Source organism: Nerophis ophidion, unplaced genomic scaffold (assembly GCF_033978795.1).
Source record: "Nerophis ophidion isolate RoL-2023_Sa unplaced genomic scaffold, RoL_Noph_v1.0 HiC_scaffold_30, whole genome shotgun sequence".
NCBI lineage: Eukaryota > Metazoa > Chordata > Actinopteri > Syngnathiformes > Syngnathidae > Nerophis > Nerophis ophidion.
Window position 1 is genome coordinate 1393746 of NW_026906952.1, and position 72089 is coordinate 1465834.

The following is a 72089-nucleotide window of genomic DNA, read 5'->3' on the forward strand; positions in this document are numbered from 1 at the left end:
TGCGGAGCTAGCACTGAGCGCTGGGACGGAGAGGCTCTGCGGTGTCTTGACTGGGTGAGCAGGTGTCGGACACCTCGGTCACCTGGGACGTATCCTCGCTCATCCATGTGGACTGGACATTGGCCGAGAGTTGGTTGGCGGCTCTCTTGGTTGCTTTGTTGGGTCTGCTCCCGTCTCTGGCCAAGCTCCCTTCACCCCAGCAGACGATGGCGTGGAACACCGCAGAGGCCACCACAGTGTATATGTTTATTTTACTTTTTATTCATAGCTGTATGTAGAAGTGTCTGGTTGTATCTGCTGCTTTAATGTCTTTAATGTCCTTTGTGTTCTTTGATGTTTGATGTTTCCCTCTTACAAACATGTAAGAGGGATGTGTACTATGGCTATGAGTTGTTGTTTTCCCTTGGCCTCAGTCTGCACCGCCACTCCAGGGCCTAGGCTAAGACCGATTTTTTATTTTTTATTTTATTTTTGTTTAACTGTGTGTCATCTTTTTTGTAAGGGGCGCTGGAAGCCGGCAGACCCGTCAGCGATCCTGTTCTGTCTCCCTGTAATGTTTGTCTGATCTTGAATGGGATTGTGCTGAAAATTGTAATTTTCCTGAAGGAACTCTCCTGACGGAATAAATAAAGTACTATCTAATCTAATCTAATCTAATATATATATATATATATATATATATATATATATATATATATATATATATATATATATATATATATATATATACATATATATATACGTATATATATATATATATATATATATATATATATATATATATATATATATATATATATAGTTATATAGATATATAGATAGATATAATATAAATAACGACAAAGAAAATTTTAAAAGAACATGAAATCCTCCCACATTCTAAAATACATTATAAAAACGATTGACATCAAAGACAAAAATAATACCATTAGTGTAATATTTATTTTGTTTCTTGTTTTTCTTTCCTTATGCTACTGTTGTTTCAAAACATTTTCAAATATTTAAATATTTTTATGGAAATAAGTTTTATGGTGGGTGGGGGGGTCGCACTAATATACAACGAAAACTTTAACCTTAGTCCTAACATAAATAATAAATATAAATCGTTTGAGGTGCTTACTATGAGGTCTGTCACACCGCTGCCTCTACACCTGGCTGTTATCTACCGCCCCCCAGGGCCCTATTCGGACTTTATTAATGAATTCTCAGAGTTCGTTGCTGATCTAGTGACACACGCCGATAATATAATCATAATGGGGGACTTTAATATCCATATGAATACCCCATCGGACCCACCGTGCGTAGCGCTCCAGACTGTAATTGATAGCTGTGGTCTCACACAAATAATAAATGAACCCACGCATCGCAACGGTAATACGATAGACCTAGTGCTTGTCAGGGGCTTCACCGTTTCCAAAGTTACGATACTCCCGTATACTAAAGTATTGTCCGATCATTACCTTATAAAATTCGAGGTTCAGACGCATGATCGTCAAACTAATAATAATAATACCTGCTATAGCAGCCGCAACATTAATACAGCCACAACGACAACTCTTGCTGACCTACTGCCCTCGGTAATGGCACCATTCCCAAAGTATGTGGGCTCTATTGATAACCTCACTAACAACTTTAACGACGCCCTGCGCGAAACCATTGATAACATAGCACCGCTAAAGTTAAAAAAGGCTCCAAAAAAGCGCACCCCGTGGTTTACAGAAGAAACTAGAGCTCAGAAATTATTATGTAGAAAGCTGGAACGCAAATGGCGCATGACTAAACTTGAGGTGCACCATCAAGCATTTAGTGATGGTTTAATAACTTATAAACGCATGCTTACCTTAGCTAAAGCTAAATATTACTCAAATCTCATCCACCGTAATAAAAACGATCCTAAATTTTTGTTTAGTACGGTAGCATCGCTAACCCAACAAGGGACCCCTTCCAGTAGCTCAACCCACTCAGCTGATGACTTTATGCAATTCTTTAGTAAGAAAATTGGAGTCATTAGAAAGGAGATTAAAGACAATGCGTCCCAGCTACAACGGGGTTCTATTAACACTGACACGATGGTATATACGGCGGATACTGCCCTCCAAAATAGTTTCTCCCGTTTTTAGGAAATAACATTAGAGGAATTGTTACAACGTGTAAATGGAATAAAACAGACAACATGTTTACTTGACCCTCTTCCTGGGAAACTGATCAAGGAGCTCTTTGAATTATTAGGTCCATCAGTGCTAAATATTATAAACTTATCACTCTCCTCGGGCACTGTTCCCCTAGCATTCAAAAAAGCGGTTATTCATCCTCTTCTTAAAAGACCTAACCTCGATCCTGACCTCATGGTAAATTACCGACCGGTGTCTCACCTTCCCTTTATTTCAAAAATCCTTGAAAAAATTATTGCGGAGCAGTTAAATGAACACTTAGCGTCTAACAATCTATGTGAAACCTTTCAATCCGGTTTCAGGGCAAATCACTCCACGGAGACAGCCCTCGCAAAAATGACTAATGATCTATTGCTAACGATGGATTCTGATGCGTCATCTATGTTGCTGCTCCTCGATCTTAGCGCTGCTTTCGATACCGTCGATCATAATATTTTATTAGAACGTATCAAAACACGAATTGGTATGTCAGACTTAGCCCTGTCTTGGTTTAACTCTTATCTTACTGATAGGATGCAGTGTGTCTCCCATAACAATGTGACCTCGGACTACATTAAGGTAACGTGTGGAGTTCCCCAGGGTTCGGTCCTTGGCCCTGCACTCTTCAGCATCTACATGCTGCCGCTAGGTGACATCATACGCAAATACGGTATTAGCTTTCACTGTTATGCTGATGACACCCAACTCTACATGCCCCTAAAGCTGACCAACACGCCGGATTGTAGTCAGCTGGAGGCGTGTCTTAATGAAATTAAACAATGGATGTCCGCTAACTTTTTGCAACTCAACGCCAAAAAAACGGAAATGCTGATTATCGGTCCTGCTAGACACCGAACTCTATTTAATAATACAACTCTAACATTTGACAACCAAACAATTAAACAAGGCGACACGGTAAAGAATCTGGGTATTATCTTCGGCCCAACTCTCTCCTTTGAGGCACACATTAAAAGCGTTACTAAAACGGCCTTCTTTCATCTCCGTAATATCGCTAAAATTCGCTCCATTCTGTCCACTAAAGACGCTGAGATCATTATCCATGCGTTTGTTACGTCTCGCCTCGACTACTGTAACGTATTATTTTCGGGTCTCCCCATGTCTAGCATTAAAAGATTACAGTTGGTACAAAATGCGGCTGCTAGACTTTTGACAAGAACAAGAAAGTTTGATCACATTACGCCTGTACTGGCTCACCTGCACTGGCTTCCTGTGCACTTAAGATGTGACTTTAAGGTTTTACTACTTACGTATAAAATACTACACGGTCCAGCTCCATCTTATCTTGCCGATTGTATTGTACCATATGTCCCGGCAAGAAATCTGCGTTCAAAGGACTCCGGCTTATTAGTGATTCCCAAAGCCCAAAAAAAGTCTGCGGGCTATAGAGCATTTTCCGTTCGGGCTCCAGTACTCTGGAATACCCTCCCGGTAACAGTTCGCGATGCCACCTCAGTAGAAGCATTTAAGTCTCACCTTAAAACTCATTTGTATACTCTAGCCTTTAAATAGACTCCCTTTTTAGACCAGTTGATCTGCCGTTTCTTTTCTTTTTCTTCTATGTCCCACTCTCCCGTGTGGAGGGGGTCCGGTCCGATCCGGTGGCCATGTACTGCTCGCCTGTGTATCGGCTGGGGACATCTCTGCGCTGCTGGTCCGCCTACGCTTGGGATGGTTTCCTGCTGGCTCCGCTGTGAACGGGACTCTCGCTGCTGTGTCTTGGATCCTCTTTGGACTGGACTCTCGCGACTGTGTTGTATCCATTGTGGATTGAACTTTCACAGTATCATGTTAGACCCGCTCGACATCCATTGCTTTCCTCCTCTCTAAGGTTCTCATAGTCATCATTGTCACCGACGTCCCACTGGGTCATTATTGTCACCAATGTCCCACTGGGTGTGAGTTTTTCTTGCCCTTATGTGGGCCTACCGAGGATGTCGTGGTGGTTTGTGCAGCCCTTTGAGACACTAGTGATTTAGGGCTATATAAGTAAACATTGATTGATTGATTGATGTGTTTTTTTTTTTTTTGTGGAAAATTTGAAATGGACAAATTTACTTTTATTTTCACAAGAAGTAAACCGGGGGTGGAAAACTGGTTGTACTTATTCCTCTCGCGAGATTTGGAAAAGAGCTGGTTACTTGTTTCTCTCGCGAGATCTGACAACACTGCGCGCGAACCAATCACGGCGAGGATAAAGCAAGATGGCGTCTGACGGTGAAGACGTTATTGCAGTCGTCACAGTTCAGTGTTCTTAATCTGTGCCTCCATGTACACATATATGTCCTTTATTACACTCTAGTAAATAGAGTAAACATCGTTAATAACTGTTTGCATCCGGTTGTATTAGTCTGAGCGCACTTTGATGCTTCTCGAGCTAGCTTAGCCTGCTAGTTAGCTTAGCTTGTTAGCTGCTAACAAAGAGAGGCGGAAGTGATCAAAACACATCACTAAGTAGAGATCAAGTGTGAGTGTAAAGTGTTGTGATTGTGTGAAAATGTGCCAAAGAACGACAGCAGAGTACGAGGAGGAACTTTGTCCAACAAAAGAGGAGAAGGAGCGACAACATGAAAAACATCAAGTTGTGTTACACAGAACAGGTTTGTTTACTTCTTACTCTCACATCTTTACTAACTTTATAATTCATTATTAACACTATTCTTCAATAGATTGTCTGTAGGAAGATTAATTGTCATGTGAGGATGATGCACTGATTGTTTTGCATTGTTGATAAAAAGGAGACATTGTCAGACACACAATATTTATGAGAGGTTGATGTTTGTAACAATGTGTATCAACATGTTTACACAAATCTCACACAGTCACCGGGGGAATATTCCAGAGAGCAGGTTAAGTGCAAAGTCCTGAGTATGTAAAGCTTAAGAGTTTTACCTCCAAAAATAAGAAAGGTAAGACAAAGTCAGAGTCAGTTACCATGGTTACTGATGCTGTAAACCTAGCCTGCTAGCTGGCAGGTTTGACAAGTTATATATGTGTGTCAAAGCTATTATTTCCTTCATATTGGTGCAGCCATTAACCTACTACAACAGCTACTACATCCACCTACTCAGTGTTCTAGTGGTTAGAGTGTCTCCCCTGAGATGGGTAGGTTGTGATTTCAAACCCCAACTGAGTCATACCAAAGACTATAAAAATTGGACCCATTACTTTCCTGCTTGGCACTCAGCATCAAGGGTTGGAATTGGGTTTGGAATTGGGGGTTAAATCCCCATAAAACAGATTCCTGGGCGCGGCCACCGCTGCTGCTCACTGCTCCCCTCACCTCCCAAGGGTTGAGCAAGGGTAATGGGCCAAATGCAGAGAATAATCTCCCCACACCTAGTGTGTGTGTGACAATCATTGGTACTTTAACTTTTTAACGTGGCTGTGATTGTCAAAAACACAAAGCCTGATCTAAAGATGACATCTTGATCTCATACCATCTCAAACTAATTGACCGATCATTATTAAGTGAAGTGTCTTATAGTTGCTTAAATTTGTTTTTAACCAAGCAACACTGTTTTATCCAGTTACACGATTAATCTAAAACGTTTGCAGTAGAACACTTGATTAATAACATTTTCAATAGCCACAGCCCTATAATTCATGTACAATTTAATATTTAGCATGTAGGAGTTAAAATATGTTTTGTTTGTGTCCTTTAGACATCCATCAGCTGATTGGACACCAAGAAGAAGGTCTCCCTCATCTGCAGGGGGACAGTTTCACTTTAGAGTATCCACAGCCTTCACATTTTAAAGGGGACAAAGATGATCCACAGCCCCCCTATTTTAAAGAGGAAGAGGGGGGAGAGTGTCCTGTAGGGCATGAGAAGGCTGATGTCAGCAAGTTTCCACTGACTGTTGTCTCTGTGAAGACTGAAGAGCATGAAGACAAACCACCTGAGTCCTCACAGCTTCATCACAGTCCAAGTAAGCACAACATCCACATATCATCTAATACAATGTTTGTGACACATGTTCATCCGGGAGACACATTTATCACTAAAGATGGAGATAAATTTGCTTTTTAACACCACCATTTAAAAATGAATGCTCTTCAATCATCAACAGTGTAATTGCTGGGGTGTAACCATGTGACCTAGAGGCCGTCCTCCTTACCTCACGTGGTCAAATGAAGGCAAACATTCAATATGGCTACTGTTTATTTACCTTTAGCAGCACATATGTCAGCATATTTCAAACGTTTAGTAGTGAAGATTGGGGATGTATTTGTGTATACGTGTATTTGTATTGAACCGTTTCGGTATGGGGGTTTCGGTTCAGTTCGGAGGTGTACCAAACGAGTTTCCACATGAACATATTAATCTAAAGTCTTAACAAGCTGCTCCGCTTCGTTCTGCCTGTCTCTGTCAGTACTCTACACAGCACCCAGCATTGTCCCACCCACACAACCATCTGATTGGTTACAGACAGAACAGTAATAGCCAATCCGCAGTGCATATTCAGAGCAGTAACAGCCAATCAGCAGTGTGTATTCAGAGCGCAAGGAGTCAGTGCTCCACCGTCGTCATGAGCAGGTAGGTGTTTAGCAGGTAAGCATCAGGCAGCGGACTCTCCCCAAATTATAATAAACACCTCCCAGTCAACTACAAACCATGTTTCCATATGAGTTGGGAAATTGTGTTAGATGTAAATATAAATGGAATACAATGATTTGCAAATCATTTTCAAGCCATATTCAGTTGAATATGCTACAAAGACAACATATTTGATGTTCAAACTGATAAACCTTTTTTTTTTTTCCGCAAATCATTAACTTTAGAATTTGATGTCAGCAACATGTGACAAAGAAGTTGGGAACGGTGGCAATAAATACTGATAAAGTTGAGGAATGCTCATCAAACACTTATGTGGAACATCCCACAGGTGTGCAGGCTAATTGGGAACAGTTCAGTGCCATGGTTGGGTATAAAAGCAGCTTCCATGAAGTGCTAAGTAATTCACAAACAACAATGGGCTGAGGGTCACCAATTTGTATGCATATTGTCGAACAGTTTTAGAACAAAATTTCTCAACGAGCTATTGCAAGGAATTTAGGGATTTTGCCTCCTACGGTCCGTAAAATCATCAAAAAGTTTAGAGAATCTGGAGAAATCACTGCACATAAGTGATGATATTACGGACTTTTGACCCCTCAGGCGTTACTACATCAAAAAGCGACATCAGTGTCTAAAGGATATCACCACATGGGCTCAGAAATACTTCATAAAACCACTGTCTGTAACTACATTTTAAATTATATTTGGAAACAGAGGACGTGGTGTCCTCCAGAGCAAAGAGGAAAATAACCATTCGGATTGTTGTAGGCGCAAAGTTGAAAAGCCAGCATCTGTGATGGTATGGTGGTGTATTAGTGCCCAAGGCATAGGTAACTTACACATCTGTGAAGGCACCATTAATGCTGAAAGGTCCATAAAGGTTTTGGAGCACCATATGTTGTCATCCAAGCAACGTTATCATGGACGCCCCTGCTTATTTCAGCAAGACAAGTGTTACAACAGTGTGGCTTCGTAAAAAAAGAGTGCGGGTACTTTCCTAGCCTGCCTGCAGTCCAGACCTGTCTCCCATCGAAAATGTGTGGCGCATTATGAAGCGTAAAATACGACAGTGGAGACCCCGGACTGTTGAACGACTGAAGCTCTCCATAAAACAAGAATTGGAAAGAATTCCACTTTCAAATCTTCAACAAATAGTTTCCTCAGTTCCCAAATGTTTATTGAGTGTTGTTAAAAGAAAAGGTGATGTAACACAGTGGTGAACATGCCCTTTCCCAACTACTTTGGCTTGTGTTGCAGCCATGATATTCTAAGTTAATTATTATTTGCAAAAAAAAAATAAAGTTTATGACTTTGAACATCAAATATGTTGTCTTTGTAGTGCATTCAATTGAATATGGGTTGAAAAGGATTTGCAAATCATTGTATTCCGTTTATATTTACATCTAACACAATTTCCCAACTCATATGGAAACAAGGTTTGTACTAGTAACATCACTATGAGCCCTTTGACGTTCTAGAAACAAACAGCAGCTCAGCTCGCTCGCAGTCCTGGCTTGAGGTGAAGGCTAATTAGCTTTTAACATTAGCGCATTTTGCTGTGTGTGTGTGTGTTACAAACAGCAAAGCCCTGTCCGTCTGTTATTTCACTTTTCCTTTTTATGTGTTAATTGAGCTGTTTTGAAGCATCAAACAAGGACATTATGTTAAATGAAGAGTTTCTGTCTCTGATCGTTGATATAATAATGAGTTTTAGGTATTTCAAAGATGGCGCTAGTATGTGCTTTGGCCTGCTGTGTCTCGCTGTCAGCTCTGTTCGTTTTTGTGTTGTTTGCGTCTATTTTCGTCTCTGTCAGCTCACTGCTTGTGTATGACGAAGAAGGCCCAGCAAAGGATGTACTTCCTGCGGCAGCTGAGGTAACTTAAGGTGCCGACCAAGATGCTGGTGCAGTTTTATTCAGCCATCATCGAGTCCATCCTCACCTCCTCCATCACTGTGTGGTTCCCCGGCGCCACAGTCCAGGACAAGCATCGACTGCAGCGCATCGTATGTGCTGCTGAGAAGGTGATTGGCTGCAAGCTCCCATCCCTCCAGGACCAGGAGGCGTGTGGGTCAGATCACAGCTGACTCTTCTCACCGTCCCAGTCAGCTTTTTCACCTGCATGGATTCCTGCCTTCCTTTCCCGCCCCCTGGTTCCTCTCCCCCAGCGGCAGTGTCTCCGGCGCCGTGGTAAACGTGGCGGCCAGCTGGTGAAATTTAGGGCACTCCTGGCCCGGCTTCCAATGGCTTCCCGAAGGAGGAATGGTCTACTCCTGCACGCTCGCTGGATCCCATCGGTTCCTGGCTTGTTCCTATATCGTTGGTTTGGAGGATGAGGCTTGCCGCCGTTGCTCCTGCTGTCCCCGCCCCCGGAGGCGCGGGGTGGATTCCCGCCACCTGCGGGCTGTCTGTCGGGCCCCACCTGGAATAGCTGCGGCCTTGGACGTGGTGGCCCCTGCCAGGTTCAGTCTTGTGAACGCAAGATCTTTGACAAACAAAACGATTATCCTGAAAGATTTCTTCACTTCCCGCAGACTTGACCAATTCTGTGTGACGGAAACATGGCTGAGAGCCGGTGAGTCCGCCCCTCTTAATGAACTTCTGCTTCCAGAGTGTTCCTACGTTTATTCTCCGCGGTCGTCTGGTCGAAAAGGAGGAGGATTAGCAGTGGTTTTTAAAAATGAATTTAAATGTCGTCTGATACGCCTGCAATCCTCCTTTTCAAGCTTGGAACTGTGCATGTTTGAACTGGGTCTTTCTGATGTCGTCCTGTGTGCCGTCATCCATCGACCACCCAAGTACCACGAAGACTTTATAACTGACTTTTCTGAAATTTTGGCTGAAATCCTGCCCAAATATAATCTTGTCCTTATTGCTGGTGATTTTAATATTCACACCTGGACCCAGACGAGTCGCTTTCCAGGAGCTTCCTGAATGTAATTGATTTATTTAACTTTGTACAGTCTGTGTGTGGTTCCACATATGAACACTGGCATACACTACATTTAGTGCTCTCGTATGGCTTGTGTGTTTTTAATTTGGACATTTGCGACGCTGTGTTCTTTGATCATATGCCGATCCTGTTTGATATTCCCACTCAGTGTCCGGCTAAATTGTGCTCTCGCAGGGTTAATTCTTCGTCTCCTGCTCTGTTCTCCTCCATTTTTTCGACTCTTCGTGATGATAATTCTGCAGCCTCTTTATGTCTGAATACTGAAGAGTTGGTTTCTGGGTTCAACTCTATTTGTTTACGAACACTGGAGACAATCGTGCCTTTCAAGTATCGCCGCTCTAATGGTTGAATGACGTCACTCGTGCTGCCAGGTGTAGGTGTAGGATAGCAGAGAGAACATTTAAAAAAGACAGGCTGCGTGTGGCCTTTGCCATTTTTAATGAAAGCCTGCTTTCCTTTCAGATGACTGTAAAAGCAGTGATGAATATACTATATCCATCTCAGATTATATCTTCTAACTGTAACAACCCCAGATCTCCGTTCAAGACCATTTAAAGGCCTACTGAAAGCCACTACTACCCACCACGCAGTCTGATAGTTTATATATCAATGATGAAATATAAACATTGCAACACATGCCAAGACGGCCGCTTTAGTTTATTAAATTGCAATTTAAAATTTCCCGGGTGTTTTTTCTTGAAAACGTCGCGTAATGATGACGTGTATGCTTGACGTCACAGGCTGTTAGGAAATATGAGTGCTGCACACACACACAGCTAAAAGTCGTCTGCTTTAACGGCATAATTAGACAGTATTTTGGAGATCTGTGTTGCTGAATCTTTTCCAATTTGTTCAATCAATATTGGAGAAGTCACAGTAGAAAGATGGAGTTGGGAAGCTTTAGCCTTTAGCCACACAAACACACGGTGATTCCTTGTTTAAAATTCCCGGAGGTGAAAATTTAGTATGGATCACAGTGCATTCAAGCGTACATGAATCCAGACCAAATGTCAACCAGCAGGTTTCGGTGAGAAAATTGTGGTTAAAAAGTCAGTTCTTACCGGATAAAAGCTGAGCTTGTGCCGTCCATAAAGCTGCCGTCGACTCCCCTGAGACACTGCCGTCAACACCCGGCTGTGGACACACCCCTCCGACTGTCAGGTAATATTAAACTCACTAAAACACTAGCAACACAATAGAAAGATAAGGGATTTCCCAGAATTATCCTCGTAAATTTGTTTAAAAACATCGGAATATGTCCCAATGCTATCGCATTTTTTTTTTTTAACTCGTTTTTTTTTCTAGTCCGTCGCTATCAATATCCTCAAACACAAATCTTTCATCCTCGCTCAAATTAATGGGGAAATTGTTGTTTTCTCGGTCCGAATAACTGTTTTTGTGGGAGGCTCCGATTAATATCAATGTGAATACATGAGGAGCCATCAATATGTGACGTCATCGTCTGCGACTTCCTGTAAAGGCGAGGCTTTTTCAGGAAGTACTAAAAGTGGCGAACTTTATCGTGGATGTTCTCTAAAAAATCCTTTCAGCAAAAATATGGCAATATCGTGAAATGATCAAGTATGACGAATAGAACGGACCTGCTATCCCCGTTTAAATAAGAACATCTCATTTCAGTAGGCTTTTAAAATTGTCATTGATGCTCCCAAATCTGTTGGTTTTGATGCTTCTTCTGAATTCTGTGAAAGTTGCCTCCACTTTTTCACTGACAAAATTGTGTCAACTAGAGCCAGTTTATCTCAGCCTTCCTATGACCTTTCTTTTCCTCTGCACTTCTCTTCTATTTTCCATCAGTTTGAGCCGGTGTCCTTTTCCTTTCTAAAAGACACGGTTAGTCATTTGAAGCCCTCTGGTTCTCCTGCAGATGCCCTCCCACCTTGCCTGTTTAAAGCCCTACTGAAATGAGCTTTTCTTATTGAAACGGTAATAGCAGGTCCATTCTATGTGTCATACTTGATCATTTCGCGATATTGCCATATTTTTGCTGAAAGGATTTAGTAGAGAAAATCGACGATAAATTTCGCCACTTTTGGTACTTCCTGAAAAAGCCTTGCCTTTACCGGAAGTCTCAGACGATGACGTCGCACGTGTGGGGGCTCCTCACATATTCACATCGATTTTAATGGGAGCCTCCAACAAAAACAGTTATTCGGACCGAGAAAATGACAATTTCCCCATTAATTTGAGCGAGGATGAAAGGATATTGCTAGCGACGGACTAGAAAAAAAAAAACAAGTTAAAAAAAAAACGCGATAGCATTGGGACGTATTCCGATGTTTTTAAAGACATTTACTAGGATAATTCTGGGAAATCCCTTATCTACTGATTGTTTTCAAATGTCTAAACAACCTCGCTCCAACATATATCTCTGACCTCCTTCGGCCTTGCTGCCACCCCCTCCCGATCCCTAAGATCAGGGGGAGCAGTAACGTCAGCTGCTGTTGACGGTCCCTGACACAAGGCTGAAGCTTAGAGGTGACAGAGCTTTCGCCGCTGCTACTCGCAAGCTCTGGAACAACTTAACTTTGAGTGTTAGACAGGCCTCCTCTCTTCCTGTTTTTAAATCACTCTTAAAAACACACTTTTATTCCATGGCCTTTAACATTCTGTGATCTCCATCCTGCTATGGCATCCCATTATGCACCTGCTGTGAACCTGTTTCTATGTTTTATTTATTATCTATCGGGCTTTGTTTGTGTTGTGGTGTGTTTGCTAGTTTCCCTTGTGTTATCTTTTAACCTGTCTATTGTACAGCACTTTGTGGTAAATATTAAATGTGCTTTATAAGTAAAGTTGATTTGGTTTGATTTGAGCAAAGCTGGACTTTTCTAAACAATGTTTGTTTTCTCCTGTTCCGCAGACGTCGAAGAAGAACCTCTACCCCGTGAGCAGGAGGAACCACGGTCCCCCCACATACGTGAGGAAGAAGAGGTACCACATTCCCAACACATTAAAGAGGGAGGAGAGGAGCCACAGCCCCCCCACATTAAAGAGGAAGACGAGATGTCACACACCCATAATGTTAAACTGACCCTTCACATTAAAGGGCAAGCGGAGGACCCACTGATCTTACACATCAAAAATGAAGAGGAGGACCCACTGACCCCTCACTTTAAGGAGCAAGAGAACCTGCTGACCCCTCACATTAAAAAGGAAGAGGAGGACCAAGAGCCACCGCACATTAGAGAGGAAGAGGAGGAAGAGGGCATCAGTCAGCCTAAATGGTTGGAGGAGTTCCCAGTGACTGGTGTCCCTGTGAAGAGTGAAGATGATGAGGTGAAAGGTGAAAGTGAGGAGAGGGGAGGGGGGGAGCCTCCAAGCAGCAGCTCAACACAACACATGACAACAGAAGCTGATGGAGACCACTGTGGAGGATCACAAGCAGACAAGCTCTTAGCTCCACTATCAGATAGTGAGGACACAACGTCACACTCTCCTGACACTGATGATGAAGACTCTAAAGATGATAAGACATGTCACACTGACAACACTCACTTCACATCTTCTCACTCTCACAAAACTTTTAAAAACCATAGTCATCTGAAAAGACACATGAGAACACACACTGGAGAAAAACCTTTTATCTGTTCAGTCTGTGGTAAACGTTTTGTTCGAAGTCACAATGTGAAAGTGCACATGAGAACACACACTGGTGAAAAAGCTTTTATCCGTTCAGTCTGTGGTAAACGTTTTGTTCGAAGTCATAATGTGAAAGTACACATGAGAACACACACTGGCGAAAAAACGTTTTCTTGTTCAATCTGTGGTAAAGGTTTTATACAAAGTCAATATTTGAAAGTGCACATGAGAACGCACACTGGAGAAAAACCTTTTCCCTGTTCAACCTGTGGTAAAGGTTTTACACAAAATCAATATTTGAAAGTACACATGAGAACACACACTGGCGAAAAACCTTTTTCCTGTTCAATCTGTAATAAAGGTTTTGTACAAAGTAACAGTTTGAAAGTACACACTAGAACACACACTGGTGAAAAATCACATTCTTGTTCAATCTGCAACAGAAGCTTTTGTGACCGATCAAACCTTTTAGCACACATGAGAAGACACCCAGGAGAGAAAGTGTTGAGTTGCAGTGTGTGTGGTGAAAGATTGTCTTCTAAGTACCAGTGTAAGAAACACAAGTGTGCTGGTGAGAACAGCAGCAGCAAATGAAACTGCAGGATTTGAAATAAACTGTCCAGACTTTCATTTTGACTTTCTAACAACTTTATGATTCATTTGTTGGGTCTCTATAATCTATTTTATTCATTACCGTTATTACTCTGTATTATAGTGATTGTGTTGTGATTGTTTTATATGTATGTCCCCAGACCTTTATGCAGTATACAAGTGAGAGAAAATAGCAGATTTTTTTTTTGTTTTTGTGAAAGGATTTTGTTTTTACAAACTTACATTTGTGGATACATCAAATAAATCCAGTATTGTGTTCTAAACATTTTTTATGTATTTTTTTCTTTTTTCAACATCCCCAAAACAACATCAATATCAGTCAAAGTTTGGAGTGTCAGACAAAAGCCAATATTGTACATCATCCCACAGAGATTTACTTTGCATACATTCTTAAAATAAACTGTTTATTGTGTTTCCCAATCACAGAACCAACAAGTGCTGTCTTCAATTGCAAAATAACATCCATAATATAATTTTAAGTGGTCAATTCCATCCTTTTTTTAAATTTAGATTAACTCTTTTATCTCAGAAAGAATGGAAACTTTTAAGTATTTTTTTGTTTCAGAGAAAATAATAATAAGAAGAAATAGAAAACAATTAAAAAAGATGCAGTAACTAGAATATTTTAAATACAAGCCTTTTTAAATTTTGTAATATTTTGTCTATTTGCAGGTCATACTTAATTAAATCTTGAAATATTAACATATTTTTTATCATTCAATAAGTGCATCAGTGACCAAATGCCTTTTTCAAACCATTGCTGTACAAAGATGGATTTGTTTCTCATTTTAATATAAGAACAATTCCATAGTGGAGTATTGTGTGTGATGAAGTTGTGTTTGTAAATTAGTTTCCAGTACAACAACACTTGCTGGTAGGGATGGGTACTGTTCACTTCTAATTCCATGTTTTATGTGTTATATATGTCAATATATTGTGTGTTTGTATTTTGCCAACATGGTAGAATCACATGATAGGCAGGTTGTATCATGTTTTTCTGTCACCTTGAGGAAATGGCATAAAGAGGAAGATGACAATATAATGTCACTTGGACAATGATGTACAGAACAGAGGAGATGTAGTTCATTTTTATTTTTGCTTTTAGACTATTCTTTTTTTAAATAGTATCATTTCACAAAACCTCTCCATTATCCAGCTATGGATTGTGGTAGCTGGTTGAAAAGAGATGGAAGTGGATAGTGAGCTGATGTATGAGGAAGGTATGGACATGGATAGGACTAGAGGGGAGAGAAGGTCATGAAGGTAAGTCGAGTGCTAAAAGAGTAGAAAAGAGGAAAAAGATTATAGTGGTGTCAGGTTCAAACACTGATGCGTCTATTAAACAGACGAGAAGGAAGAAATCATGCACAGACAGAGTTACATTTTGCTCAATTGAGGAGAGATGTGTTTTGGGCTGTACTCTAGTTACAGATCCAAACTACGTTCTAAAAGTCCAGCCCACGTGCTGCCTCTATTTATTTGGGAGGTCCCTGGTTACATCACTGAGGCTGTCGCTGAGGGAAGGGGGTCATCTTCACAGCTCCAGCTAGACACAATATATAATTATACATAAATGCAAATGTCCTGACAGTCGTGATATCACCTTGTCTCTGTTCTGTTTACGTCACGGTACTCGATGTTCGGTCTTGGCAGTCAGCAGGCCGGTTCTGGAAACAAACACTAATAAGAGACTTGCTTGCAATCTTGTGGATTGCCAGCTTTGCACAGACAAAGAAAAAATAATGTCAGCACACTTGATAATAACCATAGCAACAGCCTTTAAGCATAAGAGTTGTGTGATAATATACCGTAGTTCCTTGAATAGGCGCCGGGGCGCTAATTAATTTAAAACCTCTTCTCACTCCTGCGCTTAATCAAGGCATGCGGTAAAAGTAAGCAGGAGCTAATCATTTTAAAACCTCTTCTCACCCGTGCGCTTACCAGTGGCATGCAGTAAAAAACTGACTGTGATTAAAAAATAAATAAATAAAAATGTATTCTGTGGCCGCGGCCCGGTGGTTGGGGACCACTGCTCTACAAGGTTTCTCATTGTCATCCCATTGGGTTGAGTTTGTTCTTGCCCTGATGTGGGATCTGAGCCGAGGATGTCATTGTGGCTTGTGCAGCCCTTTGAGACACTTGTGATTTAGGGCTATAGAAGTAAACTTTGATTGATTAATTGCTTGATAATAATGTGACTCAAAAATCAGAATTAGTATTGTTTGACCCCAACCTTCGATAGCTCAGTTGGTAGAGCGGAGGACTGTAGTTGCTCATGCTGAAATCCTTAGGTCGCTGGTTCAAATCCGGCTCGAAGGATTACTCTTTTTTTTTTAAATGATTAAATCAAGATAAACAACACAATATACACTTACAATTAGTGCACCAACCCAAAAACTGTCCCTCCCTCATTCTCACTCATTCATACATTACATTTCTGTGTGACGTGGTTCAAATAAGAATCCAAATAATGTCTTACATCCTGAGGATGTAAACTGTGTGTTGTTTTGGCGTAAGATGTTTACGAAACACAACCTGTCCTACAGTAAGATGTTTCTTTCTGTAGGGATAGTGATGCAATGGATTATGTGTCTCACTACGGACTAGAAGATTCTAGGTTCAACTCCTAGCCAGCGTGCTGTTGTTTGTTAACTCAACTGAAACAATATTCTGTGCGATTTTTGGGGGGAGTTTACTTTGCTTTGGCTTTTCTAAATCTACAAACTGAAAAATGTATTTTTTTTCTCTTTATTATTGTGAATGTATAACTGGTAGTTGTATCTGTTCTTATACTCGGGGCATTCAATCAGAATAAAGTGGGTGAGGAAAAAGGTGAGCACAACAATATAAATGTGACTATTTTACATCTTAGCAGTTGTTCTTTACACCACAATGGAGTAAAACCTAAATATTTCCCCAGAACATCAAGTATTAGCACACTGATTGAGATTCTCTTCCATGATGTCGTTCAAACAGAATGTGGCTTGAGCAGATGGTTTAACATTAGACATCAGGAGAGCAAACACATTATCAATCAAGATGAGTAGGAACAGCCGTGATGGTATAGTGGTTAGTACTCTGTGTTGTGGTCACAGCAACACTGGTTCAATTCCGGGTCATGACGCTTAAACTGCTTTTCTTTTCAGCATTTTTCATCTTCACTTGAAGACTTATTTATTAGCCTGCTAAGAACTTTTGAACATTTCTGAAAAATCTGCCAAATGTTTGCAATAATCATAACATTCTCGGTAGTAAAACATTCTTCAGAAGCATTTTGGTACATTTTTTAGAGACCCTGAAATGCTCAGTCATGGAGCGTGAGACATTCTTTTTGAGCTTCTGGGATTCAAGTACCTGTTCTGCTGACCAATACGAGACTTTGAGACCCCTTGGAAAGACCTCCTTCCACCCCTCAAAAGACACCAATAGGGCAGACCTTGGTTACATTTGAATGTGTAAACCCAAGAAGGTGTTGTATAGATGAAATAGCTCAGTTGGGAGAGCGTCAGACTGAAGATCCAATGCTCCCTGGATCGATCCTGGGTTTCAGCATAAATATACGTGCTTCTAAAATGGTAGTTATTACTAATAAGCCTCCTGTGGCTCTTACAATACTGAAATGCTCTCCCTGGCCTGCCAGCCTTGCTGGTGGACTCCTAGTATCAGTTGTTACAAACATTTCCTCCATTTTTAATTTGGACAACCGTTACGTGGTTTAACGGTCTTTAACTGAGCCTTACATCGGGCTGTTTCAAACACAAATGTGTTGCCTTAAGGTTTGTCTTGGACTGTATAACTTGAAACTGAGAGTAATAAAGCTGTGCTCAGTGTGAGGTGAAGGTGCATCTAACACACCTACAGCAAAATATTAACCACAACTTTTTCATACGGATACACTGTCTAACATTTTGAGTTTAAAGCAATTTTTTTAATCCTTCAGATAAACGCTCTGCCACCTGAAGTAAAGTTGATATAAGGGAGGTTTTTAGTTTCAGTGTTTCAAATGAAATAGAGAAAAAAACAATCGCTGTTGAAAACTATTTAAATCAAATATAGATTACAAGGACTGCTGCAGGGGGGCAAAGGGATGTCTTTTGAGAAGTGTAAGGAGGTTAGCATCAGCCACTTAAACAGGGACTTGAACCCTGGACTCTCAGATTAAAAGTCTGATGCTCTGCCAACTGAGCTACCCAGGACCTTTTATATGCTGATATGTCCAACATCTGAGATAACATCCATATTGGCAATCTCAGGTGAAAGTGAATTAGTCAGCATGTTCAGTGACAAGCTGGGAACTGTCAAAGTTCAAGCTCCCCAAGTGCTTGAACCCAAAGCTCATTTTTGACAGATAGGCCAGTTTTACATTGTCATCAACAAAAAAGGTTTCGACCAAAAAAGACGCTCCTCTCCCGAAGTTGCCAACTCTGAGCTGGATGCTCCCCAAAATATTGCCAGAAGCATTTTGTTTTAATTTTTAGTGGAGGTTAGCTGCAACAGGTAGAGCTGGTGAAGGCCCAGGCTGCAACAAATAGAAGGTCACTAGATTTTAAAGTCCAACATAAGCAGTCAGTAAAGCCCTGTTTTGGTAGTAAGCCTCATGTAAACTGTGTGTTCCTTTGGCCTAAGATGTTTACAATATACAACCTGTACGAAATTACAGGGCACGGAGCTAGTGGTGCAATGGATAACGCGTCTGACTACGGACCAGAAAATTCTAGGTTCAACTCCTGGCTAGCTCGTTGTTTTTTGTTAATTGAACTGAAACAAAATTCAGTGCAATTTCTTCGGGAGTGTTTTTTTGCATTTAAAATAAATATCTACTAACTGGAACATGCATTTTTTTTCTTTTTTATTATTGTGAATATATAACTGGTAGTTGTATCTGTTGGTATACTCGGGACATTCAATCAGAACAAAGTGGGTGAGGAAAAATGTGAAACAAAACAAATCTTGCCTAAGCACGCCTTCCTCTTGTTAGAGTAAAACTTGTTGGGGCTTCGTCATGTTGAGAGACACTTTTTGTGCCGTCTCACCCGGGCCGGGAGCAGGAACACAATTTGAGGAGGCAGGAGTTGAGTCAAGTAGAAGTATTTTATTGAACGCAGTCTGCAGAGAGTGGAGATCGTATAGTACACTTGAACAGTAGTACCAGTAAAACCCAAAGCGATCTGTCTGAGAGTTTGTTGTACAGCAGCTTATATACACTGTGCCAGTAGTTATCTGATTGGTCAGTCTACTGACTGACGACTGTTGCTATGTGTCTCGTGTCTAGGAATAATTATGCTGAACTACTCTTGGTTTCCTGTTATGCTCGTTGTTGCTCAAGTATCTGTTTCCTGTATGTGCAGTGTTTGGCACACTGAGTTAAATTGAGGTCAGGACGTTTCCTGTTTTGTTTGGTACACTCTGTACTCTCAGAAATGAGGCCTTGTACACAAAATTGAGGTCAGGACGTTTCCTGTTTTGTTTGGTACACTCTGAACTCTCAGAGTGTACCTAACTATACGAATGCGCATATTGCCCGTCCCCTTAAAAGGGGTCGGGGGGTCGCACTAATATACAACGAAAACTTTAACTTTAGTCCTAACTTAAATAATAAATATAAATCGTTTGATTTGCTTTCTATGAAGTCTGCCACACCTCTGCCTCTGTGCCTGGCCGTTATCTACCGCCCCCCAGGGCCCTATTCGGACTTTATTAGTGAATTCTCAGAGTTTGTTGCTGATTTAGTGACACACGCCGATAATATAATTATAATGGGGGACTTTAATATCCATATGAATACCCCATTGGACCCACCGTGCGTGGCGCTCCAGACTATAATTGATAGCTGTGGTCTTACACAAATAATAAATGAACCGACGCATCGCAGCGGTAATACGATAGACCTAGTGCTTGTCAGAGGTATCACCATTTCCAAAGTTATGATACTCCCGTATACTAAAGTAATGTCCGATCATTACCTTATAAAATTCGAAGTTCAGACTCATGTTCGGCAAACTAATAATAATAAAAACTGCTATAGCAGCCGCAACATTAATGCTGCCACAACGACGACTCTTGCTGATCTACTGCCCTCGGTAATGGCACCGTTCCCAAAGTTGTGGGCTCTATTGATAACCTCACTAACAACTTTAACAACGCCCTGCGCGAAACCATTGATAACATAGCACCGCTGAAGTTAAAAAAGGCTCCAAAAAGGCGTACGCCATGGTTTACTGAAGAAACTAGAGCTCAGAAATTATTATGTAGAAAGCTGGAACGCAAATGGCGCACGACTAAACTTGAGGTGCACCATCAAGCATGGAGTGATAGTTTAATAACTTATAAACGCATGCTTACCTTAGCTAAAACTAATTATTACTCAAATCTCATCCGCATTAATAAACACGATCCAAAATTTTTGTTTAGTACAGTAGCATCGCTAACCCAACAAGGGACTCCTTCCAGTAGCTCCACCCATTCGGCAGATGACTTTATGAAGTTCTTTAATAAGAAAATTGAACTTATTAGAAAGGAGATTAAAGACAATGCGTCTCAGCTACAACTGGGTTATAGTAACACAGATACGACTGTATATACGGCGGATACTGCAAATATCCAAAATAGTTTCTCTCGTTTTGATGAAATAACACTAGAAGAATTGTTACAACGTGTAAATGGAATAAAACAAACAACATGTTTACTTGACCCACTTCCTGGGAAACTTATCAAGGAGCTTTTTGTATTATTAGGTCCATCAGTGCTAAATATTATAAACTTATCACTTTCCTCGGGCACTGTTCCCCTAGCATTCAAAAAAGCGGTTATTCATCCTCTCCTTAAAAGACCTAACCTCAATCCTGACCTCATGGTAAACTACCGACCGGTGTCTCACCTTCCCTTTATTTCGAAAATCCTCGAAAAAATTGTTGCAGAGCAGCTAAATGAACACTTAGCTTTTAAAAATCTATGTGAAACCTTTCAATCCGGTTTCACGGCAAATCACTCGACTGAGACAGCCCTCGCAAAATTGACTAATGATCTATTGCTAACGATGGATTCTGATGCGTCATCTATGTTGCTGCTCCTCGATCTTAGCGCTGCTTTCGATACCGTCGATCATAATATTTTATTAGAGCGTATCAAAACACAAATTGGTATGTCAGACTCAGCCCTGACATGGTTTAACTCTTATCTTACTGATAGGATGCAGTGCGTCTCCCATAACAATGTGACCTCGGACTATGTTAAGGTAACGTGTGGAGTTCCCCAGGGTTCGGTCCTTGGCCCTGTACTCTTCAGCATCTACATGCCCCTAAAGCTGACCAACACGCCGGATTGTAGTCAGCTGGAGGCGTGTCTTAATGAAATTAAACAATGGATGTCCGCTAACTTTTTGCAACTCAACGCCAAAAAAACGGAAATGCTGATTATCGGTCCTGCTAGACACCGACCTCTATTTAATAATACAACTTTAACATTTGACAACCAAATAATAAAACAAGGTGACTCGGTAAAAAATCTGGGTATTATCTTCGACCCAACTCTCTCCTTTGAGTCACACATTAAAAACGTTACTAAAACGGCCTTCTTTCATCTCCGTAATATCGCTAAAATTCGCTCCATTTTGTCCACTAAAGACGCCGAGATCATTATCCATGCGTTTGTTACGTCTCGTCTCGATTACTGTAACGTATTATTTTCGGGTCTCCCCATGTCTAGCATTAAAAGATTACAGTTGGTACAAAATGCGGCTGCTAGACTTTTGACAAGAACAAGAAAGTTTGATCACATTACGCCTGTACTGTATATACCTTTATATACATATATACATACATATATACCTATACTGTATATACCTTTATATACATATATACATACACATATACCTATACTGGCTCACCTGCACTGGCTTCCTGTGCACTTAAGATGTGACTTTAAGGTTTTACTACTTACGTATAAAATACTACACGGTCTAGCTCCATCCTATCTTGCCGATTGTATTGTACCATATGTCCCGGCAAGAAATCTGCGTTCAAAAGACTCCGGCTTATTAGTGATTCCTAGAGCCCAAAAAAAGTCTGCGGGCTTTAGAGCGTTTTCCGTTCGGGCTCCAGTACTCTGGAATGCCCTCCCGGTAACAGTTCGAGATGCTACCTCAGTAGAAGCATTTAAGTCTCACCTTAAAACTCATCTGTATACTCTAGCCTTTAAATAGACCTCCTTTTTAGACCAGTTGATCTGCCGCTTCTTTTCTTTCTCCTATGTCCCCCCCCTCCCTTGTGGAGGGGGTCCGGTCCGATGACCATGGATGAAGTACTGGCTGTCCAGAGTCGAGACCCAGCATGGACCGCTCGTCGGGACCCAGGATGGACCGCTCGCCTGTGTATCGGTTGGGGACATCTCTACGCTGCTGATCCGCCTCCGCTTGGGATGGTTTCCTGTGGACTGGACTCTCGCTGCTGTCTTGGATCCGCTTGAACTGAACTCTCGCGGCTGTGTTGGAGCCACTATGGATTGAACTTTCACAGCATCATGTTAGACCCGCTCGACATCCATTGCTTTCGGTCCCCTAGAGGGGGGGGGGTTGCCCACATCTGAGGTCCTCTCCAAGGTTTCTCATAGTCAGCATTGTCACTGGCGTCCCACTGGATGTGAATTCTCCCTGCCCACTGGGTGTGAGTTTTCCTTGCCCTTTTGTGGGTTCTTCCGAGGATGTTGTAGTCGTAATGATTTGTGCAGTCCTTTGAGACGTTTGTGATTTGGGGCTATATAAATAAACATTGATTGATTGATGATTGATTCTTTTACATAACAGTTGCTAAAACTTTTGTTCACTTCCAGTTCTTAATTTATTGACAATATACTCCATAAGTAATCACAATAAAAATAAATAAATAACTCTCAGTGAAGTAAGTTCCATTTCATATGGTGAGATGAGTAAGAACATCTAGAAAATGAATGGATTGATGACATAAATTCAGAATGTTTATTATCATGGTTCTTCTTCTTTCTACTTTGTAAAGACTTGAAGTTTGAAGAGTTTCTTGAAGTGGATGATATTAGTACATTGTTTGATTGCTTTGCTTAATGCATTCCATCATTTAATTCCACATACTGATGTGCTTAAGGTCTTAAGTGTCGTACGTGCATACAAATGTTTTAAATTACATTTTTCTCTAAGATTATATTTCTCCTCTTTTTTTTGAGAAAAATTGTTGTATATTCTTGGCTAGCAGGTTATAGTTTGCTTTGTGTATAATTTTAGCTGTTTGCAAATTCACTATGTGGTGGAATTTCAGTATCTTTGATTCAATAAATAAAGGGTTTGTATGTTGTCTATATCCAACATGATGTATTATTCTAACTGATCTTTTTTGTAACACTGTTAGTGAATGAAGTGTACTTTTGTAATTATTTACCCATTTTTCTGCACAATAACTCAGATATGGTATCACTAGTGAGCAGTAGAGAATATGAAGTGATTTTTGGTCCAGAACATGTTTTGCTTCATTCATTATTGCCGTGTTTCTTGCTGCTTTATGTTGTAAATTTTTTACATGAGATTTTCAGTTCATTTTATCATCAATCATTATACCTAGAAATTTGCTTTCATTTACTCTTTCAATTTCTATTCCGTCTATTTGTATTTGTGTTTGACACTTCTTTCCTACTTTTACCAAATAGCATTATTTTAGTTTTACTGAAATTCAATGATAGTCTGTTTTTGTCAAACCATCTTTTTAATTTGTTCATTTCATCTGTTATTATTTGTATTATCTTCTGTGTGTTCTCTCCTGAACAAAACACTGTTGTATCATCCGCAAATAATACAAATTTTAAATATTTTATAACTTTAAAAATGTCATTTATATAAAGCTTGAACCATGTTGGTCCTAGTTTTGATCTCTTAGGTCAGGGGTGCCCATTACGTCAATCGCGAGCTACCAGTCGACCGCGGGGGGTGTGTCAGTCGATCTCCAGCCAGGCTTTTAAAAAAGATAAACCTAAAAATGAGTGATCATCAATCTTCACCAAGACGTCACTTAAATGACATTCACGGTACCGGAGGGTCTTGTGAGATGACGCTGGCTGCTGCAAGATCATTATTATGAAAATATGACAGAGAGGAAGGCGAGAAACACTTTTTATTTCAACAGACTCTCGCGCCGTACCTTCCGTCAAAACTCTAAAGGCCGACTGCACATTTCCTATCTTCACAATAAAAGCCCTGCTTCATGCTGCCTGCGCTAACTAAATACAGAGTCTCGGAAAACTGGCGTGCACAAGCGATCCCTCAGAAAGCTGGCGTGCACATCACTTGTGCACGCCAGCTTTCTGAGACTCTTATTTTGTTAGCGCAGGCAGCATGAAGCAGGGCTTTTATTGTGAAGATAGGAAATGTGCAGTCGGCCTTTAGAGTTTTGACGGAAGGGACGGCGCGAAAGTCTGTTGAAATAAAAAGTGTTTCTCGCCTTCCTCTCTGTCATTTTTTCATAATAATGATCTTGCAGCAGCCAGCGTCATCTCACAAGACCCTCGGGTGCCGTGAATGTCAATCAAGCAAGCTACGGAATTTGCCGCCAATGTTTTTCTTGTAAAGTGTATGGAAGCTGGATGAATTAGATGCCAAAAACCAACTACTTTCATGTGGTATTGGACAGAAAGGACAACTTTTTTTCTCCTCCATTTGAAAATGTGGGCGTTATCATCATTACTGTCTGATTCCAATCAATGCAAGTCATCAGAATCAGGTAATACACCAACTTATATTCTTGTCTTTGTGAAAGAAAGACATCTATATGTGTTACACATGCTTGTATTATCATTAAACACATTTAACTTGTTTACAAAAATGTCTCTTTCATAAATAAATAAATATAAATGATATATATAAATGAGGTAGATCCCCTCGAGTTGGTCAATTGAAAAGTAGCTCGCCTGCAGAAAAAGTGTGGGCACCCCTGCCTTAGGTACACCACAGGATATATTTAGTGTTGTAGAAGTGTGTTCGTCTAGCTTCACGTATTGTTTCCTGTTGGTTAAATATCTTCGAATCCAGTTTAAGACCAACCCTCTGATGCCATACCAGTATAGTTTTTTGATTAGAATATTATGATTAATAGTGTCAAATGCTTTAGTTGGATCAATAAACACTGCTGCCGCATTTTTTTTTTTTTTACTATCTATTGCATTGGTCATTTCTTCTGTCATTTCTAGTACAGCCATCGAAGTTGAAATATTAGCTCTGTATCCATATTGGTTCTCATCTAATATTTTATGTTTGTTTGTAAAACTCTCTAATCCGACAGTTTTTCAATGATTTTACAAAATTGTGGAAGTAAAGAAACAGGTCTATAATTTGTAAATTGGTGTTTGTCTCCAGTCTGATAAATTGGTGCAATTTTAGCTATTTTCATTTTGTTTGGGAATTTACCTGTTTGAGATGATGGGTATTTTTATGCTGCTTTTGCAGTGTAGCGTGTAGTGTAGCTTGCTACAATTCTCTGAGGATAGCTTAGCTACATTTAATTGAGAGTAACTTGTAGCTTAGCTTAATACATTTTCCAGGTCGCTTGCCCATCACTGTCTATTTGGCCTAGCTCACATGTGAATAGTTTGAATACTGCAAACTTCAATACAGTAACACCTCATTTGTGTTTTATGTTCTGCAGACGTCCAGCAGGTGTCAGCAGAGAGTCATGAAGAGATTCCCTCCAAGCAGCAAGAGTGGACCTCCAGTGTGGGACAGAAGGAGCTACAGGCCCCCTCCCACATTAAAGAGGAGCAGCTTCATGATGAAGATGAAGCTCAGTCCTTACAGCTTCATCACAGTCAAAGTGAGGAGAACAGAGGGGCGGAGCTTGTAAGTCAACACATCACAGAAGCTGATGGAGAGCATTGTGAAGATACAAAGTCAGAACCAGACAGCATCTTTGCTCCTCTGTCAGACATGGACCACATGATGTCAGACTCTTCTGATCACAGTGATCACATCCAACAACCCTTGAAGAGTAAAAATGACTCCAAAGGTGATACGAGACATCACACTAACAACAAACACTTGGACTGCTCTGAATGTGGGAAATCATTTAGACACAAGAATTATATTAAAATACACATGAGAATACATACTGGAGAGAAACCTTTTACTTGCTCTGTTTGTAAGAAGAGTTTTTCCATTAAGCCTGCCATGACCAGACACATGAGAACACACACTGGAGAGAAACCTTTTACTTACTCTGTTTGTAAGAAGAATTTCTCCAGAAAGTCTAACATGTCCTCACACATGAGAACACATACTGGAGAGAAACCTTTGACTTGCTCTGTTTGTAAGAAGCGTTTCTCCACAAAGCAACATATGGTCACACACATGAGAACGCATACTGGAGAGAAACCTTTTACTTGCTCTGTTTGTAAGAAGTGTTTCTCCAGAAAGCCTGACATCTCCATACACATGAGAACACACACTGGAGTGAAACCTTTTACTTGCTCTGTTTGTAAGAAGAGTTTTTCCATTAAGCCTGCCATGACCAGACACATGAGAACACACACTGGAGAGAAACCTTTTACTTGCTCTGTTTGTAAGAAGAATTTCTCCAGAAAGTCTAACATGTCCTCACACATGAGAACACATACTGGAGAGAAACCTTTGACTTGCTCTGTTTGTAAGAAGCGTTTCTCCACAAAGCAACATATGGTCACACACATGAGAACGCATACTGGAGAGAAACCTTTTACTTGCTCTGTTTGTAAGAAGTGTTTCTCCAGAAAGCCTGACATCTCCATACACATGAGAACACACACTGGAGAGAAACCTTTTACTTGTTCTGTTTGTAAGAAGAGTTTCTCCACAAAGTCTAACATGTCCTCACACATGAAAACACATACTGGAGAGAAACCTTTGACTTGCTCTGTTTGTAAGAAGCGTTTCTCCACAACGCAACATATGATCACACACATGAGAACACATACTGGAGAGAAACCTTTTACTTGCTCTGGTTGTAAGAAGTGTTTCTCCAGAAAGCCTGACATCTCCATACACATGAGAACACACACTGGAGAGAAACCTTTTACTTGTTCTGTTTGTAAGAAGAGTTTCTCCACAAAGTCTAACATGTCCTCACACATGAGAACACATACTGGAGAGAAACCTTTGACTTGCCCTGTTTGTAAGAAGCATTTCTCCACAAAGCTTGTCATGACCACACACATGAGAACACACTGGAGAAAAACCATTTAGTTGCACTGTTTGTGATAAGATGTTGTGGCATAAGTTATCAGGTCAGTAAACAAGAGTGTGTAACAGTCATGGAAGCTGCAGGGATTTAAAAACACTTAGTGATTGTGCTAAATGTACTTTAAAAACACAGCATGTATAATATGAATGTATATTTGATGTTGTATGTAGTGCCTCTCATCTTCTACTGTTAAATTTAAAGGCCTACTGAAAGCCACTACTACCGACCACGCAGTCTGATGAAATATTAACATTGCAACACATGCCAATACGGCCTTTTTACTTTACTAAATTGCAATTTTAAAGGGGAACATTATCAGCAGACCTATGTAAGAGTCAATATATACCTTGATGTTGCAGAAAAAAGACCATATGTTTTTTTAACCCATTTCGGAACTCCAAAAGGGTGAATTTGGCGATTTTAAACGCCTTTCAATTGTTCGCTGTCGGAGCAATGACCTTTCACCTGTGACGTTACAACGGGAAGCAATCCACTATTTTCTCAAACACATTACACACACCAAGTCAAATCAGCTCTGTTATTTTTTGTTTTTTCTAATGTTTTCCGTCCCTTGGAGACATCATGCCTCGTCGGTGTGTTGTCGGAGGGTGTAACAACACGAACAGGGACGGATTAAAGTTGACTTACGTGGCGTGTGCATCGATTAGCATGGCGTGCTAATCGATGCTAACATGCTATTTAGGCTAGCTGTATGTACATATTGCATCGTTATGCCTCATTTGTAACTATATTTGCATCCAGCCTTTCCCTCCACCCACATTTAATGTCAAACAAACACATACCAATCGACGGATTCAAGTACACCAAAGGTCAAAAGATGCGAAAGTCCCTTGTTTGTTCTGCACATTTTACCGACGACAGCTATGCTACGACAGATGGCGCAGAGATGTGTGGATATCCTGCGACACTCAAAGCAGATGCATTTCCAACGATAAAGTCTACGAAATCCCAAAGGTGAGTTTTGTTGATGTTATTGACTTATGTGCTAATCAGACATATTTGGTCACAGCATGACTGGTAGCTAATCGATGTTAACATGCTATTTAGGCTAGCTGTATGTACATTTGTAGCTATATTTGCCTCCAGCCTTTCCCTCCACCCACATGTTATGCTAAACAAACACTTACCAATCGATGGATTTAAGTTGCTCCTGTGGTCAAAAGATGCAATCGTTGGTTAGAAGGCGATCGCCGAATAGCTTCAATAGCTATTCGCTCAATAGCTTCAGTTTCTTCTTCAATTTCGTTTTCGCTATCTGCCTCCACACTCCAACCATCCGTTTCAAAACATTCGTAATCTGTTGAATCTGTTGAAATCCACGTCTGAATCCGTGCTAATGTCGCTATATCTTGCTGTTCTATCCGCCATGTTTGTTTGTATTGGCGTCACTATATGACGTCACAAGAAAATGGACGGGTGGATTTACAGATAGCAAAAATCAGGCACTTTAAAGCCTTTTTTCGGGATAATCCATGATGGATAGCATTTTGAAAAAAACTTCCAAAAATAAAATAAACCACTGGGAACTGTTTTTTATTGGTTTTAACCCTTCTGAAATTGTGATAATGTTACCCTTTAAATTTCTCTCGAGTTACTTGTTAAAAACGTCGCGGAATGATGACGCATACGCGTGACATCACCTGTTGGAGGGGACATATTAGCGTAGCACCAAACACGGCTAAAAGTCGTCTCTTTTCATCGCGCAATTACAAAGTATTTTGGACATCTGTGTTGCTGAATCTTTTGCAATTTGTTCATTTAATAATGGAGACTATAAAGAAGAATGCTGTTGGTGGAAAGCGGTGGATTGCAGCTGTCTTTAGCACCGAGACACAGCCGGTGTTTCTTTGTTTGTTTTTAACACAGAGCGGTCAAGCGAACATGTTTTCTCTACGTCAACCAGCATGATTTTGGATGGGGAAATTGTGATATATATTTTACCGGAGAAATCGTTGGATTATTCGTCGTTCAGCTGCAGCTGTGAGCTTGGCTCCTCGGCTTCTCTCTGAGACACTGGCGTGTTCACCACAGCCATCCGACCTCGAGGTATGTTTTTACAATCTCACTAAAACACTATTACAACAATAAGCAGATACGGGATCTTCCACAATTATCCTAGTAAATGTGTCTAATTACATCTGAAACGCTCACACTGCCGTCTACCGGAGCCGTCACGTGTTTTTTTTTTTCTTCTAGTCCTTTACTTTCAATATCCTAATTCACAAATCTTTCATCCTCGCTCAAATTAATGGGGAAATTGTCGCTTTCTCGGTCCGAATTGTTGTTACTGCTGGTGGCTCCCATTAAAAACAATGTGAATATGTGTGGAGTCCTGCAACTCGTGACATCACGCGCACATACTTCCGGTACAGGCAGGGCTTTTTTATTAGCGACCAAAAGTTGCCTACTTTATCGTGGATGTTCTCTACTAAATCCTTTCAGCAAAAATATGGCAATATCGCGAAATGATCAAGTATGACACATAAAATGCACCTGCTATCCCCGTTTAAATTAGGAAATCTCATTTCAGTAGGCTTCTAAAGTTAAAGTACCAATGATTGTCACACACACACTAGGTGTGGTGAAATTTGTCCTCAGCATTTGACCCATCCCCTTGATCAATCCCTGGGAGCTGAGGGGAGCAGTGGGCAGCAGCGGTGCCGCGCCTGGGAATCATTTTTTGGTGATTTAACCCCCAATTCCAACCCTTAATGCTCAGTCTTTGGTATGACTTGGCCGGGATTTGAACTCACGACCTACTCATCTCAGGACGAACACTCTAACCACTAAGTCACTGAGTAGGTTATATGTTGTCCTGTAGTTACTTTTTAAGTTGTGTGCATGTATTAAACATTATATATGTAGCAACATTTTATTATTTTCATTTGTTTTTTTCCACACATTTTTTCCATTGCATTTTATTAATGTTATTATCCAATTAAAAGTATGAATGAATCAAAACGTGGACTCTGGTAGATGAGCAGCATTGTTACATCATGGATGTTAACTACAGCAAAACATCAACAAAGAAGAAAAAGGCTGAAGTTAGCAACACATCACTGAACTTTAGAGCCATCGTGAGTGGAGTTGCTTGTTTTTATTGCTGCATTTGTACTTATTTCACCTCACATCTTCACTTTCAACTCTAAAGTCTTCTTCAAATATATTGTTCTGGGCTTCTAAGATTGATGTTTACTATGTGTGTGTAGTCTGTGGAAAGGGTTGTTGTCCCTTGTGGATCCATTTGTTCACTTGAACAGATACATCATCATCATCCTCATCATCATCATTATCAAAATACAGATTTAAGCACTGTATTAGAGTGCCTCTTGTAGTACTCCAACTCGCCACACTGAGAAGTGGGGGCGATGCTGAGCTAGCAGATGCATGTTGCTATCATGTTTTATCAGCGAGGAAGACAGCATTTGTGTTTACTTTTTTGTCAGATCCAAGTTGTATTGCTCCGCTGAATAAATGAATCACTATGGCTGCCAATATGGAGGATTTTATTCACACACACACATATATATATATATATATATATATATATATGTATATATATATATATGTATATATGTATATATATATATATATATATATGTATATATACATATATATATGTATATATATGTATATATACATATATATATATGTATATATATATATATATATATATATATATATATATATGTATATATATATATATATATATATATATATATATATATATATATATATATATATATATATATATATACATATATATATATATATACATATATATATATATATATATATATACATATATATATATATATATATATATATATATATATGTATATATGTTTAAAGGCCTACTGAAATGAGATTTTCTTATTTAAACGATGTGTCATACTTGATCATTTTGCGATATTGCCATATTTTTGCTGAAAGGATTTAGTAGAGAACATCCACAATAAAGTTCGCAACTTTTGGTCGCTAACAGAAAAGCCTTGCCACTACCGGAAGTCGCAGACGATGACGTCACATGTTGATGGCTCCTCAAATCCTCACATTGATTTTAATGGGAGCCTCCAACAAAAACAGCTATTCGGATCGAGAAAATGACAATTTCCCCATTAGTTTGAGCGAGGATGAAAGATTTGTGTTTGAGTATATTGATAGCTAAGGACAAGAAAAAAAAAAAATAAGTTAAAAAAAAAAAAAAGGGGTTGCATTGGGACGGATTCAGATGTTTTTAAACACATTTACTTGGATAATTCTGGGAAATCCCTTATCTTTCTATTGTGTTGCTAGTGTCTTAGTGAGTTTAACAGTACCTGATAGTCGGAGGTGTGTGTTCACGGGCAGAGGTGGGTAGAGTAGCCAGAAATTCTACTCAAGTAAGAGTACTATTACTTTAGAGATTTATTACTCAAGTAAAAGTAAGGAGTAGTCACCCAAATATTTACTTGAGTAAAAGTAAAAAGTATGTTGTGAAAAAACTACTCAAGTACTGAGTAACTGATGAGTAACCTGTTTATTTAATGATTACGGCAACAAATAATGCACAAAAACATAAAAATAGCAATGAGCAAATTCAGAGACAGGAATATCTCTTAAGCAACTAAAACAATAATATATATTAAATAATAGTACATTAAAATAAAATTAAAAAATGGCACATTGAGCCACAATAACTTAACAGCAGCATAGGCTCAGTAGGCATTCATTGATTTGATTGATTGATTGATTGATTGATTGATTGATTGAAACTTGTATTAGTAGATTGCACAGTACAGTACATATTCTGTACAATTGACCACTAAATGGTAACACCCCAATAAGTTTTTCAGCATTAATCAATTACTTAGTAAATGATCAAGTCGAGGTGATCTACCTCATATATACATATACATACGCACACATATCATACATACACACACATCATTTATACACACACATATATTTACACATACATTTATATATACAGTATATAATTTATATTTATTTATTTTGCTGTTTTTGTTGACATGTTAAAGGTGTTTTAATGAATATACATGCATGTTTAACATATAGATTCCTATCTTTCATGAAGACAAGAATATAAGTTGGTGTATTACCTGATTCTGATGACTTGCATTGATTGGAATCAGACGTCCACGTTTTCAAATGGAGGAGAAAAAAAGTTGCTCCTTCCTGTCTAATACCACATGAAAGTCGTTGGTTTTTGGCATCTTATTTGTCCAGCTTCTATATTCGTTTTTATACACTTTACAAGAAATACATTGGCGGCAATCTCCGTTGCTTGCTAGCTTGTTTGCGCTGGCTTTCGGAGACTCTTATTTTGTTAACGCAGGCGCGATGGAGCGGCGCTTTTATTGTGAAAACAGGAACTGTGCGATCAGTCTTTAGGCTTTTGACGGGAAGTACGGTTGAAATAAAAAGTGTATTTTTTCCTTTAAACTTTTGATTGATTGATTGAAACTTGTATTATTAGATTGCACAGTACAGTACATATTCTGTACAATTGACCACTAAATGGTAACACCCCAATAAGTTTGTCAACACGTTTAAGTCGGGTTTTACGTATCACGGTCATGTGACCGCCTGGCTCTGTTTGATTGGTCCAACGTCACCAGTGACTGCATGTGATTGGTGAAACGCAGGCATGCGTAGTTCCTACTTTGAAGCTCTGTCATTAAACAAAATAAACATTAATAGATCCATAAAAAAAAGTAGCGAGTAGTGAGCTTAATGTAGATAAATGGAACGGAGTAAAAGTAGCGTTTCTTCTCTATAAATATACTCAAGTAAAAGTATGTTGCATAAAAACTACTCGTAGAAGTACAATTTATCCCAAAAGTTACTCAAGTAAATGTAACGCGTTACTACCCACCTCTGGTGACATTGTTGTTTGAGTAACAATATTCTTAATGTGCTTCTACATTTATAGATTAGATATTTTATATTAGTGCTATTTTCAGTCCAGCACATGCCTTAATATGCAACAATGTGTAAATGTATTTAAAAAAAAAGAAAGAACAATTTGAGTAAACAGTACGAGACTTATTTTACATGGAAAAAACATTTTGTGTGTATGTACACACACACACGCGCACACACACACACACACACACACACATATATATATATATACATATATGTATATATATATATATATATATATATATATATATATATATATAGATATATAGATATATAGATATATAGATAGATATCATCATGCAATTTCAGATTCATATGAAATATTGAAGTATTACATATTTGTATTTCTAATTGTTAATAATCCCATAGATTATCACCTTTATATGATATACATATGTACTGGTTCACATCTGAAACATCTTCTGGACCACTTCATTTATTACTCTGTATTTGATTGTGTTGTGATTGTTTTATATGTATGTCCCCAGACCTTTTATGCAATATAAATGTGAAAGGATGGTTTTGTTTTTACAAATTTACATTTGTGGATACATCAAATAAATCCAGTATTGTGTTTTAAACATTTTTCATGTATTTTTTTTTTTTCTTTTTCAACATCCCCAAAACAACATCAATATCAGTCAAAGTTTGGAGTGTCAGACAAAAGCCAATATTGTACATCATCCCACAGAGATTTACTTTGCATACATTCTTAAAATAAACTGTTTATTGTGTTTCCCTATCACAGAACCAACAAGTGTTGTCTTCAATTGCAAAACAACATACAAAATATTATTTTAAGTGCTCAATTCCATCTTTATTTTTCTGTGATTAACTCTTTTGCCTTAGAAAGAATGGAAACTAAAGTTATGAGTATTTTTTTGTTCCAGAGAAAATAAGAAGAAGAAGAAATAGTAAAGAATTAAAAAAAGATGCAGTAACTAGAATATTTTGAATGAAAGCCTTTTTAAATTGTTTTTAATTTTTTTTTGCAGGTAGTACTTAATGAAATCTTCAAATAATAAACTATTTTTATCAGTCAATAAGTGCATCAGTGACCAAATGCCTTTTTCAAACCATTGCTGTACAAAGATGGATTTGTTTCTCATTTTAATATAAGAACAATTCCATAGTGGAGTATTGTGTGTGATGAAGTTGTGTTTGTAAATTAGTTTCCAGTACAACAACACTTGCTGGTAGGGATGGGTACTGTTCACTTCTAATTCCATGTTTTATGTGTTATATATGTCAATATATTGTGTGTTTGTATTTTGCCAACATGGTAGAATCACATGATAGGCAGGTTGTATCATGTTTTTCTGTCACCTTGAGGAAATGGCATAAAGAGGAAGATGACAATATAATGTCACTTGGACAATGATGTACAGAACAGAGGAGATTTAGTTCATTTCTATTTTTGGTTATAGGTGATTCTTTTTTTTATTATTTCAAAAACCTCTCCCTTATCCAGCTATGGATTTCTGGTAGCTGCTTGAAAATAATTAATACAGAAAGCTTTACTTTAATAAGTGTATTGTTTTCCATTGATAAACACAATTGGGAACTGACGTTGCCAAGAATGGAACTCACGTCTTGTAGAATAAAAGGCCAATGCACCAACCATTGTGCTATCAAAGTTTTGTTGACGTTACCAACAACAATCAGTAATCTAATGTTTATGAAATGGACATCAAGTTTGTTGTTTTGATTCAGTTTGTCATCCTTCTTTGATTCTAGTGGCATTTAAAAAACTGTTTCTATTCTCTCTCCATATTCCCAACTGACCACAAGACTCAAAAGACAACATTTTCGATGGAGCTTGGGCGGTTTATCACTTGTCGAATTTCCCGGCAAATCTGTACTGCTTCCCGAAGCGGTCACGGGGCTTCTCACGTCATCATTTCTGGCTCCTCCCCTGAATGAAATAGGCCTCCATACACGCCTGGTGGAAACACCCCCTCCATTAGTCCACACACGCCTCCAAGCCTCCGCACCATCGGAAGCGGACCAAGGATCGCTGGCTGACACCGATATATCAATTTAATAGCATGACACATAGATAGAAAAAATGGAAAAAAGCCGATAGGGCTGGGCGATTAAACGATGTCACTATATATTGCAAAATACATCAAATCGAAACCAATTAAAAAAGTCATTTGAAAAAAGGCCGATAGGGCTGGGCTGTAAAACAATACAATATATATAATGATAGACACATGACTGATGTTATAAAAGTAGGACAATGGCCAATAGGGCTGGCTGATAAAACTAAACACATAACTTATGTGGGGGGAGGGGGGCACCAGACTTTTGAAGAGGGAACGTGCGCCCTCCTGTGGACTTCTGCTGCAACTGCACACACAAAGAACTTCATTACTTCCAAGTGTGCCTTATTTAGTGTCCCAGACTTCCAATTCCTCCTTTACATGTTTAGTGTATAAGTATTAATTAAACAACTGTTTGATATATGAATATTAAAAACGTATTTAGTGTATAAATATTAAATACATGTTCAGCGTATAAATTAAATATATATATATATATATATATATATATATATATATATATATATATATATATGTATATATATAGAGAGAGAGAGAGAGAAAGAGAGCGAGAAAGAGAGAGAGAGTGAGAGAGATAGAGAGAGACATAACGAGACAGAGAGAGAGAGAGAGGACCAGACTTATTAAGAGGGAATGTGCGCCCTCCTGTGGACTTCTGCTGCAACTGCACACACAAAGAACTTCATTACTTCCAAGTGTGCCTTATTTAGTGTCCCAGACTTCCAATTCCTCCTTTACATGTTTAGTGTATAAGTATTAATTAAACAACTGTTTAACATATGAATATTAAAAACGTGTTTAGTGTATGAATATGAAATACACGTTTAGCATATAAATTAAATATATATTTATATAGACATATATATACATAGAGAGAGTGAGAGTGAGAGGGACAAAGAGAGTGAGAAAAAAAGAGAAAGAGAGAAATAGAAAGAGAAAGAGAGAGAGAGAGACCAGACTTATTAAGAGGGAACGTGCGCCCTCCTGTGGACTTCTGCTGCAACTGCACACACAAAGAACTTCATTACTTCCAAGTGTGCCTTATTTAGTGTCCCAGACTTCCAATTCCTCCTTTACTAATTAAACAACTTTTTAATATATGAATATTAAAAACTTATTTAGTGTATAAATATTAAATACATGTTTAGCGTATAAATTGTATAAATATATATATATTTATATATATATATATATATATATATATATATATATATATATATATATATATATATATATATATATATATATGTATATATATATATATATATGTAGGTGTGGGATAAAAATCACAAGACTACTTCATCTCTACAGAACTGTTTCATGAGGGGTTCCCTCAATCATCAGGAGATTTTGCGCTCTACCACGGTATCGAGCACTATTCTCTGGATAATCCAATCAAGACATATATATATATATATATATATATATATATATATATATATATATATATATATATGTATATATATATATATATATATATATATATTTATATATATATATATATATATATATATGTATATAAAGAGAGAGAGAGAGAGAGACCAGACTTATTAAGAGGGAACGTGCACCCTCCTGTGGACTTCTGCCGCAACTGCACACACAAAGAACTTCATTACTTCCAAGTGTGCCTTATTTAGTGTCCCAGACTTCCAATTCCTCCTTTACATGTTTAGTGTATAAGTATTAATTAAACAACTGTTTAATATACGAGTATTAAAAACTTGTTCAGTGTATAATTATTAATTAAACAACTGTTTAATATATAATTATTAAAAAATTATTTAAAAAAAACTAAATATTATAAACTTATCACTCTCCTCGGGCACTGTTCCCCTAGCATTCAAAAAAGCGGTTATACATCCTCTTCTTAAAAGACCTAACCTCGATCCTGACCTCATGGTAAATTACCGACCGGTGTCTCACCTTCCCTTTATTTCAAAAATCCTTGAAAAAATTGTTGCGGAGCAGTTAAATGAACACTTAGCGTCTAACAATCTATGTGAAACCTTTCAATCCGGTTTCAGGGCAAATCACTCCACGGAGACAGCCCTCGCAAAAATGACTAATGATCTATTGCTAACGATGGATTCTGATGCGTCATCTATGTTGCTGCTCCTCGATCTTAGCGCTGCTTTCGATACCGTCGATCATAACATTTTATTAGAACGTATCAAAACACGAATTGGTATGTCAGACTTAGCCCTGTCTTGGTTTAACTCTTATCTTACTGATAGGATGCAGTGTGTCTCCCATAACAATGTGACCTCGGACTACGTTAAGGTAACGTGTGGAGTTCCCCAGGGTTCGGTCCTTGGCCCTGCACTCTTCAGCATCTACATGCTGCCGCTAGGTGACATCATACGCAAATACGGTATTAGCTTTCACTGTTATGCTGATGACACCCAACTCTACATGCCCCTAAAGCTGACCAACACGCCGGATTGTAGTCAGCTGGAGGCATGTCTTAATGAAATTAAACAATGGATGTCCGCTAACTTTTTGCAACTCAACGCCAAAAAAACGGAAATGCTGATTATCGGTCCTGCTAGACACCGAACTCTATTTAATAATACAACTCTAACATTTGACAACCAAACAATTAAACAAGGCGACACGGTAAAGAATCTGGGTATTATCTTCGACCCAACTCTCTCCTTTGAGGCACACATTAAAAGCGTTACTAAAACGGCCTTCTTTCATCTCCGTAATATCGCTAAAATTCGCTCCATTCTCTCCACTAAAGACGCTGAGATCATTATCCATGCGTTTGTTACGTCTCGCCTCGACTACTGTAACGTATTATTTTCGGGTCTCCCCATGTCTAGCATTAAAAGATTACAGTTGGTACAAAATGCGGCTGCTAGACTTTTGACAAAAACAAGAAAGTTTGATCACATTACGCCTGTACTGTATATACCTTTATATACATATATACATACATATATACCTGTACTGTATATACCTTTATATACATATATACATACATATATACCTATACTGGCTCACCTGCACTGGCTTCCTGTGCACTTAAGATGTGACTTTAAGGTTTTACTACTTACGTATAAAATACTACACGGTCTAGCTCCATCCTATCTTGCCGATTGTATTGTACCATATGTCCCGGCAAGAAATCTGCGTTCAAAGGACTCCGGCTTATTAGTGATTCCCAAAGCCCAAAAAAAGTCTGCGGGCTATAGAGCATTTTCCATTCGGGCTCCAGTACTCTGGAATGCCCTCCCGGTAACAGTTCGCGATGCCACCTCAGTAGAAGCATTTAAGTCTCACCTTAAAACTCATTTGTATACTCTAGCCTTTAAATAGACTCCCTTTTTAGACCAGTTGATCTGCCATTTCTTTTCTTTTTCTTCTATGTCCCACTCTCCCGTGTGGAGGGGGTCCGGTCCGATCCGGTGGCCATGTACTGCTCGCCTGTGTATCGGCTGGGGACATCTCTGCGCTGCTGGTCCGCCTACGCTTGGGATGGTTTCCTGCTGGCTCCGCTGTGAACGGGACTCTCGCTGCTGTGTCTTGGATCCTCTTTGGACTGGACTCTCGCGACTGTGTTGTATCCATTGTGGATTGAACTTTCACAGTATCATGTTGGATCCGCTCGACATCCATTGCTTTCCTCCTCTCTAAGGTTCTCATAGTCATCATTGTCACCGACGTCCCACTGGGTCATTATTGTCACCAATGTCCCACTGGGTGTGAGTTTTCCTACCGAGGATGTCGTGGTGGTTTGTGCAGCCCTTTGAGACACTAGTGATTTAGGGCTATATAAGTAAACATTGATTGATTGATTGATTGATAAATATTAAATACATGTTTAACGTATAAATTAAATGTATATTTATATATATATATATAATATATATATATATATATATAGAGAGAGAGAGAGAGAGAAAGAAAGAGAGAGCAAGAGAGAGACAAAGAGCTAGACAGAGAGAGAGAGAGAGAGAGAGAGAGAGAGAGAGTGAGTGAGAGAGAGGGAGAGAGAGCAAGAGAGAGAGAGAGAGAGAGAGAGAAAGAGAGAGAAAAAGAGAGAGAGCGAGAGAGACCAGACTTATTAAGAGGGAACGTGCGCCCTCCTGTGGACTTCTGCTGCCTCTGCTGTCGTGGAAATTTCCTAAAGACGATCCTTTTGTGACCAATAGCTTTAAAATGATTTATTAGAGTAACAAACAAATAATAACAAGCTTTGCAAAGCGAGACCAAACCCGAACGACACATCCGTTCGTTCCAGCTTGTTCTAACTCTTTTAGAATATGTCATGACAATATTATATTCTCAGAAGTCCCACCCTCCATGCTCATTAACATACAGTATCCCAGTAAAAGAATGCCCAAGGTCCTGTGAAGGGGAGAGGGTGTGGTTTGTCCAGAAGGATGACACAGAAGACAGAGCTTGATCAGATCAGAGGTCTCCTGCAGAACGTCACATTCCTAAGCCTAATAAACAACTTTTGGCGACCCGTTTAAAGAACATCATCAATTAAAATGAGTACAAGTAATTTTGCTATCACAATCCTCCCTTTTATTAACTATAATAAACTACAAACAACAACATTACTAACTAGCGAAAAAAACACACACCAAATAACCCTTAGAAAGTAATAACATGATTAAAAATAAAATTACAAAACGCCACACAAATACTCAACCTAATCAACATTATAATCAAGTAACATCTCAAAGAACGGATCTTCATTTCCATCCTTGAAATCTACCTCACCTTGTCCCAAGGCTGTGTACTGAACGAACGTAGACGAAATCATACGCGTGATTAGTGATCTTATCAGCGGAATCACACAAACTGACAAGACAAACAATAGAGCTAAGACCACTAGCATAATCGTCCCAAGTTGCATTATCCACGAACGCCAGTTTGCTACTCAGGATGGATCCACCACAACATCTTCTCCTATTGCGTCTCGCAGAGAAGTCAAATTCTGAATACCCTGCGAAATGACGGAATCATCTCCAGTATTGTCTGGAATGTACGTACAGCACCATGAATTCAGCAGAGCACAAACTCCTCCGACGCTCGCAACCAAATGGTCTAATACTATACGATTTTGCAAAGTCACTGCCCGTAACGCCTTCATTTCCACTCTGCTCGCCTCCGTAATAGTAACTGTCCAATTTACAAAACCTGAAAACCGATGATTCAGCGTCTCCATTCTAAGCATGAGTTTCCCCACGCCCAGCTGTGGAAACAATGACAATGCCACCTTTTCTCCTGTTGTCCAAAGTTCAAGATCTGCAGGCACATTTGTACCCCAAATCGCATCATGGGGTGCATACTCACGCTTACCCCTATGACTCGGAACAGCTGACACAATGTAAGAGTGGTCAGCAGCTGTTATCATAGCACAACGGCCCATCCAATTCTATGGCAATCTAACATAAACGTTAAAGCCACAAAGCCACAGAACATCCTCCTGAGGCCGCGTGCCAGTTTGATCTGTAAAATAGGGAGAACAGCCCCCTCCTTGCGCAGCCTGTGAAATGTTCAAACTAGTGTTACCGTGATATGTAGTGCATGAACTAGTCACATTTAAACAATACATCAGTGGAATTTGTCCCATCTGCACTGGCGGCTCTCTAAGGCTCCAAGATACCGCATAACACGCACATTTCATACCCGGCCTAATATAAACTGGACCAAAAAGCACATTCGTATCATTATCGGACCACAGATCATAAAAATCTAACTTCGGATCTTCAAGCGAAGACAAAGGTGTCCCCGTATGCGCTTTAACCGTATCATTCAGATTTGCTGCAAAAAGGTATAACACATCCTGGGAAAATATCTATAACCCTCCATTACAGGCTTAGGTGTGACATGTGGATTGGACGCCGCTATAGGCATATATGTACAGACATAGCAGTTTGAGACATTATGTGAGTCCGCTACACATTTGTCCTGGTGATTTTGGCCCTCAGCGCCTTCACCTGTGTCTGCAAACTAGTAGTGTTTCTCTAAAGATGTGATGCGAGGGAGGTGTGTGTAACCCTCGTCTCTGCAGCCGCGGATCCTGCCGTAGGAGCCAAAAGCGATTTTACAGCTCCTCACTCCTCTGCGGCCACCGCTACAGGGCCCGAAATCGCCTTGCATTGCGAAGCGTGGACCCACGTCGGCCGTTCTTCCACTTTCACTGCAGTGTGGGTGACGAGGAGAACTTGGAACGGGCCGAGCCAGCCTCATTGTTTCCAGCTCTTCCGTCTGAAGTTCTTGATAAGCACGAAGTCGCCCGGCACAATGGTGGGTAGAGGATGATCCGCTCGCCCCGGAAGCGCCAAAGAGACTTGCCTTCAAATATTAGCAAAACACTTTGTTAAAGATATGCAATATCTTACCAGTCCGTGTTCACAGAGGGTCGTCTCAATTGGCGGTCCTGATGGTCCTATCCCCACATTAGGGGGGACTGCAAACAGAATCTCAAAAGGTGACAGGTTATGACGCGTGCACACCCGCATAGGCATGTACATGACAACTATCCGCAAACATTTAGGCCAGCTGAGCTTAGTCTCTTCACAACATTTGGCAAGTTTTAATTTAATTGTTCCGTTTTCTCTTTCAACAGCACCTCCGGATTGTGGATGGTAGCTGCAATGAGTTCTCAAATCAATTTGCAAATAATCAGACAATTGCTGTATCACCTCATTTACAAAATGTGAACCATTGTCACTCCATAACTTCTTCGGAATGCCCCACCTTGCCACAATTTCAGTTAAAAGTGCTTTTGCCACTGCAGCGGAAGAAACATGTTTCGCTGGGAAGGCTTCTACCCATTTTGAAAACATATCAACCATCCATCCACCCATCCATTTTCTACCGCTTATTCCCTTTTGGGGTCGCGGGGGGCGCTGACGCCTATCTCAGCTACAATCGGGCGGAAGGCGGGGTACACCCTGGACAAGTCGCCACCTCATCGCAGGGCCGACACAGATACACAGACAACATTCATACTCACATTCACACACTAAGGACCATTTACACATCACTAGACAATATTTTTTCCCTTCACTGGGTGTAAGTTCAATGAAATCCATCATGACATGCTCAAAAGCCCTACTTGGCGGTGGGTGTGCTGCTTGTGGTAATGGTCTAAGTTTACCTGGATTATTTTGAGCACAAATCAAACAACTTTTACAGAGATGTTCTGTGAAAGCGTAAAAGCCCTTAGTAAACCAGAATTGCTGTACTGCTCGACACATCCCTCCCTTTGACACATGGTCCAACCCATCACTCAATTTCACATAACAATCAAACAAGCGTTTAGGAAGACAAGGCTTCCCATCCATCCATCCATTTTCTGCCGCTTATTCCCTTTGGGGTGGCGGGGGGCGCTGGTGCCTATCTCAGCTACAATCGGGCAGAAGGCGGGGTACACCCTGGACAAGTCACCACCGCATCGCAGGGCCAACACAGATAGACAGACAACATTCATACAAAGCTTCAGGCGTCAGGGCCAAACCCGGCTCCATCCCGAAAAAAAGCACCAGAATTAGCCCATGCCTGTCGTTCCTCGCCCACAAACAACTCGGCACTTGCGCCAACAAGGAGGAAATCTCAGTCGGAGAAGTCACCGCAGTCAAAGTCAGGTGTGCGTCATACTTTTCGTCAGTCGGAGATGCTAATTGCACCGAACGTAGCAAATGAATTTTTGCCGCATAATTAATTCTATATGCATCAACTGATTGTGAATAGAATACATTTTTTCCCGCGTGCACACGGTTGCCAATCCTTTGCCAAAAAACAGTCATGCATAAAAGGATTTAAATCCCGCCAATTATCAGATTTAGCTTTTGCTATCGGAATGTGCGGACTGGAATTTTCAACATGATCCAATATTTCTTGTGATGGAGTTAATTTTACTGCAACTGCACATTTGCATCCATCAAAATAGACGTCATTAATAAACAAACTATCATTCAAACCATGATAGAATGAAGCTTCATATTCTTGGTCCGGACCTTCACGAACATGTGACACACAATACATGCTTTCAGATTCAATTCTGTCAGATACTGGATTCAAACAGGGTGATATTGTGCTCTCTAGATCCTGCAAAGCAGTGGTCGTTACCCACCACTGATAGATATAGAGCGGACAATTCACCTCCAATGAGACAAAATTCGACCCATTTGCATTCCTCTCCACTTTGAGGCCTTCTGGCATCGGAGTGATTCCGATACCCCATTTTAACATTAAATCACGACCCAACAGATTGATTGGACAAAGATCAGACATTAAAAACAAATGTTTTGTTGTCATTGTACAATCAGCCGTCGCCCATGTACAATGAATTGGTATTGAAAACTTTTCTAGACAGTTTGCCCACTCGCACTAGTGGAAAACATAGTTCTACCACTCAATTTTGTAGAGAATTCACTCGTTTGAATTACGCTGTTTGTCGCTCCAGAATCGACAAGAAACGTCAATGACCTTCCACCCACATCACACACAATCATCGGCATTTTCTTATAGGCTAAGTCCTCACAAAAAGCATACGTCCCAATCATTGGCTGTTCACACTCTTCTAATTCCCTAATTCTGTCCTGCACCTTAGCAAGCAGCAATGTATCAGTAAAAGCAAGTGCGTCTTCGTTGCGGTTAGCGGTTAGTATGGTGTTGTCGTGAGAGGGTGTGGGTGCAACACTTATCTGTTTCGTTGTCTCAGGTCCCGAGCCGGTCAGTCAATCTGAATTGTTTCTGAGTTGGCCTCCATCCGCTCTGCCCCAATAGTCCCGCTGTCCATCCCGTTTATTCTCAGGACAGTCTCGCCTCCGGTGACCTTCCTTTCCGCACATGAAACAATAGTTACGGCCACGTCCATCTTTCTTCTTGCCTCCATCCCGCGTTCATTTCACAGTGGCAGTCCTCAAAGTGTTCAAAAATCAGTCCTTGGTGGGGTCCCACAAGTCCCCCATGTCCCAAAAATGCAAAAAAATGAATAAAAAAAACAGGGGCCGGATTTGGACCCCGGCGTGCCATAGCTTGGACACCTATTTCAAAAATTGCCCCCGGCCGGGTACCTTTTCCTTGGAGTTCATAGAGAGCAAATCTAGCAGAAAAATTGGCATTTTAAACAAAGGGAGGGAGTTTGGAGGGGGCAAAATGTCCCGCGTGCACCTCTGCTGCTATCTTTGCCAACTGCTCCGGTCCCAGATGCACCAGCAGAAGTTTTTGTATTTCTGCTCCTGTGGGACGCCATGCCCGACAGAAAGCCTGGAATGCGGCTGCAAGCGCGTCTCCACCTCTGTGTGGTGACGGCCAGTCTCTGATCGCTTCACGCATTTCCTGGTCCATCTGGTGTAAGACCAAAGCGGGAGTCCCTTGCGGTCCTGGATATTCCATCATCGGAGCCTGGAAGGTTCTGCCACTTCTCAGAGTCCTGCCAGCACTGTCCTCACTCAGAGACATTTTATTCACTTCGTTGGTGTCACAACCACTGGCTTGTTAGTGGCTGTAACATTAAGGGAGACCACACCGATTTGTACATTTTAGCCAACAGATCTTTTATTTACAACATGTATCAGTGATCAGTAATGTGAATTAACCAAGGAATGTATCAGTAAATGAGTGTTGTCCCAAAAGGGTGCAAGTGTGGTGCTAATCCCGGCCGTCGTTGCCGTGACCATACGGTCACCAAACGAATGTGCCTGTGGGACGAGAGCCAGAGAGAGAGAGAGAGAGAGCATGAGAGAGAGAGCATGCTGATGGGAGGCCTTTTATAGGCCGCCCAATCAGCAGCCCTCTGAGATGTTGCACGTCTTCACAGACCAGCTCCACCTGCGGGTCGGAGGACCAAAGTGCCCCAAACACTAACCGGCAGAGCCGGGCATGACATCCCCCCCCTTAAAAACAGAGACCCGTGTTAACTGGGTCTCTGAAGCACCATCAAAAAATAGAAAACAAAAACCTACAGTAGCCCCAGTAGCTATATTCTAGTCCCACTGACGCACCTCCCCTCCACCCCAGACCAACCAGAACCCAAACCATCCCAAACACCCTCCTTCCCCTCCGACCTTCCCTGCACCCAGCAAATCCTGGTACCCGGACAGCGACCTTTAAGGGAAACAGAGAAAAACCGCAGGTTAGGAGTGAGTGGAGATGATTAGACCTCCTGGTCCAGAGCCAAATGTTCGTCCCAACTGTCTGAATGACAACCGGCGTCGTCCAAATAAACCGCGCACCCCTGCAGCCCCCCAACGACCCTATTCATGAGCCGTTGGAAGGCTGCAGGAGCATTCCGCAAACCGAAGCTCATTCGAGTATACGAGTACAAACCGGAAGAGGTAATGAATGCAGATATCTCCTGCGCTCTCTGCGTCAAAGGCACTTGATAGTAACCTTTCAATAAATCAAATTTGCTGACATAACGAGCACTCCCAACCTGATCCACACAGTCCTCGATACGTGGCAATGGAAAAGAATCTGGTCTAGTCACAGCATTTACTTTCCTATAATCCGTACAGAATCTATAGGTGTTATCTGACTTTTTCACCAGTAGACATGGCGATGCCCAACTGGAGTAAGATGGCTTGGCGAGACCATGATCAAGCAGATACTGCACACTGTCCTCCATACTCTTCTGTTTATCGGGAGCCACTCGATAAAATCTTTGTCGTATTGGGCGGGCACCCTGTGTGTCAATGTCATGTTCAATTAGTGTGGTACAGGTTGGAGTGTCGGAAAACAAAGGCAAAAACTCAAAAATCAAATCCGACAACTGTTTACGCTGTACCTCACTTAAATGACCGAGGAGACTATCTAGCTCCTTTAACTGCTGAGTATTATCCAAGCGCCCGTGTAACACTGAATCATCAGGTGCGCGCACTTCATCCCAAGCTGCCACCTCCGGCCAGTTGAGCGGTTCCCCAACCCCAACGGCTAGACCCACTGGACTCGCAGCAATCCCACCCGCCTTGTCGGAACCTGCAGAGTGGTAAGGCTTGAGTAAATTCACATGACACAGTTGCTGTGATCGTTTACGATCAGGAGTTGACAGTAAATAATTGAGATCTGACACTTGGCTCATAACCGTAAATGGACCAGAGTATTTTGCTGTAAATGGTGACCCCGGAATGGGCAGCAAAGCTAAAACTTGATCACCTGGATTGAAAACTCTGATCTTCGCTTTACGGTCATAACGCAGCTTCATTTTCACCTGAGCTTTAGTCAAATGCTCGGTTGCTTCTTTCCATGCAAGCAACAGCCTACGACGAAAACCATCTACATACTCAGTGAAACTGACGGGAGTGTTCTGCAGATCCAGATTGGCATTTAAAACAGACAGTGAGGTCCGGACTTTGTGGCCAAAGACTAGGTCATTTGGACTAAAACCAGTGCTTTCTTGAACTACACCACGCGCAGACAACAAGAGCCATGGCAACGCCTCCTCCCAATCTCTCCGCATCTCAACACAGTAAGCGCGCAAGAGAGACTTCAACGTGGCATGCCAGCGCTCCAATGCCCCCTGACTCTGTGCGTGATACGCGCTGCTCAAATTGTGCTTCACCTGCATCGACTTCAACGCTGCAGCAAATGTTCTGGAGGTAAAGTTAGACCCTCTGTCGCTCTGAATTACCTTTGGAATGCCAAAGACAGAAATGAATTTAGACAAACATTTCAATATTGACCTTGTGGTAATTGTTCTCAAGGCATACGCTGCTGGATACCGAGTGGCCTGGCACATGATGGTAAAGAGGTACACACAACCAGATTTCGAAGGGGGTAGTGGACCTACACAATCAATAATGAGATGCTCAAATGGTGTGCCAACAGACGGAATAGGTTGAAGTGGTGCAGGTTTAATGGGAGTACTCTGTTTCGCAACCTGGCAAACATGACATGCTTTGACAAATCTAGATACATGGCGTTTCATCCGTGGCCAGTAAAAATGTTCCAAAAGACGTCGGTAGGTTTTCTTAACTCCAAAATGCCCAGACTCTGCTCCATGGGCTGTTCTCAAAATCAAATCACGGTATTTGTCAGGTACCATCACTTGAATCACCTGACCTGCCACTTCAGGATCAACACCTGGCAACCACGTATGCAGCAAAACGCCATTCTGAATGAAGTAACCCATCGTTGGATCAGTAGAAGCTAAGGCAAAATATTTCTCAAAGCTCTGATCATTCTTTTGTGCCTCAATTAAATCTTGACATGACAGAGGTTCGGGCAGCTCAGGAACAAAAATAGGCACAGATTTGGACACATCCGACGATTGCGCCTGCGTGCGAGACATTGCCCTAGTCACAGCACAAGCAGTAAACACTTCTGGGAATTCTTGACAACACGCGTCTGGCTCCTCTACAGATAGCGGTACAGGTGTAACAACTGGAGGTGGAGAAACTCAACACCCACCCAAATTGTTCCCCAGAATTACATGGATATCCTGCATAGGCAGAGACGGTCTCACAGCAATAGTCACCTCCCCATTCACAAATCCTGAACACAAGTGAATTTTGTGCAACGGTACAGAAAATGACTGCATGCCTATTCCTCTAATCAAAACACATTTCCCAGTGTCAGATGCTGTGGAAAATGGCAAAACTGCTCCAGAAATGAAACTCTCAGATGCCCCAGTGTCTCTTAAGATTTTAACTGGAACTTTTTGTGTCTCTCCAACCAATGACACCCAGCCATCACTAATGAATGGAGCGAAATCAGACGCAGCTGACTCTACTGATTTCGTCTGCTCGTCTGACACAGATGCACCATCTTCAATCACTTGCTCACAATGAACTTCCAAACGAGGTAACGGTGTTAGATCAGAGACGCCAAAATCAACTGGATGCACAACAGAAACACACCCAGCTACCTTGGCATTAGATTTACGGCCTTTCAACAGCGGGCAGTCCTTTTTCCAATGTCCCTCCTGCAAACAGTAATGACATTTATCCGTCGGGCTTGGGCGAGATTTGCTACTTCCATTATCAAATTTAGGAACATTACTGGAATTGCCATAATTGGATCGATTTGAACTACGACCATAACGAGGAGGAGAACGTTGTGGAGGAGAACGAGCAGGATCATAACGTTGGTGGCTATTATACCGTGGAGGACGTTTATGAGTCAACACAAAGGTATCAGCAAGCGAGGCTGCCTCCTCCACTGACTTTGCCTTTTGCTCATTAATGTAGGTTGCAATTCGATCTGGTACAATGTTCTTAAACTGCTCCAAAATCAACAAATCACGCACATTTTCGTAAGTTGAGACAGACTCTGAAGTGAGCCACCGGTTAAAATAAGTACTCAACTCTCTTGCCACTTCAGCATGGGTCTGATTATCACGTTTACGCCAGTTTCTGAAACGTTGTCTGTAAGCTTCTGGATTCAGTTCATAACATTTCAAGACCGCTTTTTTCACCTCAGCATACTTGTGCCTATCAACAGGTGTTAATGCCAAGTATGCCTCCCGTGCGCGTCCTACTAGTACAGTTTGCAAAAGCACCATTCTATCCTCTTCACTCCACTTTTTGTCAGAGGCCATCTGTTCAAACAGTGAGAAAAACACGTCTGGGTCACGTTCGTCAAACTTTGGAACATACTTTACCATGCTATCCATACTTGACCCGGACAGATTTCCACTAATCTTACCTTCTGACATTAGTTTCAAACGATCCTGTTCAATTTTAATTTTCTCAAGCTGTACTGTAAGGTCCATTTCACCTTTTTTCAAATCCATTTCTTTTTCAAATTTGAGTCTCTCCATATCTGCTTGCTGTTGCAATTCTCGTTCTAATTTGATTTTTTCCAGTTCAAAAAGACGTTCTTTCTCCTTAGCCTGTTGCGCCCACTCAAATTCAAGTGCCTTCATCTCTCTTTGTTGCTCAAAAGTCAGTATGCCTACCCTCTCTGACTGCATAGGCTCTGACATACCCTTCACATGAGCGTCACCACCTTTTCCTGAAGGCAAAATGCTCTGCTCACACAAAAACTTGTGAATGGAGTCACGCAAGGGTCCCTTCTTACCAGTTCTAATGGCTGATGACAATTCCATGCCATACTTTTCTGCCAATTGCAACAACTGTTCCTTATTAAGGGCAAACAACAATTTCTCAGATGGTGCTTCCACAAAAGCCTCCATCCTGCTCAACCCAGGCCGTCAATACCAATCTGGCAACTGTACCAAACCAACAATGAAACTACTGAAAAAACAACCCAACCAAAAACTAGCTCTAATTACGCTAGGCTCTCTCTCTCCAACCAATCCAACCAGGTCTCTAAAACATTACAGTTATGTTAACACAGCAAACTAACCTCGGAGCATCCCCCTAAACATTTTCCCCCCACTACACTAATCTATTTTCACACAGAGCCCGAGGACGAGGATCATTTACTCACCAATACCTGTGGAGACGTACCATCCCGACAAAGCCGATTCAGCCGTTTCTCCAAGGCGGTGCCCTCGCCCAGGCTCTGTGACAGCAGGAACCTAGAACCCGTACTAGATGGGGATAAAGGCGACAGCTCCTAAGAGGCTGAATGCAATGCTACAAACTGCAATGAAACTAAACCAAGATGGCTGGAACAAACAATTCAGTGTCTACCTAACTTGCACGGTCAAACAAAGCCTCAAAAGTACAAATCAGTAGATCCCCCAATTAACTAACTGATAACAGGCCCCAACTGACTATCAGCAGTTCACAATTAGTAACTCAGCTCTACTCACCTTCCTACGCTCCAAAAGCCAGTAGAAGGAATACTCAATACAAAGAGCTCTACGCACCTTCCTACGCTGCCATAGCCAGTAGAAGGAATTACCATAGCCTAAAGTTACTACCAAAGATCGGACGAGCCCCCATATGTCACAACCACTGGCTTGTTAGTGGCTGTAACATTAAGGGAGACCACACCGATTTGTACATTTTAGCCAACAGATCTTTTATTTACAACATGTATCAGTGATCAGTAATGTGAATTAACCAAGGAATGTATCAGTAAATGAGTGTTGTCCCAAAAGGGTGCAAGTGTGGTGCTAATCCCGGCCGTCGTTGCCGTGACCATACGGTCACCAAACGAATGTGCCTGTGGGACGAGAGCCAGAGAGAGAGAGAGAGAGAGCATGAGAGAGAGAGCATGCTGATGGGAGGCCTTTTATAGGCCGCCCAATCAGCAGCCCTCTGAGATGTTGCACGTCTTCACAGACCAGCTCCACCTGCGGGTCGGAGGACCAAAGTGCCCCAAACACTAACCGGCAGAGCCGGGCATGACAGTTGGTCACATGTTGAATTGATGAGCCCGATGCTCCTTGATTGTCATCCTGATGTGAGTGGGAGGACCCCGCCGGGGCTGCTGCGCCGTGCCCCGAGACTGCCCGCTGGTAGTTAGTGGGCGGAAACGGCGTTGTGAGGGGTAGAGTTGGGAGCTGCAAAAGCTGGAGCTGGAGGGGTGACATCGGCGGGTGCTGTTGTTGGTGCTGGTGCTGTTGTTGGTGTTGCTGCTGCTGCTGCTGCTGGTCGTAGTGCGGGGGCAGAGTGGGGTAAAGTGGCGTCCAGTCCTCAGAAACCCTTCGACTGCGACTCAGGCCCTGAGATTGGCTCGAAAACAGAGTACTGGGAAAAATATCAGTTGCAAGATCGATCTTTTCTTTATTTTCTGCTTCACTCATCTAATGTTTCTTTATGTTGTTCAAACAATTCAAATCTTTCACACCCACAGTCTTTCCCTTTCGCATGTTGACCTCTTGTAGCGCTAACTTTTCTTTAATTTTACTCAATTGATTCATCCTAAATGAACCAGTCTTGGGAAATCCCAATTCATTCACCCATACTTTCACACACATTAGGGCTCCCTCTACATATTTTCTTTCATTGTGCACATACATGGGAAATCACAATCGAATACCTCAGGCTTAACTTTCCTGGACTACATATTCGAGCTCGTTTTAATTTTCCGCTCTTTTTGTTTAAACTTAACATACTAAAATGTGTGTTGTTTCTTCCGGCCTCTAACCGGGCATACACTCACGGCCTTATAGACACTGTTAATCATCGGGACTCTAACCCATTAAAATTTATGACAAGACGGCTCCAACCCTAAATCCGTGTTATTTGTTCCGGCCTCTAACCGGGCATATAGATACGTTTTTATGAAGACACGGCTACTTTCATTGGGACTCCAACCCGGCATTAAAATCGGGACTCTAACCCAGGGACTCTAACCCAGCGCTACATTTTGGGACTCTAACCCAGCGCTACAATTGGGACTCTAACCCAGGGACTCTAACCCAGGGACTCTAACCCAGCGCTACAATTGGGACTCTAACCCAGGGACTCTAACCCAGTGCTACAATTGGGACTCTAACCCAGGGACTCTAACCCAGCGCTACAATTGGGACTCTAACCCAGGGACTCTAAACCAGCGCTACATTTTGGGACTCTAACCCATTGACTCTAACCCAGCGCTACATTTTGGGACTCTAACCCAGGGACTCTAACCCAGCGCTACATTTTGGGACTCTAACCCAGCGCTACAATTGGGACTCTAACCCAGGGACTCTAACCCAGTGCTACAATTGGGACTCTAACCCAGGGACTCTAACCCAGTGCTACAATTGGGACTCTAACCCAGGGACTCTAACCCAGCGCTACAATTGGGACTCTAACCCAGGGACTCTAACCCAGCGCTACATTTTGGGACTCTAACCCATTGACTCTAACCCAGCGCTACATTTTGGGACTCTAACCCAGGGACTCTAACCCAGCGCTGCATTTTGGGACTCTAACCCAGGGACTCTAACCCGGCATTAAAAATCGTAGGGAGACGGAAAAAGAACGGCTAATTTCCCATGTATGAAACATATAAATCACTCAAGCTTTGTCACACAAAAAAACCTTTTGTGGAATCGTCTTTTGTTTAAAATTCAAATGTCAGAGATTCGTCTTAAAATTTCAGTCAGGATGATTCAATTAATTTACCGTTACGATGTTGCAGCGGGTTAAACGTGATCTCGAAGAGACGGCCGTCCGATTTGCAGGGGCCTCGAAAACTCTCCCGTCCTTTCAAATTTCTGGGAAGGAGAAGTCAGCTTTTTTGTGCTGCCAGGTTGATTAGTCCATTTCAGCGGCCTCTGCCAACGGGAACAGCGATCTTCTTGGGATCCCGCTTCTGCACACCAACTTGTCGTGGAAATTTCTTAAAGACGATCCTTTAGTGACAAATAGCTTTAAAATAATTTATCAAAGTAACAAACAAATAATAACAAGCTTTGCAAAGCGAGACCAAACCTGAACGACACATCCGTTCGTTCCAGCTTGTTCTAAATCTTTTAGAATATGTCATGACAATTATACATTCTCAGAAGTCCCACCCTCCATGCTCATTTACATACAGTACACCAGTGGAATGAATACCCAAAGTCCTGTGAAGAAGGAGAGGGTGTCGTTTGCCCAGAAGGGGAGGGGGGTCACTCGGGAAAGGGCAACAGTTTAGCACGGGGGGGGGGGTTACCAGGGAGAGAAAACACACATGTCCAGGTCAACTAAAGTCCACATGTCACATCAAAGACACAGGAGCCAGACCTTGATCAGATAAGAGATCTCCTGCTGAGTGTCACATTTCTGAGTCTAATAAACAACTTTTGGTACCCAGTTCAAAGAAAATCATCTATTTAAACGAGTATAAGTATTTTTTTTATCACACTGTCCTAGGTAAATACATTATAATAATAATAATGGATTAGATTTATATCGCGCTTTTCTATTATTAGATACTCAAAGCGCTCACAGAAAAGTGGGAACCCATCATTCATTCACACGATGGTGGTGGTAAGCTACATCTGTAGCCACAGCTGCCCTGGGGTAGACTGACGGAAGCGTGGCTGCCAGTTTGCACCTACGGCCCCTCCGACCACCACCTATCATTCATTCATCATCTATTCACCAGTGTGAGCGGCACCGGGGGCAAGGGTGAAGTGTCCTGCCCAAGGACACAACGGCAGCGATTTGGATGTCAATAGGTGGGAAGCGAACCTGCAACCCTCAGGTTTCTGGCACGGCCGCTCTACCCACTACGCCATGCCGCCCCCAACTGCCAACGACATGTACTCTGCCTCACATGTGGATAAAGCAACAGTAGCTTGTTTTCTTGTTTTCCATGAGATTAGAGAGCTACCTCCGCTTAGACTAGCACAATAACCTGATGTGCTTCTCCTGTCAGACACATCTGAAGCCCAGTCAGCGTCACTGTACACTCTCAATCCCACTTTTTCACTTTCATTTCTTTTGAAACATAACTTGTTTTCTGCTGTACCTTTGAGGTATCTAAAGACATATTTTACTGTGTTGGCTCAGCAAAGTGATGGGATAACTTCCTGACCACAAAACTTCTGTCTGGACGTGTGCATGTGGACAAGTAAATTAGGCTTCCAACTGCCTCCCTGAACCTTCTTTGATCTGTCGTTTTGTCTGCAACATCTGTGTACTCTAGTTTTGGTTCACATGGAGTCTCTCTGGACTTGCAATTTTGCATTTCAAATCTCTCTAAGATGTTGTGAACATATCTCTCTTGAGACATTGTGACTTTACCATTTGTTTGGTCAAAATCTATTCCCAGAAAATGTTTCAATTTTCCTAGATCCTTCATTTTGAATCTTTCAGTGAGCATCATTTTCACACTGTTGAGTACACCATTGTTTTTAGATGCTATGATGAGATGGTCTACCCATACTAGTAAAATCACGTTCTCATAATACTTCTCTCGTAAGTACACACAATGATCAGCAGAATTTTGTACAAAACCATTCTCAGTTAGACATGTGTGCAACATTGCATTCCAATTTCTACCGGACTGTTTCAAGCCGTAGAGAGACTTGTGCAATTTACACACTAGCTTTTCACCTGTGACTGATTCTTTGTCGTAGCCTTCTGGCTGTTCGATATGAATTTCACAATCGATCGGAGCGTGAAGATAAGCAGTCTTCACATCAAGCCGGTGCAGCACTAGCTCCTCTTGTGCCGCCTTTTGCATGATCACCCTCACACTTGTCATGTCTGCTGTGGGTGAAAATGTCTCTTTGTAGTCAGTTCCCTTTTCTGACTGTAGCCTTTCGCTACGAACCTCGCTTTGTATTTATCTGTTCCGTCAATGTCACTCTTGAGGCCATAGACCCATTTTCCCCCCACTGTCTGGTGGCAAATGGGTGAGGGTAAAGGTGTCGTTTTCCTCCAGTGACATTACCTCATCATCCATAGCATTTTTCCACTGCCCTGATTTGTTTGACATTATCGCTTCCTTGTAGGTTTGAGGAATGTCACATACTGCTCTGTAGCAAGAGTCCACGCATGTTACAAATTTGTCCAATGTATCCTCAGTCTCAAAGTCCTGTAAGTGAACCGGCCTCCTCCGGGTTCATGGTGGGTTCCTTCCGTTTACAGTGTCAGGGACTCTGTGCGTTCAGTCTGTTCAGGTAAAGTCTCAGAAACACCCTGTAAACCTTGATCTGGTACATTTTCAACCTTGTCATCATCAACACAAATTTCTCTTTCATTAACCCTGGGGTTTACATCACCATACCCCGTGTATGACTCACATGTTTGTGTTTCTTTTTCTGTTGCAGTTTTGGTTGTGAATTTTACCAATCTGTGTTTCTGAACTTTCTCTTGTTCTGGGTAGTACACTAGGTAGTCTGGGCAGTTTTTATCATAACCCACAAAAACACCCTGCTCACACCTGGAGTCTAGCTTGCCCTTGGCTTGTTGCTGGTAAGCATAGCACACTGATCCAAATGTTTGCATTTTGGAAATGTTTGGTTCTTTCCCTACGAACAACTCGTATGGCGTTTTCTGTGTACGCCTAGAGTAGCATCTGTTCCGTACAAAGGCTGCCGTCTGTACAGCGTAGTTCAACAGGTAAGTTACTTTCTAGCAGTAAGCGTCTACCCATCTCATGAAGGGTTCTCCACCCTCTCTAGGCCGTGCCATTTTAGTGTGGTGAATAGGGTGAAGACGTTTCATGTCTAATCCTATTCTTTATTAACAGTGCCTGGAACTCTTTGCTTGTATACTCAGAAGCATTATCTGATCTGATGCACCGAACCTCACTGTATGGTGCTACGTCAGCTAAGAACCGTTCTGTTGCGAGACCTGCATTACTCTTAGACCTTAGAAAGTACACCATCATGGTACCAGAATAGTCATCAGTAAATATTTGTGCATATTTGTGACCATTGATGCTAGGCGTTTGCATGAGACCGGCTAGGTCAGTGTGGACTAGCTCCAAGGGTTTCTTAGCCCACCTGTCAGGCTCCTTGTTTCTCGTCTGGGTAAATTTGCCTTTTGTGCACACTTCACATAATTGTGCTGGTTTAGCCGCACTCCCTATTATCTCCATGCCTCTCACTACACCTTATAATTTCTGCACATCTTCATAATTACAATGGCCCAACATTTCATGCCAGGTTTGTACATCATGACACACTTTACATTGATCAATATCAGTTTGAACAGTAGGCAAGTAATACAGATGACCACTTTGGTGTATGTCAAACCTGCTACCGTCCCTTGTGACCATGCGATTGTCCCCTTTCTCGAAGGTGATCGTCGCTCCTCCATTTGTGGCACGCGGCACGGAAAATATGTCATGTGGATATGTGGGTATCATTATTTAATATTTATACACTAAACATGTATTTAATATTAATACACTAAACATGTTTAATTATGTACTAATTATATATTTAATATTCATACAGTGTACATGTATTTTTTAAACATGTATCTAATATGTATACACTAAACATGTATTTAATATCAATACGCTGAACATGTATTTAATATTAATACACTGAACATGAATTTAATAATCATATACTAAACGTATATTTAATAATATATATTAATCATATATTTAATATTCATACAGTAAACATGTATTTATTATCCTCTAAATAAGGCACACTTGGAAATAATGAATTTCTTTATGTATGCAGTTGCGGCAGAAGTCCACAGGAGGGCGCAAGTTCCCTCTTAATAAGTCTGCCCCCCAATATATTTAATATTAATACACTAAACATGTATTTAATATTAGTACACTAAACATGTATTTAATATTTATACACTAAACATGTATTTAATATTGATACACTAAACATATATTTAATATTAATACCCTAAATATGTATTTATTATTCATCCACTAAACATGTATTTAATATTCATAAACTAAACATGTATTTAATATTTATACACTAAACATGTATTTAATATTTACACACTAAACATGTATTTAATATTAATACACTAAACATATATTGAATTATATACCAATTATATATATTAATACAGTATACATGTATTTTTTAAACATGTATTTAATATTCATACACTAAACATGTATTTAATATTCATACACTAAACATATTTAATTATATACTAATTATATATTTAATATTCATACAGTATACATGTATTTTTTTAAACATGTATCTAATATGTATACACTAAACATGTATTTAATATCAATACGCTGAACGTGTATTTAATATTTATACACTAAACATGTATTTAATATTCATACACTAAACATGTATTTAATATTAATACACTAAACATGTATTTAATAATCATATACTAAACGTATATTTAATTAAATATTAATCATATATTTAATATTCATACAGTAAACATGTATTTATTATCCTCTAAATAAGGCACACTTGGAAATAATGAATTTCTTTATATGTGCAGTTGCGGCAGAAGTCCACAGGAGGGCGCACGTTCCCTCTTAATAAGTCTGCCCCCCCACATAAGTTATGACCTAGTTTTATCGACCAGGCCTATTGGCCTTTTTCCTTCTTCTTTTTTTACTTTTATTTTTATTTATTTTTTACATAAGTTAGGTTTCTCATACACGTATATTCATACAATAAACGTGTATTTAATATTCATACACTAAACATGTATTTAATATTTTTACATTAAATATGTATTTATTATTTATACATTGAATATGTATTTAATATTAATTAACAAACATGTATTTAATATTCATACACTAAACATGTATTTAATATTCATACAAAAACATGTATTTAATATTAATACACTAAACATGTATTTAATATTTTTACACTAAACGTGTATTTAATATTTATACACTAAACGTGTATTTAATATTAATACACTAAACATGTATTTAATATTCATACACTAAACATGTATTTAATATTTATACACTAAACATGCATTTAATATTTATACATTAAATATGTATTTATTATTTATACACTGAACATGTATTTAATATTTGTACACCAAACATGTATTTAATATTAATTAACCAAACATGTATTTGATATTCATACACTAAACATGTTTTTAATATTTATACAAAAAACATGTATCTAATATTTATACACTAAACATGCAATTAATATTCATACACTGAAAATGTATTTAATATTCATACACTAAACATGTATTTAATATTCATACACTAAACATGTATTTAATTTTAATAAACTAAACATATATTTAATATTAATACACTCAACATGTATTTAATAATTTTACACTAAACATGTATTCAATATTTATACACTAAACATGTATTTAATATTTATACACTAAACATATTTTTACTATTTGTACACTAAACATATATTTAACATTAATACACTATACATGTATTTAATATTTATACACCAAACATGTATTTAATATTTATACAAAAAACATGTATTTAATTTTAATAAACTAAACATATATTTAATATTAGTACACTAAACATGTATTTAATATTCATACACTAAACATGTATTTAATATTTATACACTAAACATGTATTTGATAATTATACACGAAGCATTTTTTTAATATTCATAAACTAAACATGTAGTTATTATTTATACATTAAACATGTATTTAATATCAATACACTGAACATGTATTCAATATTTATACACTAAACATATATTTAATTATAAATTAATTATATATTTAATATTCATACACTAAACATGTATTTAATATTAACACACTGAACATGTATTTAATAATCATATACTAAACATATATGTAATTATATACTAATCATATATTTAATATTCATACAGTAAACATGTATTTATTATTAATAAACTAAACATGTATTTAATATGTATACACTAAACATGTATTTAATATTTATACACTAAACATATTTTTACTATTTGTACACTAAACATATATTTAATATTAATACACTATACATGTATTTAATATTTATACAGCAAACATCTATTTAATATTAATACAAAAAACATGTATTTAATTTTAATAAATTAAACTTATATTTAATATTAATACACTAAACATGTATTTAACATTCATACACTAATCATGTATTTAATATTCATACACTAAATATGTATTTAATATTTATACACTAAACATATTTTTACTATTTGTACACTAAACATATTTTTACTATTTGTACACTAAACATATATTTAATATTAATACACTATACATTTATTTAATATTTATACAGAAAACATCTATTTAATATTAATACAAAAAACATGTATCTAATTTTAATAAATTAAACTTGTATTTAATATTAATACACTAAACATGTATTTAACATTCATACACTGAATATGTATTTAATATTTATACACTAAACATGTATTTAATATTTATACAATAAACATGTATTTAATATTCATACACGAAACATGTATTTAATTTGTATACACTAAACATGTATTTAATATTCATACACTAAACATGTATTTAATATTCATACGTTAAACATGTATTTAATATTTATACACGAAAATGTATTTAATATTTATACACTAAACATGGATTTAATATTAATACACTAAAAATGTATTTAATATTTATACACTAAACATGTATTCAATATTCATACACTAAACACGTATTTAATATTAATACACTGAACATGTATTTAATAATCATATACTAAACGCATATGGGGCTTCACGGTGGCAGAGGGGTTAGTGCGTCTGCCTCACAATACGAAGTTCCTGCAGTCCTGGGTTCAAATCCAGGCTCAGGATCTTTCTGTGTGGAGTTTGCATGTTCTCCCCGTGAATGCGTGGGTTCCCTCCGGGTACTCCGGGTTCCTCCCACTTCCAAAGACATGCACCTGGGGATAGGTTGATTGGCAACACTAAATTGGCCCTAGTGTGTGAATGTGAGTGTGAATGTTGTCTGTCTATCTGTGTTGGCCCTGCGATGAGGTGGCGACTTGTCCAGGGTGTACCCCGCCTTCCGCCCGATTGTAGCTGAGATAGGCGCCAGCGCCCCCCGCGACCCCGAAAGGGAATAAGCGGTAGAAAATGGATGGATGGATAAACGCATATGTAATTATATACTAATCATATATTTAATATTTATACACTAAACATGTATTTAATATTCATACACTAAACATGTATTTAATATTAATACACTAATCATGTATTTGATATTCATTAACTAAACATGTATTTAATATTATACACTAAACATATTTTTACTATTTGTACACTAAACATATATTTAATATTAATACACTATACATGTATTTAATATTAATACACTAAACATGTATTTAATATTTTCAAACTAAACATGTATTTAATATTCATACACTAAACATGTATTTAATATAAATACACTAAACATATATTTAATATAAATACAAAAACAAGTATTTAATATTCATAAACTAAACATGTATTTAACATTTATACACTAAACATGTATTTAATATTCCTACACTAAATATGTATTTAATATAATACAAAAACATGTATTTAATTTTAATAAACTAAACACATATTTAATATTAATACACTAAACATGTATTTAATATTAATACACTAAATATGTATTTATTATGTATCCACTAAACATGTATTTAATATTCTTAAACTAAACATGTATTTAATATTCATACACTAAACGTGTATTTAATATTTATACACTAAACATGTATTTAATATTTATACACTAAACATGTATTTGATATTCATACACTAAACATGTATTTAATATTTATACACTAAACATGTATTTAATATTCATACACTAAACATGTATTTAATATTAATACACTGAACATGTATTTAATAATCATATACTAAACGTATATGTAATTATATACTAATCATATATTTAATATTCATACACTAAACATGTATTTATTATCCTCTAAATAAGGCACACTTGGAAATAATGAATTTCTTTATGTGTGCAGTTGCGGCAGAAGTCCACAGGAGGGCGCACGTTCCCTCTTAATAAGTCCGGTCCTCTCCGTCTCTCTCTCTCTCTTTTTCCTTTTTTTTGTTTCTTTTATTTTTTATTACATAAGTTTCGTTTCTCATACAATTATATTTATACACTAAACATGTATTTAATATGTTCACACTAAACATGTATTTAATATTCATACACTAAACATGTATTTAATTTTAATAAACTAAACATATATTTAATATTAATACACTAATCGTGTATTCAATATTCATACACTAAATATGTATTTAATATTAATACACTAAACATTTATTTTATATTTATACACTAAACATGTATTTAATATTTTCACACTAAACTTGTATTTAATATTCATACACTAAACATGTATTTAATATTCATACACTAAACATGTATTTAATATTTATACACTAAACAAGTATTTAATATACACACACTAAGCATGTATTTAATATTCATAAAGTAAACATGTATTCGATATTCATACACTAAATATGTATTTAATATTTATACACTTAACATGTATTTAATATTTATATACTAAACATGTATTTAATATTCATACTTTAAACATGTATTTAATATTCTTACACTAAACATGTATTTAATATTTATACACTAAACATGTATTTAATATTCATACACTAAACATGTATTTAATATTAATACACTGAACATGTATTTAATAATCATATACTATATGTATATTTAATTGTATACTAATCATATATTTAATATTCATACAGTAAACATGTATTTATTATCCTCTAAATAAGGCACACTTGGAAATAATGAATTTCTTTATGTGTGCAGTTGCGGCAGAAGTCCACAGGAGGGCGCAGGTTCCCTCTTAATAAGTCCGGTCCTCTCCGTCTCTCTCTCTCTCTTTTTCCTTTTTTTTTGTTTCTTTTTTTTTTTTTTTACATAAGTTTGGTTTCTCATACACTTATATTTATACACTAAACATATATTTAATATTTATACACTAAACATGTATTTAATATTAATACACTAAACATGTATTTAATATTTATACACTAAACATGTATTTAATATTTATACACTAAACATGTATTTAATATTAATACAAAAATTTAATTTTAATAAACTAAACATATATTTAATATTAATACAATAAATATGTATTTAATATTTATACACTAAACATGTATTTAATATTCATACACGAAACATGTATTTAATATTTATACACTAAACATGTATTTAATATTAATACAAAACATGTATTTAAGTTTAATAAATTAAACATATATTTAATATTAATGGACTAAACATTTATTTAATATTTATACACTAAACATTGATTTAATATTAATACACTAAACATGTATTTAATAATTTTACACTAAACATGTATTTAATATTAATACACTAAACATGTATTTAATATTTATACACTAAACATGTATTTAATATTCATACACTAAACATGTATTAAATATTTATACACTAAACATGTATTTAATATTCTTACAATTAATATGTATTTAATATTAATACAAAAACATGTATTTAATTTTAATAAAATAAACATATATTTAATATTAATACACTAAATATCTATTTAATATTTTTACACTAAAAGTGTATTTAATATTCATACACTAAACATGTATTTAATATTAATACACTAAACATATATTTAATATTTATACACTTAACATGTATTTAATATTAATACCAAAACATGTATTTAATTTTATAAACTAAATATATATTTAATATTAATACACTAAACATGTATTTAATAATTATACACTAAAATGGAATTTAATAATAGACTAAACATGTATTTAATATTTTCACACTAAACTTGTATTTAATACTCATACACTAAACTTGTTTTTAATATTCATACACTAAACATGTATTTAATATTAATACACTAAACATGTATTTAATATTAATACACTAAACATGTATTTAATAATTATACACTAAAATGGAATTTAATAATAGACTAAACATGTATTTAATATTTTCACACTAAACTTGTATTTAATATTCATACACTAAACTTGTTTTTAATATTCATGCACTAAACATGTATTTAATATTAATAAACAAAACATATATTTAATATTAATACACTAAACATGTATTTATTATTAATACAAAAACATGTATTTAATTTTAATAAACTAAACATATATTTAATATTTATACACTAAACATGTATTTAATATTCATACACTAAACATATTTTTAATATTAATACAAAAACATGTATTTAATTTTAATACACTAAACATGTATTTAATATTCATACACTAAACGTGTATTTAATATTTATACACTAAACATGTATTTGATATTTACATACTAAACATGTATTTAATATTCATACACTAAACGTGTATTTAATATTAATACACTAAACATGTATTTGATATTTACATACTAAACATGTATTTAATATTCATACACTAAACGTGTATTTAATATTTATCCACTAAACATGTATTTAATATTAATACAAAAACATGTATTTAAGTTTTATAAACTAAACATATATTTAATATTAATACACTAAACATGTATTTAATATTCATACACTAAACATGTAGTTATTATTTATACACTAAACATGTATTTAATATTAATACACTAAACATGTATTTAATATTTATACACTAAACATGTATTTAATATTAATACACAAATCATGTATTTAATATTCATACACTAAATATGTATTTAATATTCATACACTTAACATGTATTTAATATTTATACACTAAACATGTATTTAATATTCATACACGAAACATGTATTCAATATTTATACACTAAACATGTATTTAATATTCATACATTAAACATGTATTTAATATTCATACACTAGACATGTATTTAATATTACTACACTGAACATGTATTTAATAATCATATACTAAACGTATATGTAATTATATACTAATCATATATTTAATATTTATACAGTAAACATGTATTTATTATCCTCTAAATAAGGCACACTTGGAAATAATGAATTTCTTTATGTGTGCAGTTGCGGCAAAAGTCCATAGGAGGGCGCACGTTCCCTCTTAATAAGTCCGGTACTCTCCGTCTCTCACTCTCTCTTTTTCCTTTTTTTTGTTTCTTTTTTTTTTTTACATAAGTTTGGTTTCCCTTACACTTATATTTATACACTAAACATGTATTTAATATTTATACACTAAACATGTATTTAATATTCATACACTAAACATGTATTTAATATTTATACACTAAACATGTATTTAATATTCATACACTAAACATGTAGTTATTATTTATACACTAAACATGTATTTAATATTCATACATTAACATGTATTTAATATTCATACACTAAACATGTAGTTATTATTAATACACTAAACATGTATTTAATATTTATACACTAAACATGTATTTAATATTCATACACAAAACCTGTATTTAATATTAATACAAAAAACATGTATTTAATTTTAATACACTAAACATGTATTTAATATTCATACACTAAACATGTATTTAATATTTATACACTAAACATGTATTTAATATTTATATCCTAAACATGTATTTAATATTCATACACTAAACATGTATTTAATATTCATACACTAAACTTGTATTTAATATTTACACACTAAACATGTATTTAATATTCATACACTAAACATATATTTAATATGTATATACTAAACATGTATTTAATATTTATACACTAAACATGTATTTAATATTTATACACTAAACATGTATTTAATATTCATACACTAAACATGTAGTTATTATTTATACACTAAACATGTATTTAATATTCATACACTAAACATGTATTTAATATTAATACACTAAACATGTATTTAATATTCATACACTAAACATGTATTTAATATTAATACACTAAATATGTATTTATTATTTATCCACTAAACAGGTATTTAATATTCATAAACTAAACATGTATTTAATATTCATACACTAAACGTGTATTTAATATTCATACACTAAACATGTATTTAATATTAATACAAAAAACATGTATTTAAGTTTAATAAACTAAACATATATTTAATATTAACACACTAAACATGTATTTAATATTTATACACTAAACATTTATTTAATATTAATACACTAAATGTGTACTTAATATTCATAAACTAAACATGTATTTAATATTCATATACTAAACGTGTATTTAATATTCATACACTAAACATGTATTTAATATCAACACAAAAAACATGTATTTAAGTTTAATAAACTAAACATATATTTAATATTAACACACTAAACATGTATTTAATATTTATACACTAAACATTTATTTAATATTAATACACTAAACATGTATTTAATATTTATACACTAAAAATGTATTTAATATTAATACACTAAACATGTATTTAATATTCATACACTAAACATGTATTTAATATTAATACACTGAACATGTATTTAATAATCATATACTAAACGTATATGTAATCATATACTAATCATATATTTAATATTCATACAGTAAACATGTATTTATTATCCTCTAAATAAGGCACACTTGGAAATAATGAATTTCTTTATATGTGCAGTTGCGGCAGAAGTCCACAGGAGGGCGCACGTTCCCTCTTAATAAGTCCGGTCCTCTCCGTCTCTCTCTCTCTCTTTTTCCTTTTTTTTTTTGTTTCTTTTATTTTTTTTTACATAAGTTTGGTTTCTCATACACTTATATTTATACAATAAACATTGATTGATTGATTGATTGATTGATATATTTTTATTTCAAATATGCAAAAAAAACAACAAAAAAAAACAAGAGCAAGCATGATCCAATACAGTGCTATAGCCTTAACGGCTATTATAACAAAATGAAAACAATGAAGAATAAAAAAAACAAAAAAACAAATGAGCATTCGACTTTTTTTTTTTTGGTTACATATTTGAAAAGGAGTGAGAAGAAGTATACACTTATTTAATCCCACCCCTTTTCTTTAAATCATAAATTACTCTGAGCTCGAACTTCCTTGTTCACTCTATGTACAAACTTAATGAGCTTGTATATAAATAAATGATAAATATATACATACATATGCACACTACACACATACATGATAAATATATACATACATATGCACACTACACACATACATGATAAATATATACATACATATGCACACTACACACATACATGATAAATATATACATACATATGCACACTACACACATACATGATAAATATGTACATACATATGCACACTACACACATACATGATACATATATACATACATATGCACACTACACACATACATGATAAATATATACATACATATGCACACTACACACATACATGATAAATATATACATACATATGCACACTACACACATACATGATAAATATATACATACATATGCACACTACACACATACATGATAAATATATACATACATATGCACACTACACACATACATGATACATATATACATACATATGCACACTACACACATACATGATACATATATACATACATATGCACACTACACACATACATGATAAATATATACATACATATGCACACTACACACATACATGATAAATATATACATACATATGCACACTACACACATACATGATACATATATACATACATATGCACACTACACACATACATAGCCACACCGTTACCACAAGTGCTCATGGAAATAGTATCATGAAAAAAAAACAAAAAAACAGCAGTACCAGTGCCTCAATGGGCAGCCCCTAACTCTTTTGTAACACAAGAAAGCCAATATCAAAGCCCTTCTTCATGTCTGTACCTCTGGAATAGCATGTACCTAAACTTCTTTTTAAACTGCTTTATGTTTGGACATTGTTTTAACTCCACATTCAAACCATTCCATAGTTTCACTCCACAGACTGAAATACAAAAACTTTTGATGGTCGTTCTACAACTAAGCATTTTGAAATTAAAATTTCCCCTTAAGTTATAATCCGCCTCTCGTGTGCTGAACAATTTTTGAATGCTTCCTGGGAGTTTATTTATTTTGGCTTCATACATTATTTGTGCAGTTTGATACAAAATAATATCATTAAATTTCAATATTTTTGACTGTAAGAATAGTGAATGAGTATCCCACATTGTTGATGATACGTACAGCTCTTTTCTGAAGTATAGTTATTGAGTTTAATGAGCTTTTATAATTATTCCCCCTGACTTCCACACAGTAGGTTAAATATGGTAAAACTAATGAACAGTAGAGAATGTGGAGTGATTTGTGATCTAGAACCTGCTTTGCTTTATTTATTACTGAGATGCTTCTTGACAGCTTAGACTGTACATGTTTTATATGTGCTTTCCAGTTTATTTGATAGTCAATTGTAACTCCAAGGAATTTTATTTCAAAAACCCTTTCAATATCCACCCCATCTATTTGTATCTGTACCCTTGTTTCACGTGTCCTCTTTCCAAACAGCATTAACTTAGTCTTAGTCAGGTTTAATGACAATTTATTATAGTCAAACCAAGCTTCTAGTTTACTCATTTCTTCCATAATGACTTCCTGTAATTGATTTAAATCATCCCCTGAACAAAAAATATTAGTGTCATCAGCAAATAACACTAATTTCAATAATGTAGACACTTTACAGATATCATTGATATACAGGATGAACAATTTTGGCCCCAACACTGACCCCTGGGGGACACCACAAGCAATGTTCAAACACGATGAACAGCAATTCCCCAACTTCACAAACTGTTGTCTCTTATTTAAGTAACTTTTAAGCCGGTCTAGTACAACTCCCCTGATTCCATACTTTTCCATTTTATTGATTAATATATCATGGTTAATTGTGTCAAATGCTTTTTTTAGATCAATAAATATTCCCATTGCATATTGTTTCTTGTCTATGGCATTTGTGATGTCCTCTATTGTTTCAATGATGGCCATTGATGTAGATCTGTTTGATCTAAACCCATATTGACAGTCAGGGAGTCAATGATGTTTTTCTATAAATGCATCTAACCTGTTATTGAATAGTTTTTCTAATATTTTAGAGAATTGTGGAAGTAAAGAGACGGGTCTATAGTTTGTGAAGTGATGTTTGCTCCCAGTTTTAAACAGAGGTATAACTTTAGCTATTTTCATTTCATTGGGAAATGTGCCGGTTTGAAATGACAGATTACAGATATATGTTAATGGTTTTGATATTCCTGTAATGACATTTTTCACCAATGCCATACTAATGTCATTGCAGTCTGTGGACATTTTGTTCTTACATTTGTTTACAATATCCAACACTTCTTCTTCACCCACTGCATTTAAAAACATAGAATTGAGATTTATCTCCAACAATCCCTCCATATTTTTATTCACTAGAAGCATTTAAGTCTCACCTTAAAACTCATTTGTATACTCTAGCCTTTAAATAGACTCCCTTTTTAGACCAGTTGATCTGCCGTTTCTTTTCTTTTTCTTCCGGTCCGATCCGGTGGCCATGTACTGCTTGCCTGTGTATCGGCTGGGGACATCTCTGCGCTGCTGATCCGCCTCCGCTTGGGATGGTTTCCTGCTGGCTCCGCTGTGAACGGGACTCTCACTGCTGTGTTGAATCCGCTTTGGACTGGACTCTCGCGACTGTGTTGGATCCATTGTGGATTGAACTTTCACAGTATCATGTTAGACCCGCTCGACATCCATTGCTTTCCTCCTCTCCAAGGTTCTCATAGTCATCATTGTCACCGACGTCCCACTGGGTCATTATTGTCACCGATGTCCCACTGGGTGTGAGTTTTCCTTGCCCTTATGTGGGCCTACCGAGGATGTCGTGGTGGTTTGTGCAGCCCTTTGAGACACTAGTGATTTAGGGCTATATAAGTAAACATTGATTGATTGATTGATTGATATTTTTACCAGTTGTCCGTGGATCTGGGATTTTTGCTGCAAGTTCGGGTCCAATACTCACAAAGAATTTATTGAAGGCATTAGCTACATCTTCAATATTATCATTTTCTTTACCATCATTCATGAAATACGTTGGATAGTTATTTGAAGAGGTCCTGTTTCTTATAATACTGTTTAATAAATTCCATATTCCTTTGATATTATTTTTATTATCATCTAGTAATTTCTTATAATAATCCCTCTTATTTGACCTCATAATATTAGTTAACTTGTTTTTATATTTTTTATATTTATTTTCTGCTTCTTTTGTTTTCAATCTTATAAATTCCCTGTAAAGAGTGTTTTTCTTTTTACAAGCATTTTGCAATCCCTTTGTGATCCAAGGACAATTCGTATACTTTCCTTTGCTGATGCATTCTTTTATTGGGCAATTTTTTATCATATAATGACCTAAATATTCTCAAAAATATATTGTAAGCACTATTAACATCACCATTTTCATAAATTACATCCCAATTCTGCTCCAGTAAATCATGTTTAAATGAACTAATGGATTCCTCTGATCTCCTTCTTCTGTATTGGGTTGGCTTTTCTAATTGTTTTGTCCTGTAGTTACCATCAAATATCAGAAAAACTGGGAGGTGGTCAGTGATATCTTTGATCAATAGCCCACTTACGGTCTTATTTTCAATATCGTTGGTAAATATGTTGTGGATTAGAGTGGCAGAGTGGGATGAAATTCGACTAGGTCTGGTGATTTTGGGATATAAACTTATACTGTACATTGTGTCAATGAAATTAACTATATCGTTATTTTTACTGGGATTTAAAAGGTCGATATTAAAGTCTCCACAAATGAAGACAGCTTTATTAACATTACTCTTCTTTGAAAACAGGCATTCCATCCAATCTGTAAAATGTGCAATGCTTGCACCTGGTGATCTGTATATACAACTAATAATGACATTTCTACTTTTTTCCATACAAATTTCAACCGTTAGACATTCAAGTAAGTTATCAACCACAGTTGTCATATCATCCAGACGTTTGAATCTCAAGGTGCTATCCACATAGATTGCCACCCCTCCATCCCCTTGTTTTGTCTATTTATATTAATAAAGTCATAACCATCCAGTTCAAAATCTGACACGTTTTCACTGTTAATCCAAGTTTCAGATACTGCAATTATGTTAAATGGTTGTGAAAATGTGTGTAAATAGTCATTGATGTCCTTGAAATTCCTATTTAAGCTTCTACTATTAAAATGGATAATTGATCATTTGCCTTTAGTAATAATATTCTGGTTGTACTGTTCATTGGTATAGTAGCAGCAGTTCTCATTGATATTGAGGAGGAAATTATTGTCCGGGTCTACATCCTGTTCCATGTCTTGTAGGTGGTGCTCAGTGTATTGGGATGCTTTCAACTGTACATTGTCATATTCATTTATCAACTGAATGATGTGGCTCGTGTCATGGCTTGCATCTTGCATATTGTCAATGTGTGTCATGATTGTGTTTAGTCGCTTTTACCTCACAGTCCAGTTCAAACGTCATATTCGTTCAGATCTTCCATGTTTCTAATCACCAGCACTTCGGCGTTCTCCGGAGTACCGTTGAGTTTGATGAATACTTTACAGTTCGCTGTCCAAGTTTGTAGAATTTTCTTCTCTCTTCTCATTTGGCGTGCTTTTCGAGCTATATCAGCATTTCGTTTGGTCAAATGGTCGTTCATGTAAACGTTTGTTCCTTTTAGCTTCCTTCCCTGTTTTAGCAACGCGATCTTGTGCTTCCTGTTTACAAACCTCAGGATAACGCTCGGCTCGTTTGTCCCTCTCCTGGGCAAAAGGTGACATGCTTCGATGCTGTTACAGTCCAGTTGTATATCCTTGGACTGCATGACGACCGCTACCTGTCGCTCAATTGAAATGACATCCAACTCCGCCGGCTCCCCTCCATTTTCTGGGGTTACAGCTCGTGCGTAAGACCGGGGTTTGATGCTAAGTCCGGTGATGATCACGTCATTGATCCGTGTATACTGCTCAAAATCAGCAACTCTGTTCTCCAGAATTGCAATTTTCTTGTCTTTCTCCGAATTGTCAGCTGTTATCTGATCCAGCTGCACAACAAGGGCCATGATTGTTTTCTGCTGCTCCTTGATTGTAGCAACTTCCTCGATCAGAGTATCGATCGCTTTTTTAAGTTCACTATAATCAGCCTTGGGCGCCATCTCGTCTTTTCCTTAAACCAGCAAAGTTCATGACATGGAAGAAGATGTCCATGGCTACAACGCCAGCAGCAGCAGCAGCAGCCTGCCAGCAGCAGGTAGTGGTGACATCTTCAAATGATGCAATGAATATTAAATACATGTTTAGTGTATAAATATTAAATACATGTTTAGTGTATTAATATTAAATATATGTTTAGTTTATTAAAATTAAATACATGTTTTTGTATTAATATTAAATACATGTTTAGTGTATAAATATTAAATACATGTTTAGTGTATTAATATTAAATATGTGTTTAGTTTATTAAAATTAAATACATGTTTTTGTATTAATATTAAATACATGTTTAGTGTATAAATATTAAATACAGGTTTAGTGTATTAATATTAAATATATGTTTAGTTTATTAAAATTAAATACATATTTTTGTATTAATATTAAATACATATTAAGTGTAAGAATAATAATTACATGTTTATTGTATGAATATTAAATACATGTTTAGTGTATAAATATTTAATACATGTTTACTGTATTAATATTAAATACATGTTTAGTGTATAAATAATAACTACATGTTTACTGTATGAATATTAAATACATGTTTGATGTATAAATATTAAATACATGTTTAGTGTATTAATATTAAATATATGTTTAGTTTATTAAAATTAAATACATATTTTTGTATTAATATTAAATACATATTAAGTGTAAGAATAATAACTACATGTTTATTGTATGAATATTAAATACATGTTTAGTGTATAAATATTAAATACATGTTTCGTGTATGAATATTAAATACATGTTTAGTGTATAAATATTAAATACATGTTTAGTGTATGAATATTAAATACATGTTTCGTGTATGAATATTAAATACATGTTTAGTGTATAAATATTAAATGCATGTTTAATGCATGAATATTAAATACATGTTTAATGTATGAATATTAAATACATGATTAGTGTATTAATTTTAAATACATGTATAGTGTATAAATATTAAATACATGTTAAGTGTATAAATATTAAATACATATTTAGTGTATAAATATTAAAAACATGATTAGTGTATTAATATTACATACATGATTAGTGTATGAATATTAAAAACATGTTTAGTGTATTAATATTAAATACATGTTTAGTGTATTAATATTAAATACATGTTTAGTGTATAAATATTTAATACATGTTTACTGTATTAATATTAAATACATGTTTAGTGTATAAATAATAACTAAATGTTTAGTGTATGAATATTAAATACATGTTTAGTGTATTAATATTAAATACATGTTTAGTTTATTAAAATTAAATACATGTTTTTGTATTAATATTAAATACATATTAAGTGTAAGAATAATAACTACATGTTTATTGTATGAATATTAAATACATGTTTAGTGTATAAATATTTAATACATGTTTACTGTATTAATATTAAATACATGTTTAGTTTATTAAAATTAAATACATGTTTTTGTATTAATATTAAATACATGTTTAGTGTATAAATATTAAATACATATTTAGTGTATTAATATTAAATATGTGTTTAGTTTATTAAAATTAAATACATGTTTTTGTATA

General features: G+C 37.5%; 1 protein-coding gene and 1 non-coding gene across 2 annotated transcripts; both read left to right on the plus strand.

The window, feature by feature from the left end:
* Nucleotides 1–4357: 4357 nt before the first annotated feature.
* Nucleotides 4358–55171, plus strand: LOC133546498 (gastrula zinc finger protein XlCGF57.1-like). The gene is made up of 5 exons (XM_061892270.1): nt 4358–4768; nt 5834–6100; nt 25551–27036; nt 54948–54999; nt 55130–55171. Exons 1-5 carry the CDS (start codon nt 4666–4668, stop codon nt 55169–55171), a joined length of 1950 nt encoding a protein of 649 aa, XP_061748254.1. The 5' UTR covers nt 4358–4665.
* Nucleotides 16126–16212, plus strand: trnay-gua (transfer RNA tyrosine (anticodon GUA)). Its single transcript is given in 2 exon segments — nt 16126–16162; nt 16177–16212. It is a non-coding gene; the product is annotated as a tRNA-Tyr (tRNA).
* Nucleotides 55172–72089: the final 16918 nt, after the last annotated feature.

Excerpts from the sequence above, each read along its gene's own strand:
- LOC133546498 (XM_061892270.1), top strand. The coding sequence starts at position 4,666 with ATGTGCCAAAGAACGACAGCAGAGTACGAGGAGGAACTTTGTCCAACA. Across the intron at positions 27,037-54,947 it reads ACTGGAGAGAAACCTTTGAC|AGTAGCATCTGTTCCGTACA; the intron begins TTGCCCTGTTTG and ends GTGTACGCCTAG. Across the intron at positions 55,000-55,129 it reads TGTACAGCGTAGTTCAACAG|TGCCTGGAACTCTTTGCTTG; the intron begins GTAAGTTACTTT and ends CTTTATTAACAG.